The sequence below is a fragment of the Jaculus jaculus genome, chromosome 3 (assembly GCF_020740685.1).
Source record: "Jaculus jaculus isolate mJacJac1 chromosome 3, mJacJac1.mat.Y.cur, whole genome shotgun sequence".
Lineage (NCBI taxonomy): Eukaryota > Metazoa > Chordata > Mammalia > Rodentia > Dipodidae > Jaculus > Jaculus jaculus.
In genome coordinates, this window is record NC_059104.1 from 89,254,602 (window position 1) to 89,326,690 (window position 72,089).

A 72,089-nucleotide genomic window follows, 5' to 3' on the forward strand; every position below is an offset into this window, starting at 1 on the left:
GCCTGAAAATGCATCTATAAACACTAGGAGATACTTATATCCTGTTTTTCCAGTCATAATTTCAGTAAAGTCTAATTCCCCATAGGCTCCTGGTCTGGTTCCTCTCAGTCTGGTTCCTGTGTCCATCCTGGATGAAGCTGCTGCCATCTGTAAACCAGGTTACTTCAGCATTTTGAGGGGGGTGTCTTTGAGATCTGGCCTTATGCTGTACACATGAGCCAGTATCTCCACGCAGTCATGGAGAGGCATCTCCAAGTCCAGGTCAGGCAACAGAGTGGTGGGGTTCAGAGTAATGGGCGTCAGGAAAGTTATTCTGGCTGGATTCAGGAGCAGAGTCTGATAGTGGACCATGTGGCCATTGCTGAGCCAGTGGTCTGGTGGTTGCTTTAGCACCCCCTCAATGGCATGAGGGGTGGCAACCATAAGGTTTTGTCCCAAAGTCAGCTTGTCTGCATCCTTGACTAGAAGGGCCGTGGCAGCTATAATCCTCAGACATGGGGCCACCCTGCTGCTACAGTGTCCAGTTTCTTTGACAAGTAGGCAACAGGGTGCTGCCAGGGTCCTAAGCTTTGGGTGAGGACTCCTTTTGTTATCCCATTATGTTCATCTATGAAGAGCATAAATGGCTTAGTAACATCAGGGCGGCTTAGGGCCGGGGCTTCCAGAAGGCATCCCTTTAAGTCATCAAAAGCTTGTTGGCGATGATCCGTCCATTGGAAAGGCTGGTTTTCCTTGGTGGCTTCATATAGAGGACTCTATTTTTTTACTTATTTTTATTGTCAACCTTCATCTTATATAGAATGTACTCTTATCTTTGTCTCCCCACCACTCTACTTTGGCCTCTGTATTCCAGGCTTGCTAAACTGAACCTCATCTTCTTTCCAATTAGTAAACTATAATCTTTTTCTTGGAAACCACCTTCAGAGTTTGACCTCCCCAAGGGTCCCTTCTGTAATGAGAGTCATCATCAGGGTGCCACATCTTCTCTATGCATTGGAAAGGGATTGCAGAAACAAAGAAATGATTAGCTGAGAAGAAGCATATATTGCCCTAGTATATCTTGTTTTCTCCTTTACCTTGATGTTTCGTATAGTCATGCCAGCACATGACTGCAATGGCTTCAGTTCTGTAGGCGAAGTTGGAGATACACTTACTGTTTTTAGATCCTAATATTCTCATATGGAGAAGATCATGTAACTAAATAACATTCATGTCATCAGTCGCTAAATCTCTAATTTTAATTAGGTTATTTTCAGATATTCCTAGAACTCTACTCACATTTGTAGGAGAAGCAATGGTTGTATGATCTCTATAGCACTACAGTTTCACGAACTTATTTTTTGTCCCCACAGATTCTGTTATTGAAGAATGACTGTAGCAAATGGCTCCTAGGTATTTGAATTCATTCTGGTGAGGTTAACTGACTGGCCTGACCTACTAATATCCCTGTTCTTACTCTTCTTATTGATTTACATGGCAGCTGCAATGGAGAATTTGACTTTGATAATTCTAATTGCGCTGAATTCTCACTTTCACATTCCCATGGACTTTTTCCTTTTGAACCTGTCCTACATAGACCACTGCTACTCCTCTGTGATTAAATACAAAATGCTGATGAACTTCATCCCAAGAAAGAACATTATCTCTTACATAGGATGTATGACTCAACACTGCTTATTTTTATTTTTATAGTTTTGTCATTTCTGAATGTTATGTGCTGACAGAAATGCCCTATGATCAGTATGTAGCTATCAGAAATCCACTCTTATATACCACTGCCATGTTCAGGAAGGCATGCTTCTGCCTTATGCTTGCTTCATACTTGATGGCGCTTTCTGGTGCCATGATTCACACTGTATAAATCCTGAGCCTGACCTTCTGTGATGAAAACACCATCAATCACTATCTCTGTGACACTGTCACATTACTTCAACTCTGCTGCAGCAGTATCTATCTAAATTAAATGGACATTTTTTTGTAGGAGGAAAGGGCATTATTATTCACACCACTGTCATTTTCACCTCTTATGGTTTCATCCTTTCCTGCATTCTTCAAGAAGATCCACTGAAGTCATTTCCAAAGCCGTCAGCATGTGCAGTTCCCACAACATTTCTGTTTCTTTCTTTCTTTGGATCAGGTACATTTATGTATTGCAAACCCTCCTCAGCTGGACCTATGGATAAGGGAAAAATCTCTTCTGTCCTTCATACCAATGTGGCTCCCATGTGAATCCTTTGATCTGTAGCTTGAAGAACAAAGACATTTAAAATGCCTTGAGAAAAACCATGAGCAGAAGTACATTTTGACCCAATGTGCTCTTGATGCCTGTGGGTCCAGCTCAGAGATATTTTGGGTTTAGTATATTTTTTGTTTTCAGCTTTCATGCCATCCTTTTTTATACTATGAGGAGTGAAATTTGAAGTTATCATATTTGTTGTTTTTTCCTTTTATCAAATATATATACATAGAACTTCCGGTTAAGATGGCGGCGTAGGTACCACGCCAAAGCAGCCTGGGGGGGGAAAGACCAAAAAAAACTCAGCAAAATACACACTTTTACTAAAAAGTGAGGTGTATAGGAAGTTGAGGCGGCAGCGGAGAAGTGGAAGAGTTATAGAGCATCCAGAGCCTGCACAGGCGGGAACAGCGGCTCCGGGGTGGCTCGGCTACCCGCCGCAACCGCAGAGCGGCAAAAAACCGCCGGACTCTCGGCTCGAGCCGCAGGACAAGCCAGGTGCGGGATTTTCCCCTCACACCGCGCTCTCCGCAACTCGGGAAACGTGAGGGGAGAGCGGCAGCCAGCAACGGAGGGAGGAGCAGACCGCGAGGTAAAAGCACACGTGGAGAAGCGATACAACCAGAGCAGCCGCGGCTCCCTCCCCTCCCCCGCCGCCTGAACCCAGCTCCAGCGAACACAGCAGCGGCCCGGGACCCGGCCACGCCAACTTGGGCTGACGGCGGGACCCAAGCAGGAGCAGAATTCGGCAGCAACTTCAGCGGCTCCAGCACCGGTACCAGTGGCCCCAGCAGCAGCGGACCCAGGAGCGGCAGCGGTGGCAGATCCCGCAGCAGCGGCTTCGGGGTGAGCAGCAGTGGTGGACACGGCAACGGCAGCTTCAGCAGCGGTGGTGGCTCCGGGGGTGGCAGCTACAACAGCTGCAGAGGCGGCAGCAGCGGCTCAGTTTGCCCCGTAGGAAAAGCAAGTGCCCAGCTCCAGAAATCAGAACAGCAGCCCGACGACCCAGGCAGCAACTTGACTGAGACCACAATCACCCAAGGTAACTGGGATTGCACCAGGGAAGGGTCTCACTTGGTCACAAGCTGACTTGGATACCTCAACAGACCAGAAATCTAAACCTCTTTGTTGATAGAGGATCTGGTCATTATAATAACTACTCTTGCATACATACTCGGGGCTGTTTTTGATGGAATGGGTACAGTGTTTAGTTAAATTTTAGAATCTACCAGTATATTATTCCACTCAGCCTGCTTGAATACTCCTATAGCAGGGAAACTCAACCCCTAAGAACATCTTTGTAGATACTCTGAGAGAATTAAGAGCCACACCTAATACCTTAAGGTCCTACCCTGAAAATATATTGCATCAAATCAATTGATACAGCTAAGAATACACAGCTAGCTAGAAAATCCAAGCATTAACTTAATCCAAGATGCAAAAATATATACATTATAACACAAGAAACACTAAAAAGCAAGACGATATAAATCCACCTAAAAGTATTAATGCATCAGAAATGTCCTCCAGTGAGAAAGAGTTAGAGGAAATGCCTGAGAAAGAGTTCAAAAGAATAATTATAAATATGTTCAAAGAGGTCAAAGAACACATGAAAACAATCAAAGAAGAAATCAAAGAGGAAATCAAAGAGGAAATCAAAGGAATCAAAGAAGAGGCAGGACACCAATTTAATGAAATAAAGAAGGCAATACAAGACATAAATAGAGAAATAGAAATAATAAAGAAAAACCAGTCAGAATTACTAGCAATGAAGAACACAGTTAATGAAATAAAAAACTCTGTAGAAAATCTCACCAGTAGGATGGATGAGGGAGAGGACAGAATATCTAAGCTAGAAGATCAGGTGGCAGACCTAATGCAGTCCAACAAAGAGAAAGACAAACTTATAGAAAAGTATGAGTGGGAATTTCAAGATATTCGGGACACTATGAAAAGATCCAATATAAGAATTCAGGGCATAGTAGAAGGAGAAGAACTCCACTCCAGAGGCATAGTAGGCATCTTCAACAAAATCATAGAGGAAAATTTTCCCCAAATTGGGAAAGAGGTGCCAATACAGATACAGGAAGCCTTTAGAACCCCAGCCAGACAAAACCTAGAAAGAAACTCTCCTCGCCACATTATACTCAAACTTCCAAACACACAAACCAAAGAAAAAATATTGAAAGCAGTTAGAGAGAAAAATCAAGTTACCTACAAAAGCAAGCCCATCAGGATTACAGCAGATTATTCAACACAAACTTTTAAAGCCAGAAGGGCCTGGAGTGATATATTCCAAGTTCTGAAAGATAACAACTGTCAACCAAGGTTACTTTATCCTGCAAAGTTATCCATCCAAATAGATGGAGAAATAAAGACATTCCATGACAAAAGCAGGTTAAAGGAATATCTGAAGACAAAACCAGCTCTACAGAAAATACTTGATAGAATCCTCCATGCTGAACAAAAGGAAAAACACACATATAAGGAACCTAGAAAAAACCAGCCATACTCAAATACCAGTTAACAGAACAGAGCAAAGGTAGAACCAGTAACACACACACACACAAAAAAATGGCAAACATAAATACACACCTTTCAATAATATCTCTTAATATCAACGGTCTCAATGCCCCAACGAAAAGACATAGATTTGCAGACTGGGTTAAAAAGCAGGATCCTACAATTTGTTGTCTTCAAGAAACTCACCTTTCTACAAAGGATAGACATTATCTTAGGGTGAAAGGTTGGAAGACGGTGTTTCAAGCAAATGGGCCTAGAAAACAAGCAGGGGTTGCTATCCTAATATCAGACAGGGTGGACTTTAGTCTGAAGTTAGTCAAAAAAGATAAGGAAGGTCACTTTATATTGATTAAGGGCACACTACAACAGGAGGACATTACAATCCTAAACATATATGCACCTAACATGGGGGCTCCCAAATTCGTCAAACAAACACTATTAGAACTAAGGTCACAGATAACACCAAACACGGTGGTGGTGGGTGACTTTAACACCCCACTCTCATCAATTGACAGGTCATCCAGGGAAAGAATAAACAGAGAGTCATCTGGACTAAATGAGGTCATAGAAGGAATGGACCTAACAGATATATACAGGACATTTCATTCAAAGGCTGCAGAATATACATTCTTTTCAGCAGCACATGGAACATTCTCTAAAATAGACCATATATTAGGACACAAAGCAAATCTTAACAAATTCAGGAAAATTGAAATAATTCCTTGCATTCTATCTGACCACAATGGAATTAAACTACAAATCAGTAGCAAGAAAGGCTATAGAGCATACACAAAATCATGGAAACTAAACAATACACTACTAAATGATGAGTGGGTCAATGAAGAAATCAAAAAGGAAATCAAAAAATTTATAGAGTCAAATGATAATGAGAACACAACATACCAAAATCTCTGGGACACAATGAAGGCAGTTCTAAGAGGTAAATTTATAGCCTTAAGTGCATATATTAAGAAATTAGAAAGGTCGCAAGTAAACGACCTAATGCTTCGCCTTAAAGCCTTGGAAAAAGAAGAACAAGGCAAACCAAAAATTAGTAGACGGGAAGAAATAATAAAGATTAGGGCAGAAATTAATGAAATAGAAACAAAAAGAACAATCCAAAGAATTAATGAAACAAAGAGTTGGTTCTTTGAAAGGATAAACAAGATTGATAAACCCTTAGCAAATCTGACCAAAAGAAAGAGAGAAGAGACACAAATTAATAAAATCAGAGATGAACAAGGTAACATCACAACAGATTCCAGAGAAATTCAAAAAATTATAGGGACATACTATAAAAGCATATACTCCACAAAGTATGAAAATCTGAAAGAAATGGATGATTTCCTTGATCTATATGACCTACCTAAATTAAATCAAAATGAGATTAATCACTTAAATAGACCTATAACAAACATGGAGATCCGAGCAGTTATCAATAATCTCCCAACTAAAAAAAGCCCAGGCCCGGATGGATTCACTGCTGAATTTTACCAGACTTTTAAGGAAGAGCTAACACCATTGCTTCTTAAGCTTTTCCAGGAAATAGAAAAAGAAGGAATCCTACCAAACTCCTTCTATGATGCCAGCATCACCCTGATACCAAAACCAGGCAAAGATAGAACAAAAAAAGAAAATTACAGACCAATCTCCCTCATGAACATAGATGCAAAAATTCTCAACAAAATATTGGCAAACAGAATACAAGAGTATATCAAAAAGATCATTCACCCTGACCAAGTAGGCTTTATCCCAGAGATGCAAGGATGGGTCAACATACGCAAATCTATAAATGTCATACATTACATAAATGGGTTGAAGGACAAAAATCACATGATCATCTCATTAGATGCAGAGAAAGCATTTGACAAAATCCAACATCCCTTCATGATAAAAGTCCTACAGAGACTGGGAATAGAAGGAACATATCTCAATATAATAAAGGCTATTTATGACAAGCCTACAGCCAACATATTACTAAATGGGGAAAAACTGGAAGCTTTTCCACTAAAATCAGGAACAAGACAAGGGTGTCCACTGTCCCCACTTCTATTTAATATAGTTTTGGAAGTCTTAGCCATAGCAATAAGGCAAGAGACACACATAAAAGGGATACAAATTGGAAAGGAAGAAATCAAGTTATCATTATTTGCAGATGACATGATTCTATACATAAAGGACCCTAAAGACTCTACTAGCAAGCTGTTAGAGCTGATCAAAACCTACAGCAATGTAGCAGGATACAAAATAAATACACAGAAATCAGTAGCCTTCGTATATGCTAACAACAAACACACAGAGGATGAAATCAGAGAATCACTACCATTCACAATTGCATCAAAAAAAATAAAATACCTTGGAATAAACCTAACTAAGGAAGTAAAGAATCTATACAATGAGAACTTTAAGACACTCAAGCGAGAAATTACAGAAGAAACTAGAAAGTGGAGAAACATCCCTTGTTCCTGGCTTGGAAGAATCAATATCGTGAAAATGGCAATCTTACCTAAAGCAATCTACACATTTAATGCAATCCCTATCAAAATTCCAAAGGCTTTCTTCATGGAAATAGAAAAAACAATCCAAAAATTCATTTGGAATCATAAAAAACCTCGAATATCTAAAATAATACTGAGCAACAAAAAAGAGGCTGGTGGTATCACCATACCTGATTTTAACCTATACTACAGAGCCATAGTAACAAAAACAGCATGGTACTGGCACAAAAACAGACATGTAGATCAGTGGAACAGAATAGAGGACCCAGATGTAAGCCCAAGTAGCTATAGCCACCTGATATTCGATAAAAATGCCAAAAATACTCATTGGAGAAGAGACAGCCTCTTCAGCAAATGGTGTTTTGAAAACTGGATAAATATCTGCAGAAGGATGAAAATAGATTCTTCTCTCTTGCCATGCACAAGAATTAAGTCCAAATGGATTAAAGACCTTAACATCAGACCGGAAACTTTGAAACTGCTAGAGGAAAAAGTAGGGGAAACCCTTCAACATATTGGTCTTGGCAAAGACTTTCTGAATACAACCCCAATAGCTCAGGCAATAAAACCACAGATTAACCACTGGGACCTAATGAAATTACAGATTTTGCACTGCAAAGGACACAGTGAAAAAAGCAAAGAGGCAACCTACGGAATGGGAAAAAATCTTCGCCAGCTATATATCTGATAGAGGATTAATATCTAGGATATACAAAGAACTCAAAAAGTTACCTAATAAGGAATCAAACAAGCCAATCAAAAAATGGGCTAAGGAGCTAAATAGAGAGTTCTCAAAGGAAGAAATACGAATGGCATATAAGCACCTAAAAAAATGTTCTACGTCACTAGTCATCAGGGAAATGCAGATTAAAACTACATTGAGATTCCATCTCACTCCTGTCAGATTGGCCACCATCATGAAAACAAATGATCATAAATGTTGGCGGGGATGTGGAAAAAAAGGAACCCTTCTGCACTGCTGGTGGGAATGCAATCTGGTCCAGCCATTGTGGAAAACAGTGTGGAGGTTCCTAAAGCAGCTAGAGATTGATCTACCATATGACCCAGCTATAGCACTCCTTGGCATATATCCAAAGGACTCATCTCATTTCCTTAGAAGTACATGCTCAACCATGTTTATTGCTGCTCAATTTATAATAGCTGGGAAATGGAACCAGCCTAGATGTCCCTCAACAGATGAGTGGATAATGAAGATGTGGTACATTTATACAATGGAGTTCTACTCAGCGGTAAAGAAAAATGAAGTTATGAAATTTGCAGAAAAATGGATGGACCTGGAATGTATTATACTAAGTCAGGTAACCCAGGCCCAGAAAGCCAAGCGCCACATGTTCTCCCTCATATGGGGATCCTAGCTACAGATGACTGGGCTTCTGTGTGAGAATGAAAATACTTAGTAGCAGAGGCCAGTAAGTTGAAAAGGAGACATAAAGGGTGGAGAAAGGAAGGGAGGAGGATACTTAATAGGTTGATATTGTATATATGTAATTACAATGATTGTAATGGGGAGGTAATATGATTGAGAATGGAATTTCAAACGGGAAAGTGTGGGGGTGGGGAGGGAGGGAATTACCATGGGATATATTTTATAATCATGGAAAATGTTAATAAAAATTTAAAAAAAAAATATATATGTATATACATACACACACACACACACACACACACACACACACACACACACACACACATATATATATATATATATATATATATATATATATATATATATATATATATATGTTTTCATAGTCAGTGAATACAGTCAATTTGGTACGATTATTAGGCTCATCCATGACCTACCCCCTCCCCCTGCCCCCTCCTTGTTGAGGGATATGGATCATGCTTTCTGGAGTTTGCCCACAGTTATGGGTAGGATAAACATCTCTGCATATCATGACCCAACATGTGGCTATGACAGTCTTTCTGCGCTCTCTTCTACAAAATTTTCCTGAGCCATGTGGGTTTATTTTTGGTCTGCTACAGTGATGAGGTGTTGGGGCCTCTGGGTCTCTGGATATCTGATTTGGTAAGAGTTGATTGTTCTCTGTGTTGATATCCTTTACCCTTGTTCTGGTACCCAGTTCACCAAGAAAACAGCACCCATGCTTGTTTTGCCAATTGTTCTTAGTTTCACTCAGGGCCCTTTTGAGGTATGATGGGGTGGCTCTCTCCTTAGGATATACATCTATCTAAAAAAGAGAAGCAGAGCCTCTAATGGAGAGTAAGTTAGCACCAGACAAATGAGATAACCCTTACTTTTTTATAGAGATTTTAATAGGTGTAGGCCCCCTTGTACCCCACGATTGGTGGTAGCTTGATAATGGAGAGCAGGCTTATGTTTGCATATGGTTCTGACTTGTTTTCCAGCTCCAGCTATGGGTCCCATACCACTGAGGGGATCAGTTAGCCAAATCAAGAGCAACTGGTTTCCCACCATGGCTGTGTGCCACTATTGCACTTGTGTGACTATCACGGCAGGTTATTTGCTGATAAGTAGGTTAGACCATGAGTTGTTTGGATAGATATTGGTCATTTTCCCCCAGTTTCCCATGTTGCACCTTCTGGAAGAAGACACACTGACTGTCAGGGGACTGACTCTTCTAGCTTCCAGCCATGCCATTCCATTTTATGTATCAACTGCATAAGGTGTCTTCAGCAGTAGGGTCTTACCACTAACCTTTGGTGGGTCATCAAGTACTCTGACAGAAATATGTCTTTCTTTTAGGAAACCTTATAGATCTCTCTGATCAAAAGCTCATTGTGGATGACAGCCACATGCTGGTACTTGAAGTTACAGGTCTATGCCCACTAAGAAAAGGAAGAAAAAGATAGCTAATATAAAAAAGTTAGAGAGAAGGGAGAAGGGAGAAGAGAGAAGAGAGGAGAGAGAGAGAGAGAGAGAGAGAGAGAGAGAGAATATGAAGCTGTAGAAAATTGAGGTCAGTCTTCATCATAAACTTCTCCAGTGTCTTGTGGCTCAGGTGTTCCCTCTAAGGGCCTGGTGAAGGTTCAGCCATTTGGTCTGCCTTTTAGGATGTAGAATTTTATGGTACCATTGCCATTTGGGTCTAGATTTGTATTTCCCACTCCCTCCATTGCCCTCCACTCCCTCCCTAACATCCTATTGTCTAGTCCACCAGATGCTTGCTGGGTATGTAAGGCATCTTTGGTAGATTCAGGTTAGGTGCTGTAGATGAGTGAGACTATGTGGCAATTTTTTTTTTCTGTGACTGGGTAAGTTCACTGAGAATGATTTGTTCCAGTTTCAACCATTTTTCCTCAAATTTCATTGTGTCACTTTTTTCTTACTGCTGTGTAGAATTCTATTGTGTAGATATACTGCATCTCAGTTACCCATTCTTCTAGTGATGGACATCTTGATTGATTCCAGCTCTTAGCTATTATGAATTGAGCCACTACAAACATAGTTGAGCAAATCTCTCTGGATTGTGGTTTGAAGGTTTTAGGATAAATGCCCAGTAAAAGAATAACTGGGTCTGTTGGTATCTTTACAGTCAGCTTTTTCAGGAGTCTCCATATTGCTTTTCAAATTGGTTGTACCATCTGTCATTCCCACCAACAGTGGATGAGTATTCCTACTTCTCCACATCCTCACCAGCATTCATTTTCATTTGATTTTTTGATGTTTGATAGCCTTACTGGGGTAAGGTGGAATTTCATAGTTGTTTTAATTTGCATTTCTCTGATGATTAGGGATGATGAACATTTTCTTAAGTGTGTGTTTGCCATTTGTATTTCTTCCCCTGTGAACTGCCTGTTCAGCTCTTTGCCCTATTTTGTGAGTGTGGGGTTTGACTTTTTAATGTTTAGATTTTTGACTTCTTTGTAGATTCCAGAGATTAGGCCTCTGTCAGTTGGTTAACCAGCAAATATTTTCTCCCATTCTGTTGGTAATCTATTGGCTTTGCTTATTGTATGCTTGTCTATAAAGAAACTCTTCAGCTTCATGTGATCCCACTGGTTGAGTGACTTTTTAAGATTTTGAGCTACTGGGGTTTTGTTCAGAAAGTCTTTTTCCATTCCTATATTATGGAAAGTACTTCCTATATTTTCTTCCAGTAGTAGTTGAGTTTCTGGTCTTATATTGAGGTATTTGATCCACTTGGACTTGAGTGTAGTCCATGGCAAAATGTGTGGATCAAGTGTATAGCATGTTTTGTTAACACACTACCACATAATTTTTTTTCACCTCTTTATCTTTTGAAGAATAATAGGAATTTATTTCATTTGCCCATTTGTCATTGTAAACATTATCCAGGAAACAACGAATGCTTTATTGATTAGAATAATAGTAGGTTCCCAGCATGCCATTAGGGTAGGACAGATCTTCTTCATCACTTGAAATAAATGATGAATATAACTTTATTTCTTTGATTTTTGTTTTTCTGTCCTTCATTTGGTAAGAATATAATAGAGGCAGTTATATCTTCATCATTATTAAATACAGCCTACATTGAAGTGCTAAATAGTATGTAAATAAGCATTCTATGTTCTTTTGTCAGTTGTGAAATATTTCGCCTGTGAAAACAAACCATCCTACTTTAGTTGTTAAAACATTTTTTTTTAATTTTTATTTATTTATTTGAGAGCAACAGACACAGAGAGAAAGACAGATAGAGGGAGAGAGAGAGAATGGGCGCGCCAGGGCTTCCAGCCTCTGCAAACGAACTCCAGACGCGTGCACCCCCTTGTGCATCTGGCTAACGTGGGACCTGGGGAACTGAGCCTCGAACCGGGGTCCTTAGGCTTCACAGGCAAGCACTTAACCGCCAAGCCATCTCTCCAGCCCTAGTTGTTAATATATTGTATGAAAACAATTCTGATGATCCAGCAGATTAAAATTTTGCATAAGACACACAATGAATGAAATGTGCAGAATAATCTATGAGTTTCTTGATTTAAGACTAGTATCTATTTTATTTTACTATACTTTCTGTCTACATTAATTTATTTCACTAAAAAAATAAAGCCATGGAGGGGCATTGCTATTCTGCTCACACACTATCTAGAAATTCTTCTTGAGGGTTTTGGTACATCAGTATTTGGTGGGAGACACTGTTCAATAGGTCATTTTGTTTTGCCAGTGCAGTTGAGAAATGATTGATTTGAAGTTGGGACCTGACTTCCTTTTACAAAAGTCATCTGAAATGTTGAAAAGTTCTTTTCTTCTGAAAAATATTTTTTGAAACAGATAAGAACAAGTGAGCCACAGGTCAGAGGCAGTCATAAATAATAAATGAGAGATTTCTGTGTGGAGAATGATCAATGAAATGTAAATAGTATTTTGTTCCAATTTTATGTTGTTCTTTAGAGGCTTAATACTTTTTTGAAAGAGGCTTAATACTTCAATTACCATTCATGTCCATTAAACTGTGAAAGAGCTTATCATTAACGATGAATACAAATGAACTGAGTTTATGGAAATAGGTGGAAATGGTTTGGATACATGTGTGGAGAACAGAAAAGAAAGGGGACAACATAAGAATGATGAATTGAATTGTAGTCAAAATAGCTTAGTAGCAGTTTGTAAAGAAAAATAATACAAAAATATAAGTTCCAACTTTCTCTTTCATGGAAGGCTCACACAGGGTTTCACTGGGTATGATATTGACTTACATTATTTGATCCTAAGGAAAGTTTAAGTTGAGGAATAAGAGAACTAGATACAACTATATCCTGCCTGTCTTTCTTGCTTTCCTCACCATACCAATATGAAATGTAACAATTTGAAACCATCTTTGTCCTAGGAGGGTGAGAAATGAAGAGGTGTATTTGAAGACCAAGCCAAGTTGTACCAAGGACTTTGGGGTAGTTAGATTTTTCTTATGAGAAAACAGGACAAAAATTACTAAGCTAAAGATTTGTCATTTGATGCCAATCATAATTTAAATGTTCCTAAATAAGGTAATTATAATAATGTAGACTCTCCATTTTTCCTGTCCTCCATTATATAAGTGTTATAAACTTGAACCTAGGTCGTTTATTGTTTCAGTTATTTGCTTTTGAATATGCAGCCATCTAAACTCATTACTTATTGTTTCAATTGACTACTTCTCTCATATTCAAGGATCAAATATCAAGAAGCTTGATTTGTACTCAATGTGTTATGCTTATGTAAAGAGTTAAACTTGGAAAATACTCATTTTTTCCTTTCAATGCTATTTGATAAAAAATTCCTTACTGATTAAAAATAATTAAATAAGAAAATAATATCTGATATTTTACACATTTTGTAGGCATTATCTGTGAGTCTGCTTCTTATAGATTTTGCAAATAATGCATTAAATTCAATCAGCTACATATTATTTTCTTTCTGAAAATATCATTTCCTTTGTCACTTGCTTTCATATTTTTAAACATTTTTTGGTAAAATTCATTTCTAAGGGTCCACAAAGGCTGTGTTACAGTTAAAGGGAAGAAATTTTGAAAAGAAGCATTTTACTTGATTTTACTAGCAACAATCTTATTCTTGTATGTTGCAGTCAGGTTCACATTGCTGGCAGAAATCACCAGACAAAGAGCAACTTGTGGGGAAAAAAGGGGTTATTTTGGCTTACAGACTTGGGAGACTCCATGATGGCAGGGGAAAACAATGTCATGAACAGAGGGTGGATATCATTTTCTGGCCAACATTAAGTGGACAATAGCAACTGGAGAGTGTGCTAAACACTGGCAAAGGGTGTGTGAGGGTGTCCTGCCTCAACAATACACTACCTCCAAGAGGCATTAATTCCCAAATGTCCATCAGCTGGCAACCTAGCATTCAGAACTCGTAAGTTTATGGGAGACACCTGGATCAAACCACCACATTCCACCCCTGACCCCCATAAACTGATAATCATCCATGTTGTAAAGTGGAATACATTCAGTCTAACTTTCAAAGTTACCATAGCTTTTACCAATCCTAATGATATTCAAACATTCCCATAGTCCATATCTTTTCACCAAGCCATAACATCAAAAACAAAACAAAACAACAACAAAATAACCTCTCAAAAAACCTATAATGACACAGAATAAACATTTACACTGCAAAAGATGTCACTGAGCATAGCAAAGAAATATTCAACCAATACAAGATTTAAACAGGGCAAACATTAAACTCTGTAGCTCTAAGTACAGCAACTCTAGCCAGTAACAAGTCTCCAAGTCCAATAATTCTAACCAGCAGCAAGTCTCTGGATTTCCAATTCCACCCCTCCAGCTAGAATACTCACAGTACTGGAAAACTTCATCTAGAGCCAGCAGCTTTCCATAGCAGCCATCTCATGGTCCTGGCATCTCCACTGGGCTTACATTGCAACCCATGATTCATCCTCGTGGCTCCTTTGGGTATCTATGCAGGCAATCCAGCAAACCTACTTCACACTCCCCATGGCCATTTCCAAAACAAAAATTCAATGTCTCTCTCTTTGCTTCATTTCTTATATTTCATAATACTATGTGGGGTGCCAATTGGTTAATCCAGGGAAGAATAAAATAAGACTTTGAAGTACAGGACACTCCTTGAGCAATCAGGCCCCTTCAAAAGAGTCTACATTTTTCCTGTTGCCCCAGTGCAGGTCAGTTGGCCCAGTCTCAAAGGTTGTAATCTCTTATATAATTGCAACTGAACAGGCAGATGTTTCAGCCCAAATATTTTATTTCTGTGCCATATCCTTCTTTTCACATCAATCTGTTTCTATGCAAAGCAACTCTGCACAACTTTTCAGAACATGGGTATAACAGCAATCCTCTCTTACAAACTGCTTCTAGCCCAGTCCAGGCCAAGCTCTTTCTTACCCTCCCAAGCCAAACCTCATAGTCCATAGTTCTTAATGCATTCTGGTCTTTCATCTCTGACCAGAATAGTCCATCAAGCTGTAATTAAAGCACTGCAAGACATCTCTTAGGCCAAGGTTTCAATTCCTTTGCATTCCCCTTGAAAATGAGCTCTAAATCACCAAAGCCAAACAGTTAGGTGTCTAGCAGCAATCCCACTCCTCTGGTACCACCCTTACTGTTGCAGTCAGGTTTGCATTGCTGGAAGAAATTAACCAACCAAGAACATCTTATGGGGAAAAAGTTATTTTGGCTTACAGACTTGAGGTGAAGCTCTATGATGGCAGGAGAAAACAATAACATGAGCAGAGGGTAGACATCCTAGCCAACAATAGCAACATGAGAGTTTTCAAAACACTGGCAAGGGAAAACTTTCTATAATACCCATAAGCCCATTCCCAACCATACAGTGCCTCCAAAAGGCACTAATTCACAAATCTCCATCACCTGGGAACCTAGCATTCAGAGTGCCTAAGTTTATGGGGGATACCTGAATCAAACCACCCAAACATATTTAGGTTGTTTTCAAAAGGAAGTCTCCTACCATTGATGTTGACCTATATTCTGTAGAGACATCCACTCTAGAATAATTACTGGGACTAGAAAATAGAGGTGGCTTGAGGGCAAAGTCTTTTTGATGTACACACTAGAACCTGATTTCAGATCCCCAGCACCCACAGGCAAACTGTTCATGGCAGCATTGTCCAGTAATCTCAGTACTGCATTGGTGGAGATAGGGAGGATCCCCAGAACTTACTAGCAGAGTAATCTAGCCAAACCAGTTAGCACCAGTTCAACTAAGCGACCTTATCTCAAATTACTTTGGAAGATGACTGAGAACACTGCATGTGGATTCCTGTTAACCACATGAATACACACATGCATATGCACCTGCCTACACACACCACCACCACCAGCAACAACAACACATACACAAGCAAACACATAAATAGAAAAGTTTGATTTAGATGATCGTTATGGTGAATGGAAGTAGAGAAAATATGAGAGAATTCATAATTATACTGAAGTTGACATGCTGAGATCCTACAGCCATGATATTCAACTGTACAATTATATCAGGATAAGGATGTTTCTACAAGTGAAAATACTGGATGTTTAGGCCTACATAAAAAAGTGATCCTCCTACTTTAGCAGGGGAAAAATCCCTGTGGAATTCTTGAATTTGATTACTCTAAAATTGTTTGTAAGCAATCTTCTAACACTGCTCAAGGAAAGTGGAGTGACCAGTAGCAGGTTCACTCTTGAGGAGGGCTGATGAGCATGGGCATATAATGTATTCTGTGTTTTGTATTTTATATGTCTCAACTTATATGTGTTTTATTTTTCAGAAAGAACTTAGTGGTAATGGATCTTTAACCATTTATCTCCTCCTGTTCACACTGAATTTCTACGCTATACTAGAAACACGCACACATACCAAGTACATGTTATGAGACTTCACTTTGTTCACTGTCAAGAGGCTGTGTTCACAAGAAGTACTTTTTGATTATAGTTCAAGCAAATATATGTTGATTCAATTGACATACACAATGTGCATATAATATACATATTTACATATAATCCAGATGTGGATTGTAGAATTATGTGAGAATTGTGCTTATAATTCTTGTGCAACATTTAGGATATTTCTCATTGTATAGAATATACAATGTATACCAATATACATTGTATAGAATATACAATGTATACCAATATACATTGTATAGAATATTTCTCATTATGTATAATGTTACATTACACAATGTAAACAATCTCATCAATATGTTATTTTCATGTTTTTTAAAGTTTTTCTTTGTTTTCAAAAGTACTCACTTACATATTTGTGTGCATGCATGTGCACGCAAATGAGTGTGTATGTGCCTGCCTGTGTGTGCATATACACATGCCAGGATCTCTTGCTGATACAAAAAAAAAAAATGCCTGTCCATATTAACTTGGATGGCTGGGGAATTGAACGAGGGTTGAAAAGTTTTGTAAATAAGTACTTTTACCCACTGAGCCAACACACCAGCCCCTCTTTTCTATTTGGTAAAAGTGGATTCTGCTATACTGGGGTGGATGTGAGATGGCATCACATGTCAATTATCATTTCCCCAATTATTATTCATGCTGATAATCTTATCCTATATTTTTTGAATGTGGGTGCATATTTTGGAGAAATGTTTATTGAAATCCACTTGTACCTTCTAATTGGATTGTTTTATTTCCTTGTGAGATATATATATATATATATATATATATATATATATATATATATATATAATTTTATATTTAGTATTTACTAGTTTTATGTGCTATTCATTTATTCAAGATATTAACATGTCATTTAAAATTTACTCATACATTTTTTCCATTCTAAATTTTTCATTTTTACTCTATTTATACAATGTTTTAAGACATAGTGTTTAAACATTTACCCCTATTCCAGATTATCTATTTATCTTTTTGCTCATGCCTTTGGTATCACTTCCAAGAAATCACTGCCAGATACAGTGGGTTAAAGACCTACCTAATGTTTTCTATTTAAGAACCTTTATAAAATTATTTTTTATTTATTTGAGAGTGACAGACAGATAGAGAAAGAGGGAGAGAGAGAGAGAGAGAGAGAGAGAGAGAGAGAGAGAGAGAGAGAGACAATGAGCACACCAGGGCTTCCAGCCACTGCAAACGAACTCCAGATGCATGCGCCCCTTTGTGCATCTGGCTAAGGTGGGTTCTGGGAAATTGAGCCTCAAACCAGGGTTCGTAGACTTCAATGACAAGTGCTTAACTGCTAAGCCATTTCTCCAGCCCCCTAATGGTTTCTTTAAAAAGCATTGTATTTTTGAGTCTTACATTCATGTGTTTTTAAATTAGTTTTGGTATATGGTCTTTAAAGTGTTTTATTTATTTGTTTTCAAGAAGAGAGAGAGAGAGGGAGGAAGGAGAGAGAATGGGTGTTCCAGAGCCACTAGCTGCTGAAAATGGACTCCAGATGTATGTGTTACTTTGTGCATCTGGCTTTGTATGGGTACTGGGAAATCAAATTTTGGTCCTTGGGCTTTCCAGGCAAGTGCCTTAATGGCTGAGTCTTCTCTCCAGCCATCTATATGATATCTAATAAGGTCTAAAACATACTGTTTGGGCTTAAGAATCCCTTTCTCACATCACTATTAACTGAAGAGATTCTGTTTTATTCATTATCATTGTGTTGATATCTTTCTCAAAATCCATTTGACCACATATTTCTGAATCTCTGATTCTTTCCACTAGTTTATTTATCATAAGTAAGTACCCCACTACTTTTAATAGTTAGGTGCATTTGTTAATACAGATAGTGAGTTCTATGTTGAATAGAAGAAACTCAAGTGGACCTCCTTGCTTTGTCCCTTTTTTTCTTTATTAGTTATGTACATACTCAATGTGTAAACAGCACATGTTGGTACATCATTAGCCTCCTCCTTGTTCTCCTTATCCAAATTGGCCCTCTTTCTTAAGGATTGTGTTTTGTGCATTGTAGGCACATCCATCATTTATGGGATTCTCTTCCAGATTCCTACCAGGTTTGTCTTTGTTCCATACCAACAGCATGTAGAGGCAGTGTCTCTGTGCATAATGACCCAACTTGTGGCTCTAACAATCTTTCCACTGCTTCTTCCACAAATTTCCCTGATCTATGTTGGGTTTCTTTTAGCTCTACTTCAGTAATGAGGTCTTGAGAGACTCTGTGTCTCTGAATCTCTGATTTGGTAGGAGTTGAGTATTCTCTGTGTCTATTTCATTCACCCTTGTGCTGGTACTATGTTCACCAACATAGCGCACTCTTTCTCATTTCCCCAATTACTCTACGGTTTCAGCTGGGGCCCTGGTGAGGTGTGATGAACTGATTCTCTCCTCAGGATCATATCCATCTGAAACAGAGAAGTAAATTCTCCAATGGAGAATGAAGTCAGCACCAGATAAATGATATAACCATTATTATTTTAGAGAGAATTTAATAGGTTTAGGCCTTCTTGTAGCCCATGATTGGTGGGAGCTTGATAATGGAGAGCAGGATTGTTATTTTGGATATGGTTCTGACTTTTTCCCAGATCCAGCTATGGGTTACTTTCCACTGAGTGGATCCATTAGCCAAATCAAGATCAGTTGGTTACCCACCATGGGTGTGTGCCACTATTGCACTTACGTGAACATCACATTAGGATTTTTTGCTGCTGAGTAGCTTAGACTGTGAATTGCTTGGACAGATGTTGGCCATTTTACCCCAGTTGCTCGTGTAGCAACTTCTGGCACTAGACAAACTAATCATCAAGGGAGCGACACTCTTCCAGATGTCAGGAAAGTTTCTCCTTGTTCATGCCAATGGCATATGGTGTCTTCAATAGTAAGGTCTTACCATTAACCTTCTTGTTTTATTAGTTTTTCTAGTCTGCAAGTACAGGCAGTTGGGTACCATTATTAAGCTCATCCGTGACCTACCTCCTCCCCATTGGCCCCTCCTTATTGAGGTATATGGGTCGTGCATTGTGGAGTTAGCCCACAGTTATTGGAAAGATAAATGTCTCTGTACATCATGACCCAGCATGTGGTTCTGACATTTTTTCCACCCCCTCTTCCCTCAAAATTTCCCTGAGCCATGTTGGGCTCATTTTTGGTCTGCTTCAGTGATGAGGTGTTGGGGGCCTCTGGGGCTCTGGCTCTCTGATTTGGTAGGCGTTGATTTTTCTCTGTGTTGATCTCCTTCCCCCTTGTGCTGGTATTCGGTTCATCAGGAAAACAGCACCCTTGCTTGTTTGGCCAATTATCCTTAGTTTCAGTCAGGGCCCTTTTGAGGTATGATGGGGTGGCTCTCTCCTTAGGATCTGCATCTATCTGAAAAAAAGAAGCAGATTCTCCAACGGAGAGTAAGTTAGCACCAGGACAAATGAGATAACCCTTATTTTTTTGATAGAAAGTTTAATAGGTGTAGGCCCTCTTGTAGCCCATGATTGATGGTAGCTTGATATTGGAGAGTGGGCTTATGTTTGGATATGGTTCTGACTTGTTTCCCAGCTCCAGCTATGGGTCTAGTACCACCGAGGGGGATCAGTTAGCCAAATCAAGAGCAGCTGGTTCCCCACCATGGCTGTGTGCCACTATTGCCCTTGTGTGGGCATCACAACAAGTTATTTGCTGCTAAGTAGGTTGGACCATGAGTTGCTTGGAAAGATATTTGTCGTTTTCCCCAGTCACCCATGTAGCACCTTCTGGCACTGGATACACTGACTGTCTGGGGACTGACTCTCTCCTGGCTTCCCAGCCATGCCGTTCCATTTTATGTGTCAGCTGCATATGGCGAATTCAGCAATAGGGTCTTACCACTACCCTTTGGTGGGTCATCAAGTACTCTGACAGAAATCTATCATTCTTGTAGAAAACCTTGTAAGTTTCTCTGATCAAAAGCTCATTGTGGGTGATAGCCCCATGCTGGTACTGGGAGTTACAGGTCAGTATCCCCTAAGAAAATGAGGAAAAAAGGTAATATATAGGAGTTAGAGAGGATAGAGAGAGAGAGGGAGGGAGAGGGAGAGGGAAGGAAGGAAGATATAGAGGGTTGGTAATCAAATGCTCTTCATGGGTGTGATAGGTTTGTTTAGGAGACTGCTCAGAGTTTAGCTTTGTTAGGTGGAATATGTCCAGGAATTCATCCATTTCCTCCATATTATCCAGTTTTACAGAACAGAGGTTTTTGAAATAAGTCCTGATTATTCCCCCAATTTCATTTATATTTGTTGTGATCTCTCCTTTTTAATTTATAATTTTGTTAATTTGAAGTGTCTCTTTTTTTCCCCCTTGGTCAAATTGGCCAGGGGTTTATCAGTTTTGTTTATTTTTATCAAAGAACCAGCTCTTTGTTTCATCAACTTTCTTAATTGTTTTCTTAGTTTCAAATTCATTAATTTCTTCTCTGATTTTAATTATTTCTTTCTGTTTGGAGCTTTTTGGATTGGATTCTTCTTCTTCTTCTTCTTTTTTTTTTTTTCAGAACCTTTACATGGATGGTTAGGTTATTGATTTGAGATCTCTCTGTTTTTGTTTTGAAGGCATTTAATGCTATGAATTTTCCCCTATGGACTGCCTTCTTTGTGTCCCATAAGTTTTGGTATGATGTGTTCTCATCATTCCATTCTAGAAATTTTGCAATTTCATTTTTTAATTTCATCCAGTGCCCATTTACTGTTTAAGAGTGTGTTGTTCAGTTTCCAGGAGCTGATGAAATTCCTGGCACATCTTTTCTTGTTAATTTCTAGCAACACAGCATTGTGATCTGATATCATGCAGGAAAATTATGTTGATTCTTTCTAAACATATGAAGGCAGGCTTTAAGGCCAAGTATATGAACTATTTTAGAAAAGGTTCCATGGGCTGCTGAGAACAATGTGTAATCTGTGGATTTGGGGTAGAACATTCTGTAAATGTCCATTAGGCCTAATTGATCTGTGGTGTTGTTGATCTCTCTTACTTCCCTGTTAATTTTCTGTTTGGGTGGTCTATCTATTGCTGATAATGGAGTATTGAAGTCCCCAACTATGATGGTGTTGGTGGTTATTTCTGTTTTGTTCTCAAGTAGGTTTTGTTTTCCAAACCATGGTGCACCTGTATTTGCCACATAAAAATTTATGATTGTGATGTCCTCTTGTTGGATCATTTGCTTGATAAATAAGATGTGGCCTTCTTTGTCTTTTTTGATTACTTTTGATTTTAAGTCTAATTTATCTGATATTAGTATAACTATGCCTGCTTGTTTCTTATTTACATTTTCTTGGAATATCAATTTTCACCCTTTTACCCTGAAGGGGTGTCAGCCTTTAGTGGTGAGGTGTTGTCATAAAGACAGCAGACGGAGGGGTCGAATTTTCTGATCAGCCCTGTTAGCTTATGTTTCTTGATGGGTGGATTAAGGCCATTAATATTTAGGGTAATAATTGTGAGGCTCGATTTAATCCCTGTCATATTGTGGTTTTTTATGTGGTTTGGTGTTTTCTTGAACTTTGTTGTTTTTCTTTTTTGTGCCTTCTCTGAGTTTGGTTATTATGATCTGTTTCTTGTAGGAACTTGAGGTTGGTTATTTGACTTTGACTTTTTTGTGTGGAGAATTCCCTGAAGTACCCTCTGTAGGTTTGGCCTTGTGTGCATATAATTGTAAAGCTGACTTTTATCACGGAAAATTTTTCTTTCACCATCTATTATGAGGGATACTTTTGCTGGGTAGAGTAGTTTGAGTTGGAAGGCATAAGTACTTAGACTTTGAAGTGTTACATTCCAGGTCTTTCTGGCTTTCAGGATTTTCATTGATAAGTCTGAAGTAATTTTGATGGGGTTACCTTTATATGTAATGTGTTGTTTCTCCCTAGCTGCTTTTAAGACTTTCTCTTTGGTAACAATATTTAGGGTCTTAATTATAATGCGTCTTGGAGAATTTCTCCTTTGGTCTAGTCTGTTTAGAGTGTTGATAGTTTCTTGTAACTTGATGGGCCATTCTCTTGAGAGGGTAGGAAAGTTTTCTTTGACAATTTTGTTGAATAAGTTCTTCATGCCTTTGGTGTGAATTTCTTTTGGTATTCCCATGATCTGAGTGTTTGGAATGTTTAAGGGTATCACACAGTTCCCTCATGTTTTTCAAAATTTTTTGAGCTCATTGAGACTTTTGGGCTCATGGACTGTTTTCTTCTGTCTTTTTTTTCTTCCAGTTCTGAGTTTCTATCCTCCTCATGGTTGAGTCTACTTTTGAGAACATCTATAGAGTTTTGGGCTTGTTCAACTTGATTTGTATTTTCTACTTCCTTTTTATATATAGTATCCATCCCCTGTTGAGTTCCCTCTTCACATCTTCTTCTGATTTTCTTAATGCTTTTTGGAATTCATTCTTATATTTATTCATGACTTCATTACTGTTTGCCAGCTGGTTATTGAGGTCCTTTTCTTTTTCCATTCTCCTTCAGATCATTGAACTGTCTTTGGAACCCTTCCTCGATCTTTTCTATTAGGCCTAATCTAGAGAGGACAGCATTCATACAATTATTGGACATTTTTGTTGATTTTCTGCAAGTTCTGCTGATTGCTTGGCCAGAGTTGCATAGCTTGTATCTTCATTTTGGATTACTGATCCTATTATCATTTTGTTTCAATTAGAGACTTCCACTGTGGGACTGGGCAACCTTGTTGGATTTACTTGAATTTGATTTTTCATGTTATTCCTTTTGTCCTGTCTTCCCATTGCAGTATAGGAATATTATTTAATTTAGAAGGATCTGCAGTTTACCTTTAAAGTGTCTTCAGTGATTATTCCATTTTATGTTTGCTTTGATTAGGCTTCTGATGGCAATGGGGCCTGTATCCTCAGAAGGAAGGAGCCCACAATGCTATGGTGGGGGCCTGAGGACCTGATGAAGGGGTTATTGGTCAGTGTTTGGGGTATGGGACTATGTGGTTGGGGCCCCAAGGGGACAGGGAGTATGGGGGGATGGGACAAAGCAGCTGGTGTTGTGGCAGGGTGGCAGTGGGGGAGGATGGGATTGCATGGTGGTTTTGGGATGCTAAGGGGTGAGGGGAAGGGGCAGCAGGTTCCATTGAGACCTGACCTGGGTTTGCTTAGCCTGCAGGTAGTGCAGGAGGAACCCTTGGTAGGTGGTAGCTGGGACGGCAGCTGGGACTGCAGCTGGGATGGTTGCTTGAGGGGATTAGGGGACTGACCAGAGAGTGTGGGAATCAGCAGATTCCCTACTTTGGTCCTTCTCACCTGCCCACTGGATGTCTACTAGGATTTTCAAACCCCTAAAAACCTCAAGAATCTTGACTTCCCTTCCCTGTGAGGTGAGGTGTGATTAGGCAGATGCCATGTTTACCAGAATCCCTTGCATTGTTCTTTACCTAAAAGAATGTGTCCAGTCTTTTGGCATGCATTAGGAAACATTATAGTTTTGAGATTCATACATGCTTTTGTTATGTTGAGGCAGTTTCATTACACTGTTGTTATGTTAATTGATTTTTCATGTAAAGACATAGACTTTTGTCATGGCTTTTTTTCTTCCCTTAACTTGATGCGTTATATTTTTAACAGCTTTATTGGGATATCATTTCTGTCCTACAATTTGTCTTTTCAGTATAATTTATATATTTATGACATATATGACTATCACTATTTTATAGTTCCAGAAATACATCATCACCATTCGCTTGTAGCCAGTTAACATTTTTTAACTCAATCCTCCATCAACTTTGATAAACAGTAAACAATTTTTCTTGTTTCAATGCATTTTTTATTTTTACTTGGGAAATACTTAGTTTTCTTTCTGTTAGCAGATAAGATGTTGTCACAGTTCATCCACATGTTGAGAAAGTCAATGGTTCATTCTCTTTATATGCTGAATAATATTCAGAGTAGGGTATGGAATATTTGGTTTATTTATTTTTTCCTTCATGCACATGTGGGTTAGTTTTATCCTTTGAATATGATAAATAACACTTATGAACATTTGTCTGTCATATGGACCAAAGTTTATTGTGTGTAAGTATGATTTCACTTCTTTTCAGTGTATATTTAGAATGTCAATATCCCATTTCAACAAACAGGGTACCATCCTTCCTTAGTACATTGCAAAGAGCATGATACAGTAAGCCAGAGATCAATCATATTGAACAATGAGATGACCTCATGGGATTATGTAAAATAGACTTCGTATGCTCTGATACACTTGCATGTTTGATTTAATTTTAAAATTATGGCACTGGGAATGTAGCTCAGCAATTAAAGCTGCTTGCTTGAAAAGCCTGCTGTACCAGTTGCAACTCTCCAGCTCTGGATGCAAAAAGTAGTGCAAGTATCTGGTCCTTATTAACAATGGTGAGAGGCCCTGTCATACCTATACCAAATAAATAAAATTGTTAAACATATTGGAAAATAATTTTTGCTTTTGTTGGGCAAATGTATATTATAATACATACTCTATTAGAACATTCACTTATATAATGCATTATTATTAGCTCATGTAACATAAAACCTCAAGAACCTAATCATATTTTACATTTAAATATTCTTGAGCATAATGTGTCTATCTATTTAAAAGTAACTTGTATCTCCCCTCACACCCTTCTCACACAAGTGATGCAGAAGCATTTGAAACTTGTTTGGCTAACATACTGGTTTTCTCTTGTTCTTGTAGCAGTAACCATCATCCTAATTTCTGCTTAGGTGTGTGTAACTGTTTCAGATTGAGCAAATTGAGAAAATTGGAAAGGCCATGGAATATGTTCGTCTCAAACTCTTGCTTTATGTTCACATAAAGGATTAATCCATAATGAACTGAAGTCTAGATATTTAAAAAGTATCCTTTTTTACCAATTTTATACAATCAAAATTTAAACAGAGTTCATAAAAAAATATCCTTGAAACTGGAAAGAGATGGTTCAGAGTCAGTGAATGCACTACTTGAAATGTCTTCATGGAAAGATCTCACATTCTTCTAGGGTTATGAGTATTCCTAGGATGTCAGAGTTCAGAGACAAAGTGACCATGCACACAGAACTGAGATGTAATACCAGTATCAGCAGAGGACTCAATCTCTCTTGGAGGAATGCCTTGGGCTGAACATGATGATTTTTATTATGAACCAATGAAGAAAACCGTTTGTGTGTGTGAGGTAAAATGAAAAACAGCTATACCTTAAGCAAGGCAGGAGCAAAACAGGGTGTATGTGTAACAAGTTTAACACAAGAATTGTAGATGAGTGAGATTATGTGTTGATTTTTTTTCTGTGAATGGGTAAATTCACTGAGAATGATCTGTTCCAGGTTCACCCATTTTTCCTCAAATTTCTTTGTGTCATTTTTTTCTTACTGCTGTATAGAATTCTATTGTGTACATATACCACATCTTAGTTATCCATTCTTCTAGTGATGGACATCTGGGTTGATTCCAGCTGTTAGCTATTACGAATTGAGCTGCTACAAATATGGTTGAGCAAATCTCTCTGGCCTGTGGTTTCAAGGTTTTAGGGTATATGCCCAGTAAGGGTATAGCTGGGTCTGTTGGTATCTCTATAGTAAGCTTTTTCAGGAGTCTCCATATTGCTTTCCAAAGTGGTTGTACCATCCTACATTCCCACCAACAATGAATGAGTGTCCCTGCTTCTCCACATCCTAGCCAGCATTTAGTTCTATTTGATTTTTTGATGTTTACTATCCTTATTGGGGTAAGGTGGAATCTCATAGTTGTTTTAATTTGCCTTTCTCTGATGATTAGGGATGATGAACATTTTCTTAAGTGTGTGTTTGCCATTTGTATATCTTCCTCTGTGAACTGCCTGTTCATCTCTTTGCCCCATTTTGTAAGTGGGTGTTTGTCTTCTTATTGTTTAGAATTTTGAGTTCTTTGTAGATTCTAGAGATTAGGCCTCTATCAGTTGGATAACCTGCAAATATTTCCTCCCATTCTGTTGGTAATCTATTGGCTTTGCTTATTGTATGCTTGTCTGTAAAGAAACTCTTCCGCTTCATATGATCCCATGGGTTGAGTGACTGTTTAAGAACTTGAGCCACTGGGGTTTTGTTCAGGAAGTCTTTTTCCATTCCTATATCATGGAAAGTACTTCCTAAATTTTCATCCAGTAGTATTTGAGTTTCTGGTCTTATGTTGAGGTCTTTGATCCATTTGGATTTGAGTGTAGTGCATGGTGAAATATGTGGATCAAGTTTCAGTTTCCTGCATGTGGTTATCCAGCTTGTCCAGCACCATTTGCTGAAGATGCTACGTTTTTTCCAGCCTATATTGTTTGGGTCTTTGCCGAATATCAAGTAGCTATAGTTGCTTAACCCAAAATCCGGGTCCTCAAATCTATTCCATTGGTCTATACTCCTGTTTTTATGCCAGTACCGTGCTGTTTTTATTACTATGGATTTGTAATATAGCTTTAGGTCAGGTATAGTGATGCCTCCAGAGTTATTTCTTTTGCTGAGGATATGTATGGATATGTGAGGCCTTCTGCCTTTCCATATGAAATTTGAGATTATTTTTTCTATCTCTGTGAAGAACACTGTAGGGATTTTAAATGGAATTGTGTTAAATCTATATATTGCCTTTGGTAGGAGTGTCATCTTCACAATGTTAATTCTGCCTATCCAGGAGCATGGGAGGTCTTTCCATCTTCTCAAGTCCTCCTTAATTTCTTTTTTGAGTGTTTTTATATTTTCCTTGTATAGATCTTTTACTTCCTTGGTTAATGTTATTCCAAGGTATTTTATTTTATTTTTTGTTGTTGCTATTGAAAATGGGACTACCTTATTTCTTTTTCTGTATCTTTGTCATTTGCATACAGAAATGCTACCAATTTCTGTGCATTGATTTTGTATCCTGCTACTTTGCTATAGGAGTTAATCACCTTCAGGAGTTTTGGGTGGTATGTCACCAAGCAAGTCAAATTATATTCTTTGCACGCTTGAAAATTCTTTGGTTTCCTGATTCCTTCCTTCTTGTTCTCAGTTAATTCCTTCACTAGGATACTAGGACAAGAAAGTGACTTAACCATTTCTATAGTCCAGTTCCCCCTTTTTTAAAATTGAAGACAGCTCTCTCACAGTCAATTGTTCATGAGGTGTGCAGTGTTTTCCACCTATGTGAGGGAAAGAATGTAGCATTGAATGAAAGACTAGAAAGAGAAGCTTAATTCTACCTGTTTATCCCTTGTAGCAGGCAGATTCAGGTTTGCTGAGATGAACTTCCAGACCAGGCACAGTTATGGAGGAAGGGATATTTATTGAAGCTTACATATCCAGGGGAAGTTCCATAATGGCAGAAGAAGCTGGCCTGCCTTCACAGGTCCAAGCAGAGGGAGAGAAGCACAGCCTAAAGGTCAAAAGCCGCAGCACACTTCAGGAACTCCAGCTAGGCACAGTTAGCATATCTTTAGATTGAAATGGGACACCCTCCACCATACCTTTGGATCACCCAGTGACATTGCCTTCAGCCAGGTAACCAGCAGATGCAAACTACAAACAATAAAGAACTGAATATATTGGGGGCCACCTATTCAAACCACCACATCCCTTATCCATTTTCTGGCAGTCTTTTATGATCTGGCAGTGCTAGGCTCAGCTTGCTGAGCTCTGGCTAGTGCTCTTTAGTTCTGAGACACTAATATGGAGAAGTTCATGTTACTCAGTACATCCTGACAAAGAAAGGTAGTACCCTGTTTTCAAGTTGATCCCTTCAGATGTTCCCACAAGTGAGTGCTGTAATTTTTTTGGAGAATTTCCTTAAATACTCTCTGTAGTTTTGGTGTTTGTTCATATAATTGTAAAACTGAGTTTTGTCATGGAAAATTTTTCTTTCACCACCTATTATGAGGGATAATTTTGCTGGGTAGAGTAGTTTGTGTTGAAAGCCATAGTTTCTTAGACTTTGCAGTGTTTCATTCCAGGCCCTTCTATCTTTCAGGGTTTACATTGAGAAGTCTGGGGGAATTCTGATGGGATACTTTAAAATTGGTGTGGTGTTTTCCCTAGCTAGCTGTTTTTAGGTTTTTCTCTGTGGTGTTGATGATTAGAGTCTTAATGACAATATGTCTTGGAGAGTTTCTTCTTTGGTCCAGTCTGTTTGGAGTTCTTTTGGCTTCTTGTATTGAAAGTACTTCCTAAATTTTCATCCAGTAGTATTTGAGTTTCTGGTCTTATATTGAGGTCTTTGATACATTTGGATTTGAGTGTAGTGCATGGTGAAATATGTGGATCAAGTTTCAGTTTCCTGCATGTGGTTATCCAGCTTGTCCAGCACCATTTGCTGAAGATGCTATGTTTTTTCCAGCCTATATTGTTTGGGTCTTTGCCGAATATCAAGTAGCTATAGTTGCTTGACCCAAAATCCGGGTCCTCAAATCTATTCCATTCGTCTATATTCCTGTTTTTATGCCAGTACCATGCTGTTTTTATTACTATGGCTTTGTAGTATAGCTTTAGATCAGGTATGGTATTACAATTATCCTGATATTAGGATGTTTAAGTGTATCCCATAATTCCCTCATGTTCTGTTCACAGAAACTTTTGAACTTATTGAAAGTTTTGAGCTCTCGAACTATTTTTTTAATAGTGTTTTCCAGATCAGAGTTTCTATCCTCCACACATGGCTGACTCCATTCTTGAGAGCTTCTAGAGTGTTTTGGACTTGTTATTTTAGGTTCGCATTTTCTACTACTTTTCATCCCTCTGTCAAACTCCCTTTTCACATCATTTTCTGATTTTCTTCATGCTTCTTGGAATTCATCCTTGCATTTTTTTATGTCCTCATTTAGTATTGCCAGCTGATTTTTGAGGTCCTCTTTTCTTGCACTCTCCTTCATATCTGTTAACATCGTTGAACTTCCATTTTCTTATCTATTAGGTCTAGTTTAGTGATGGCAGCAGCCACATGATTATCTGTCCTTTGTTGCTTTCCTGCAAATTCTACCAGGATGTTTGTCAGGGTTGCATTGCTCATAGCTTCAATTTGATGTTCTGATCCTAATGACTCTTCTGTATTTTGGTTAGATATATTCATTGTAGGACTGGGTGTGCTAACTGGATTTTCTTGCATTTGATTTTTCATGTTATTTCTTTTGCACTGTGGTCTGCACATAACAGTGTATGGGCATGTAGGTGGGTGGATCAGTCTGAGCTCAAGCACAATGGGAATCTGAGTCAGCCTGAGGCAGTTGCCAAGCATCATGGGTTTTGGCTCTCAATTGCCAAAGCCACCTGCCCTCCCGCCTGGCTCTGGCGCTAAATTTGCCTGGGCTCTTAGGCCGTAATGCGCCAAAGCTGCCTGCAGTGGTGCTAGGAGGGACACTGAAGCACCAAGCATTAAGCAGCCCAAACTCTGGTGGGGGAACACTGGGACCCCGAAGCAGTCTGCTCTCCCTGGCAACAGGACAATGGTGGATGGCTGGCTTGGCAGACAGGTAGGGTATGGCACCTGAGCTGGCACAAGCCACAGACATAGTCCAGGCTTGCATGGCCATTGCTATGGGCCTGAGTTTGGATGTGTGGCAGCCAGAGCCGTAAGTAAGTGAATGGGCAGCGCCCTTTGGCGGGCAAATTGGTCAAAGGAGCCTGAGCTCCAATGGGCCAGCAGACATAGCCTGGCCAAGATCACTTGTGGGCAGGATTAGCAGGGCGATTGCCCCTGTGCAGTGAGACAAGTGGAACTATATTGGCCTGGGACCCTTTCCCTACAGTTAGTGGGGGAGTTTCCTGAAGCTGGGTCTACCTCGCCCCCCCCCCCCCCAGGGAATCAGCTATTCTCTGCTTTTCCCCCTCTGTGCCCTTCCACTAGCAATCTATTGGAGATTGATCTGCCCTAAGAGACCCAGTTAACCCTTAATATCTTGCCTTTCTTTCCTGAGGATCTGCTGTGCAGGTAGGTGGTCAATATTTTGGCCAGAAGTCTATTTTTCTCTTTTTAAAAATAAATTATTTATTCATTTGCAAGAAGTCATGAAAGGGTAGAAGGAGAGGGGGAGAAAGAGAGATTGTGAGAGAATGGGCTTGCCAGGGCCTCTTGTCATTTTCAAATAAACTCTATAGGCATACACCATATCTGGCTTTACAAGCGCCTTTAACTACTGATCCATTCTCCAGTCCTGTACTTTTTCTCTTTTCAGGCAAAACAATGGGTAAATTATTTCTTTTTTTATGAGAGTATGTCATTGTAATTTGTTTATGTTCACCCACAAATTCCTTTCTCATCACTCCTCTTCTAGTTCCTATTGTCTTTTTTGTCATATTATTTACATATACTTGGAGATTATATATATAAAGATTCATGTATGTAATATAAATAAAGCATAACATAAATATATTATAATACATAAAACATATAATCTATACTATAATATATAATATATACAATATAATATATATAATTTGTATATGATATAAATATATATTATTTACTTCAAATCTAGATTCTGCAAATGAGAGAAAAATCTCTTTCCTTTCTCAATCCCCATCCTACTACTCCCTTTCTCCCAATGTAGTTGTCATATATCTTTAAATCTGGCTCCGTACATAATAGAAAGATGTGATAATTGTCTAAGTCTGGCTTATTTAATGTGGTAATTTTCAGTTCCTTCCAGTTTTGAAAGTAATGTAATTTTGTTCCTTTTTGCTTGTCCTCTGTTTTATTTTTGATAATATCATACAGCATATAATGTATTCAGATCTCACTCCCAATTACCCTCTCTTATCCCTATTTAAGTCCTACTAAACCTCTTCTTCACAAGTAATCCCATTACTAATTTCATGTATTTTTTGTGACTCCCCATATTAAATTAAGGTTGCTTGCATAAACATGGGTGTTTTTTTTTTTTTTTTTTTTAGCGGAGTATGGACAATTTACCAATGGCTACAGCAGTGAAGAACATAACTTCCTCTTTAGCAATTATTAACTGCCAACAGCTTCTCTTGGCAGGTTGTAGCCTCATGGGCCCCTCCTCACATCATAATGGATTGTTGACTGCCACAGTCTTAAGGAATCCACAAGTAATGTGACTTCACTTTTGTTGCTTCTTAATAAGCCACACTGTGTATATATAAAAAACATTCCCTATCTATTCATCCATCTATGGGCATCTAGGCACGTACTTTTTTTGAGCATTGTTAATAGTGTTACAATTGTAATTATAAATAGTGTTACAATAAACATGGTTATGCAACTAACTCTGCTGCTTGCTAATTTAGGTACTTTATGGTATATTGCCAGGAATGTTAGATAGCTAGTTAAATATTAGCATGCATTGTAGTCTTGGACATACACCTTTTCTCATAATTAGCCACTTGTAAAGTCAGAAGTATAAAGTGAATGACTCTGATTACTGTTAAAATAATTCACTCTGAGTCATATTTCTGCCCCAAAGTGGACATGTGGCATTCTAAACAGCCCAGAAATTCATAAAATTACTGTCTGACTAGAGCTTTTCCAATAACCAGAAAGATAATAACATGGCTTTCACCCCTAAGCATCACTCTAAATGGACACGCTGATCACCTGGATAGGAAAATGCCCCTCCCTGCACAAAGCACTTTGAAAATACTATTAATGATGTCTAAAATGTGGACTGCCATAATGATATCTTTAGCCATTGTTCACTCTCAGCCATTAGGAGGTCTTCAGTTTATTCTGTGGTAATCTCTACCCATTTGTTCAACTGTGCTGTTTGTTTCTTCTCTAAATTATTTTGACAGAAACCACAGTCACTCCTAGGTAAGTTCAAAGTGAAAACTTGATATACAATGGTATAGTTAGGCTATGTAGTAGTTGTATTTTTTAGGAACTTCTGTTTTGGTTTATTTTTATTTATTTATTTAAGAGCGACAGACAGAGAAAGAGGCGGGGGGGGGGGTAGGGAATGGGCTCACCAGGGCTTCCAGACACTGCAGATGAATTCCAGATGCGTGCGCCCCTTTGTGCATCTGGCTAATGTGGGTCCTGGGGAATCAAACCTCGAATCAGAGTCCTTAGGCTTCACAGGGAAGTGCTTAACTGCTAAGCCATCTCTCCAGCCCAGGAACTTCTGTTTTGATTTGTATGGTAGCAGTACTAATTTCTATCCCCACCATCAGTTTATAGGGGTTAATTTCCTCTGCATTAATACTAACATTTATTATTTTTGTTTATCTGTATAAGTTTTGGGGTAGAGTTGATGATAGCCATTCTGACTGAACTGAGATAAAACTTATATATTTGATTTGCACTTTCTTGATGTCCAAGATCATGACCAGATTTTCATATTATTGGCCACTTCTTTTGAGATCTATTTCACTTATTTGCTCCTTGATAGAATCATTTATATTGGGGAGTATTTTTGCTTTTGAGCTTTTTAAACTACATTTTGTTCCTCTATCAGCTGCATAGCTGGCAAAGAATTTCTCACATATTCTAGCTCGTCTCTTCACTGTTTTTGATATTTTTTTCCTTTGCTGTGAAGAGTTTTTAATTTCATGGAACCTTGAGCTTTTGGGGATTTTCTGAAAGTCTTTGAATTGATCCATTTCTTAAAGTGTTTTCTGCTTATAGTCTTCTAGCATTTTCAAAGATTAAGTCTTACATTAGTTATTGCCATCTAGAAGCATAGTTTATGGTTTTTAAAAATGCAAATTATGTATGAGTTCACATTATGAATAGTAAGCTACCATCATGGCATGGAAATTACATTTAACATAGAAAATCCATTCTGTAAAAAGTAAAAACAACAATATTCTGAGCAATAAAGAAATGCAAGTGTGTGATATTTAATAATGACTGTCAACTTGAAGGGACCTAGAATCACATGTGAGGGGTTATGTAGGATTATGTAGATAAGGTTAGCTTCTGGGTATGCCCATGAAGAGTTACTTTGATTAGGTTAATTGCAGTGGGAAAATTCACCTTAACTGTGGGTGGCACCATTTCCTGGGCTACTATATTAAAAGGAAAGAGCTGACTGTGCACAATTGATTGTTCATTGGTCTCTTATTCCTTATTATGGGATGAAGGTGAGCAGCTCTGCTCAAGCTCCAGCTGCCATGCCTTTTCTGCCATAATGGACTGTAACTTGGGACTATAAGCTGAAGTAAAACCTTCCTATCATGAAATAAAAGAATTTGATCCACATTAAATTGATTTTCATATTGGATGACTATAGTGCTTTGAATGCCATGTCTCCCATAATATCATGTGCTCAAAATTCTCCCTTTTGGAATGGCAATGTTTATTTTGTATATTTACTGGAAGCATGTAAGCTGTGTTTGGATTTTTATCATGCTCACAGAAGAGAGATTGCCATGAGTCTCAGATGAGATTTTGGACTTCTGAACTCTTGGAATTGTGAAATACTATGGGGACCTTTAAAGTTTATTTGAATGCATTTTTGCATCATGAGATGGACATGGAGACTATGGGAGTCAGAGATGAAGTGTAGTGGTTTGAATGTACAATGTCCCCCATGGGCTTATGTGTGAACACCTGGTCACCCACCGACTGGTGGCACTGTTTGGGAAGGTGGTAGAAATTTTAGGAGTCAGAACCCTGCTGGAGGAAGTGTTTTGAGGAGATGATAATTGTGGCTTGGTAGCCTGGCCCTTGTCCTGTTTGTCTTCTGTTTCCTCCCTGCTTATGTAATACTACTTTCTGCTCCTGACATTGTACTTCTATGCCATGAAATTTTGCCTTGAATATATAAGCCAAAATAAATCATTTTTCCTAAGTTTTTTTCCGAACTAGATATTTGTTCACGGCAATAAGATCCCCACCCCAACAAAACTTGAATAACTAGATTTCTATTGTCTTAGACTACACCTGGGAAACCACTTATCTGCATTCTGTGCCTTTAAATTCATGTCTTTGTATGTACTTTCTTGTCATGAAAAGGCCCACAACATACACAAACAAGGAAGGATTTATACTGCCTCGTAGTTTCTAGGTTTTTTTTTTGAGGGGGATATGCCTATTGCAGGAGCATACCCTCTTATCCTTTCATTCTTTCTGGGCCCCTAGCACCTGGAATAATCCCATACACATTCATGGATGTCTTCCTTTTCAGTTAATCATGTCTGAAAAACACTTATACACCTAAACATATTCTCCCTAGTCTCCTGGCCATTCAAACAAAAAATTACTTTCACTGAATTTTTTTATAGTTTCGACTTTATTTCTTTTTTGCACTAGTTTTTATTGTAATCAAGTACTTTTAACCACTGAGTCACATCTCCCATCCCATATTTTATAATGATTTATTTTATTTCTTTCTTTATTTTTATGAATTATGAATTAAGATCTATTTTATTTCCCCAGACAAACTATGATGCCTGTTTTCTTTTGCTTTATGTTTTCATAATTTTGTTCCATTTCTTCCCTCTAATTGTGTCAGATATATAGCTAGCAAAGATTTTTTCCCATTCTGTTGGTTGCCTCTTTGCTTTATTCACAGTGTCCTTGCAGTACAAAATCTTTGTAATTTCATGCAGTCCCAGTAGTTAATCTGTAGTTTTTTGCCTGAGCAATTGGGCTTATAGAAAGTCTTTGCCAAGACCAATATGTTGAACTGTTTTCCCTACTTTTTCCTCTAGCAGTTTTAGAGTTTCAGGTCTGATATTAAGTCCATTTAGATGTAATTCTTATGCATGGAGAGAGAGAAGAATCTATTTTCATCCTTCTACAGATACATATCCAGTTTTCCCAGCACCATTTGCTGAAGAGGCTGTCTTTTCTCCAGTGAAATTTTTGGCATTTTTATTGAATATCAGGTGGCTATAACTACGTAGACTTACATCTGGGTCCTCTATTCTGTTCTATTGATCTACATATCTGCTTTTGTGTCAGTACCATGCTGATTTTGTTACTATGGCTCTGTAGTATAGGTTATAATCAGGTATGGTGATACCTCCCAACTTATTTTTGTTGCTCAGTATTATTTTAGATATTTGAGATTTTTTGTGATTCCAAATGAATTTTTGGATTGTTTTTTCTATTTCCACGAAGAATGCCTTTGGAATTTTGATGGGGATTGCATTAAATGTGTAGATTACTTTTGGTAAGATTGCCATTTTCACAATATTGATTCTTCCAATCCAGGAACAAAGGATGTTTTTCCACTTCCTAGTGTCTTCTGCAATTTATCGCTTGAGTGTTTTACAGTTTTCATTGTAGAGGTCCTTTACTTCCTTGGTTAGGTTTATTCCAAGGTACTTTATTTCCTTTGATGCAATTATGAATGGGAGTAATTCTCTGATTTCATCCTCTGTGTGTTTGTTGCTAGCATATATGAATGCTACTGATGTCTGTGTATATATTTTGTATCCTGCCACATGGATGTAGGTTTTTTTTTTTTTATCAGCTCTAACAGTTTGCTAGTAGAGTATTTAGGGTCCTTTATATATAGAATCATGTCATGTGCAAATAATGATAACTTGATTTCTTCCTTTCCAATTTGTATCCCTTTTATGCGCATCTCTTGCCTTATTGCTATGACTAAGATTTCCAGTACTATATTAAATAAAAGTGGGGACAGTGGACACCCTTGTCTTTTTCTTGATTTAAGTGGAAAAGCTTCCAGTATTTCCCCATTTGGTAATATGTTGACTGTAGGCTTGCCATAAATAGCCTTTATTATATTGAGATATGTTCCTTCTATTCCCAGTCTCAGTAGGACTTTTATCATGAAGCGATTTTGGATTTTGTCAAATGCTTTCTCTGCATCTAATGGGATGATCATATGATTTTTGTCCTTCAGTCCATTTATAGTATTTCCCTATGATTTTTTAAATTTCTCTGGCACCTGTTGTGATGTTACCTTTTTCATATCTATTTTTATTAATTTGTGTTTCTTCTCCCTTTCTTTTTGTCAGATTTGCTAAGGGTTTTTCAATCTTGTTTATCCTTTCAAAGAACAAACTCTTTGTCTTATTGATTCTTTGGATTGCTCTTTTTGTTTCTATTTCATTGATTTCTGCCCTAATATTAATTATTTCTTCTCATCTACTGATTTTTGGTTTGCCTTGTTCTTCTTTCTCTAAGGATTTGAGGTGAAGCATTAAGTCATTTACTTACAACGTGTCTAATTTCTTTTTTTTTTAAATTTTTTGGTTTATTTTTATTTATATATTTGAGAGCAACAGGCAGAGAGAGAATGATGTAGAGAGAGAGAAAGGAGAGTGGGCGCGCCAGGGCTTCTAGCCACTGCAAACAAACTCTAGACGTGTGCGCCCCCTTGTGCATCTGGCTAACGTGGGTCCTGGGGAACTGAGCCTTGAACCGGTGTCCTTAGGCTTCACAGGCAAGCGCTTAACTGCTAAGCCATCTCTCCATCCCTAATTTCTTAATGTAGGCACATACAGCTATAAATTTACCTCTTAGGACTGACTTCATTGTATCCCAGAGATTTTAATATGTTGTGTTTTGATTATCATTTGACTCTATAAATTATTTGATTTCCTTCTTGACTTCTTTATTGACCCATTCATCATTTAGTAGTGTGTTGTTTAATTTCTATGATTTTGTGTATGCTCTATAGCCTATCTTGCTATTGATTTGTTGTTTGATTCCATTGTGGTCCGATAGAATGAAAGGAAATATTTCAATTTTCCTGTATTTGTTAATATTTGCTTTGTATCCTAATATATGGTGTATTTTAGAGAATGGCTCATGTGCTGCTGAAGAGAATGTATATTCCGCAGCATTTGGATGAAATGTCCTGTAAACGTCTGTTAGGTCCATTCGTTCTATGACCTCATTTAGTCCAGATGCCTCTGTGTTTATTTTTTCCAGGGATGACCTATCAATTGATGAGAGTGGGGTGTTGAAGTCACCCACTATCACTGTGTTTGGTGTTATCTGTGACCTTATTTCTAATAGCATTTGTTTGATGAATTTGGGGGTCGCCATGTTAGGTACATATAGGTTTAGGATTGTAATGTCCTACTGTTGGAGTGTGCCTTTAATCAACATAAAGTGACCTTCCTTATGTTTCTTAACTAATATTAGACTGAAGACTACCTTGTCAGATTTTAGGATAGCAACCCCTGCTTATTTTCTAGGTCCATTTGCTTGAAATGCTGTTTTCCAACCTTTCACCCTAAGATAGTGTCCATCCTTTGGAGAAAGATCGGTTTCTTGGAGGCAACAAATTGAAGGATCCTGCTTTTTAACACAGTCCTGGTTGGGACATTGAGGCTGTTGCTATTAAGAGATAATATTGAAAGTTGTGTATTCATTTTTGCAATATTTTTTGTAGTTCTTCTGGTTTTAATTTTGCTCTCTTGTGTTAACTAATATTTGAGTATTGTTTGGTTTTTCCTAGTTCCTTATATGTGTGCTTTTCTTTTTCTTGAGCATGGAGGATTCTTTGAAGTATTTTCTGTAGCACTGGTTTTGTCTTCAAATAGTCCTTTAGCCTGCTTTTATCATGGAATGTCCTTATTTCTCTGTCTATTTGAATGGATAGCTTTGCCGAATAAAGTAACCTTGGTTAACAATTGTTATCTTTCAGGACTTAGAATACATCACTCCATGCCCTTCTGGCTATTAAAGTTTGTGCTGAGTAATCTGCTGTAGTCCTGATGTGCTTGCCTTTGTAGGTAATTTGATTTTTCTCTCTGACTGCTTTCAATATTTTTTCTTTGGTATGTATGTTTGGTAGTTTGTTTATAATATGGCGAGGAGAGATTCTTTCCAGGTTTTGTCTGGCCGGTGTTCTAAAGGATTCCTGTATCTGCATTGGCACCTCTTTCCGAATTTGGTGGAAGTTTTCTTCTATGATTTTGTTGAAGATGCCTACTATGCCTTTGGAGTGAAATTCTTCTTCTACTATGCCCTGAATTCTTATGTTTGATCTTTTCATAGTGTCCCAAGTATCTTGAAATTCCTACTCATACTTTTCTATTAGTTTGTCTTTCTCTTTGATGGACTACCACCTGGTCTTCTAGCTTAGATATTCTGTCCTCTCTTTCATCCATTCTACTGGTGAGGTTTTCTATAGAGTTTTTAATTTCATTAACTGTGTTCTTTATTACTAGTAATTCTGGCTGATTTTTCTTTATTATTTCTATTTCCTTATTTATGTCTACCATTGACCTCTTTATTTCATTAAATTGGTGTCCTGTGTCTTCTTTGATTCCTTTGATTTCTTTGATTCCTTTGATTTCCTCTTTCATTTGTTTGATTTCTTCCTTGACTTCTTTGAACATATTTATAATCATTCTTTTGAAAACTTTCTCAGGTATTTCCTCTAACTTCTCACTGGAGGTTATTTCTGATGCATTAATATTTTTTGTTGGATTTATATTGTTTTGATTTTTGCTGTTTCTTGTGTTATAATGTATATATTTTTGCATCTTTGATTCAGTTAATGCTTGGCTTTTCTAGTTAGCTGGGTATTCTTAGCTGTATCAATTGATCTGATGTTATATATCTTCAGAGTAGAAGATTAAGATGTTAGGTGTGGCTCTTAACACTCTCAGAGTACCTGCAAAAGTGTTTCTATGGGCTGAGTTTGCCTGCTATGGGAGTATTCAAGTAGGCTGATTGGAACAAAATACAGGGAGATTCTAAAATTTAACTAAACACTGTTCACATTCAATCAGAAACAGTACTGAGTATTTATGCAAGAGTAGGTATTATAGCAACCAGATCCTCTATCAACAAAGAGGTTAAGACTTCTGGTCTGTTGAGGGTTCAAAGTCAGCTTGTGACCAAGTGAGACCCTTCCTTGGAGCAATCCCAGTTGCATTTTTGGATGATTTTGGTCTCAGTCATTAGGCTGGCTGGGTTGCTGGATCACTGTTCTATTTTCTGGAGCTGGGCACTGGCTTTTCCTGTGTGCAAACCAAGCCTGGCAACTGTGGCCCTGCAGACCAGCACCGCTGCTGCAGGAACGACCGCTGCTGCTGCTGAAGCTGCCACTTCTGGATCTGCTGCTGCTGGAGCCGCTGTTGTTGGTGCCGGAGCAGTTGCTGTTGCTGCTGGAGCTGGTGCCACCTTTTCCACTGCCACTTCCACTGCTGGAGCTAGAGCTGCCACTGCCAGAGCTCCTTCAGCCTGCGTGTGTGGGCTTTGGATGCTCTGGATCTCTCCTACTTCTCTGCTGCCATTTTAATTTCTTACATGCCTTACTTTTTAGTAAAAGTGTGTATTTTGCTGGGTTTTCTTTGGCTTTTTCTCCCCTAGGCTGCTTTGGTGTGGTTCCTATGTCGCCCTCTTAACCAGAATATTTTCTTTATAAGTGCTTTTTTGACTTGATTGCTAGATGTATTTCTGAATTCTTCCTTGACTTTAACTGGAGATGTCTTGACTTTTTCTATCTGAACACTAGAACTTCCCTCTTAAATAGGGACATTTTATACCATCTCTTTAAATGTGCTACAGTCATCATTTTTCCTGCTTCACTTTCTGGGCTTCTATTACATAAAATGCACCAATTCTTCTAGACTAGCTATCCAGCCAGTCCTAAGTATCTTCCCTATTGATTTTCCATTTGTTGACCAGGAAAAAATTAAAGTTAATCTTACATCACAATCTAAAGACAAAAAGTTAATCCATTTTAAAGTAAAACAAGTTTTTAGGTTCTCTTCTACCCTGAGAGCAGAAGTATTATCCACTTTATCAAAGTAGTCAGAATAGTTTTAGTTACCATGTCTTTCAACATTTTTTTTTAAAACTAGTCAGAGACCCTAAGACCATATTATTGAAACATTTTTGAATGTTTTACTAAAAAGATATATTTTGGAGAAATCTTGGGAGGGATTATACCTTAAATATTTCCTGAAGTAGAGTCTGTTGAATATTATAAGGAAACAAAGAGAAAACTAAGCCAAACTACAGATGGTGCTTAAGAGATGAAGGTGACTTGGTGATAGGAGTTGAATATTGGCTCAAGCATAGATGATACACAATCCCCAAAGATAAGGGCATTCCTAATGTTATTCCCTATGGAACTAAGGACACATCATAGTCTAGCATGTAAACACAATCAGCTTACTTCCTGTATTATATATGGTATTTTTAACCCTGGGAAGGAGCTGAGAGAGCTTCTCCCTTACTCATAGCCAAGTGCATTATGCTAGTAAACTGAGATGTCTGCAAAATGTAAGAGTGGCTGTTTTGTTTTTGTCTGCTGTTTCAGAGGATTAAGGAGTATCATCATAAACTAGCACCAGTAGTTTAGACATATTTCTAGGAGATATGAGACTTTAATTTTATGTTGTATCCTCTTATAATCAAAAAACCCGAAGCCTTATAAACTTATATTGCCCTTCTAAGATTAAAGTGTAAAAAATTCTGACAAAAAAAGAAAAAAATAAAGATAAAATTCTCTCCAAAGGAGGTAAGTTTTGAAATCTATACTAATATTTTATTGTTTAATAATCACTTTTATTGGTATATGTCTAAGGTCTTAAATGACAAATATAAAATGTACAACGTTTTTGTTTATTGTGAAATTTCCACCATGACAGTTATGCTTCAGATGTACTTTCCCTCGACAGAGGCTTGCTTTTATGTGTTTTTAGAGTGTTTATATATATACAGTGACAGAGTAATTTTAAGATGTAGTCTGTTAGCAAATTTGCCAATGTAACACAAAATTGTTAAATATTACTAACACATTGAACATTAGAACTCCAGAACCTAAAATGTTACATACTAGAATTATTTTACATATTGGCCAAGATCCTCTGATTTTTCTTTCCCATTGCCTGCAGCAACAAGCATCCTACTTTCTGCTTCTCTGAATATACTTATTTTAGATTTATAAGACTGGGAAAAGAATGGCCATAGTAAGTTGACACATCAGATGTAGTATTTAATCAATAATTTCTACTTCCATAGGCAGATTTCTAAGTCTTCAGATTTATGAATCTTCCTGCAACACAGGAAGTACTTGAGACATTTTAAGCTCTTTATCTGTTGGTGTAACTGGGCAATTTTCTTGGTCCCAAGTCCCTCAGAACCAAATATGGATAGGAATTTAGTAACAGGTTGCTACAATTTTTCCCCCTTAGCAGGGAAGTGTTAAAACCATGAGAGAATAATAAAATTTTAAAAAAGTGCAATTTTTTGCTGACACATCCTGCTTCTCCTATCTCCTTTGGTTTTTCTATCAGTCGTGGTGGAATATGACAGCACCAGTGCTCTAGCTTTCGCTGGCAATCTTACTATAGTTAGCTTTTAGGTCTCTAATAATGAAAAAGAAGTTATCCAGTGTCTCAACAGCATGAAAGGTAGGTCCTCTGATTTGAACAGATAATTTTGAGATAATCTTAGCCTACACTTCACACCATGGAACAATCTATTATACTAAATTATGTATGGTACCATAATTTCACTTTATTTTCTGTTTTCACAGACTTTTTAAAAGAGAAGAATGGCTCTGAAAAATGGTTCTTTGGTAACTGAATTCATTCTATTGGGGTTAACAGACCAGCCTGCCCTACAAATACCCCTGTTCTTGCTCTTCCTAGTGATGTATATAATAACTGCATCAGGAAATTTGATTTTGATAATTCTGATTGTGCTGAATTCTCATCTTCACACCCCTATGTACTTTTTCCTCTTTAATTTATCTTGTATAGACCTCTGTTACTCTTCTGTGGTTGTGCCCAAAATGTTAATGAACTTCATCCTAGAAAAAAATATTATCTCTTATGATGGATGTATGACCCAGCTCTATTTCTTTTGTTTTTGTGTTATTTCTGAATGGTATGTGCTGACATCAATGGCCTATGATCGCTATGTGGCTATCTGCAATCCACTCTTGTATAACACTGCCATGTCCCCCAAGGTATGCTCCTGTCTCATGCTTGGTTCATACTTGACAGGGATTTTTGATGCCATTATACACACTGGATGCATCCTTAGACTGACTTTCTGTGATGCAAACACCATCAACCACTATTTCTGTGATCTTCTCCCTTTGATGAAGCTTTCCTGCACCAACACCTATGTCAATGAGACAGAGATTTTCGTTGTAGGGGGCAAAGACATCATTGTTCCTACTGTCATTATCTTCACCTCTTATGGTTTCATCCTCTCCAGCATCCTCCAAATAAGGTCCACCAAGGGCAGGTCCAAAACCTTCAACACCTGCAGCTCCCACATCATTGCAGTTTCTCTATTCTGTGGGTCATGTGCCTTTATGTATCTTAAACCTTCTTCTGTTGGGTCTTTAGATGAGGGGAAAATATCTTCTATCTTTTATACCATTGTGGTTCCCATGTTGAACCCTTTAATCTATAGCTTAAGGAACAAAGATGTTAAAGTTGCCCTGAGACAAACCCTGAGCAGGTGGAAGTTTTGAACAGAAACTGGTTATCTTGATTTATGCAACTATAGAAATTCGAAGGTTCATTAATATATATTTAGTCATTACATGCTTATCCTAATTTTGATATCATTGGATGGAAGAAAATTTGGAACTTTTCTCTTTTCAGATATTTTGTCGCGGTAATTTTTTTTATTTTCCACCTTTAGCATAATCCATTATTTAAGCATTTTATCTGTTTAAGGATCATTGTAAGTATTGAGTCCTCTTTTTCTTTTTTTTTCATTTATTTTTATTTATTTATTTGAGAGCAACAGACAGAGAAAGAGGGACAGAGAGAATAGGCACACCAGGTCTTCCAGCCACTGCAAACAAACTCCAGATGTGTGTGCCCCATTGTCCATCTGGCTAATGTGGATCCTGGGGAATCAAGCCTCAAACTGGGGTCCTTAGGCTTCATAGGCAAGTGCTTAACCACTAAGCCATTTCTCCAGCCCTGAATCCTCTTTTTCATTGTCAGTATTATATTGATCAAACTATGAGTTGTTCTGTCATTGACTGAATAAAGGGCCCTGGGTTGGTAACATACTGCTGGCCAGGTTAGCTCTCAGTTGTCCCTTGTAATGACTTGTCAGATAATTTGTCTCTACTCCTGTCTACCATATGGCCCTTTTATTTTATTTTATTTTATTTTATTTTATTTTATTTTATTTTATTTTATTTTATTTTATTTTATTTTATTTTATTTGCTTTTTAGAGGTAGGGTTTCACTCTGGCCCAGGCTGACCTGCAATTCACTATGGAGTCTCAGGGTGGCCTCGAACTCATGGTGATCCTCCTACCTCTGCCTCCTGAGTGCTGGGATTAAAGGCATGCACCACCACTCCGGCCATATGTCCCTTTTAAATGCCAGTGTTCCATGATTAAATTCTTGGCTATTAAGTATAACCAATATGCAATGGTAAATTTCATGTATCTAAATCTTGTCAGATGTGTTTTGTTTACTTTGTTATGTTAAGTCAGAACATTTAGATGGTGCATACTAAAACACACTAATAGATACAGACAGATAATATCATGATATAGACATTGTAAGAACAGAATTCTGAAGCTTAAATATATTGATAATTTACTTAATAGCACAAAGTTCCTTAACAAAACAGTTCATAATAGTGAATTAGTTTCGTGATTTTAGATCTACTAGCCTTTCTAGTATACAGGCAATCTGCTTCAGTTTAGTATTATTATTATCCTACTAAAATATGTGATGGCAGCTCTGATTTGGAATTCACTTTGCTTTATTCCTGGATGAAACTTTTTTTTTTTTTTTGCATCACACCTTTTTGTGTGTGAGAACACAGATTGATGACTCTGAGAGTGGGCAGAGGAAGGAAAGTAGAGGAAAGATATTGCCTATTTTGCCATTGTTGTTGGGAGAAGATTGGATGAGGCCATTTTGGGATTTATTATTAGAAAATTTGAAATGTGTCCAGAATTTGGAGTTGAGATCATAGGGTGTTGGCAAACAATAGAGCTCATATCTTAATACCCAAAGAGACACATAGCAAATAGGCAGAAGATCTACATCTGGAGAATGATAATAAAGTTTAATCAACACTTAGATCATGTGATTTAAGCTTGTGTTGTTTTATACTGAAATAACCTCTACTTTTCATAAACTTTAGTAGAACTTGTCATTCATGATGAAGCTAGAATGACAGAGTGTTATAGAATGATAGCTTAAATGTTATACATACATTTATGGAGACCAGAACAGACAACTTCAGGAGATATAGTAGTGAACTGTAGTTAAGATACAATTTAGGAATGAATTGAGAAAGCAATGCAATGGGAAAATGATAGTTTATAATATTATCTCCTCTTTTGTGGAAGGCTGTCAGAACATTTAATGCTTAAAGGGCTTCTTTAGATATGTTATTTTCTTGTATCTATTTGATATTGCGAAAAAAGTTAATGTGCAAAGTATTAGGAAAACATCTGGGGATATGTGGAAAATGAAGCAAGAGAAAAGACTTAGCTCAGCAGTGAGACAGGCTTTACTGGGAGAAAGCCTGAGAAGGGTTCTCACTGGCCAGGTAGGTCAGAGGCAATGCCCCTTATCAACTAAGGGTTTCTTATCTGGGCAATAAGTCACTGGAATTTTTTGTGGCAGGCATTGAACCTTTCTTTAGGGGCTTGATCTTTTAGAGTAATGATATGTTATAAAAGCGATTTGGACTGATTCGGGGACATGACAATTCATTTCCAAATAGGATAGTCCTGATCCACTTTTGTGAACCAGAAACATGCAGAAAATAGAGACATTCTGTTTCTAATACATAGGAGAGTAGACCTTGACACTACTAAATCACCCTTGTCTTTCTTATAATTCATATGCCATTCCCACTGAACAATTTAAGATGTCAAAACTTCATACCTGAGCTCAGAGACAATTGTAATTTAAAAGAAGTATTTGATGAATAGATAAAATTTTTACAAAATCTTTTTACTAGTAGAGGAATGGCTAATTTCTTTTTTTATGAAAGCAAGTCAAAAGGTGAGTTAGGGGGGCTGGAGAGATGGCTTAGCGGTTAAACGCTTGCCTGTGAAGCCTAAGGACCCCGGTTTGAGGCTCGGTTCTCCAGGTCCCACTTTAGCCAGATGCACAAGGGGGCGCACGCGTCTGGAGTTTGTTTGCAGAGGCTGGAAGCCCTGGCGCGCCCATTCTCTCTCTCCCTCTCCCTCTATCTGTCCTTCTCTCTGTGTCTGTCACTCTCAAATAAATAAATAAAAAATTTTAAAAAAAAAGGTGAGTTAGGGGCTGGAGAAATGGTTCAGTGGTGAAAGTGCTTGCCTGCAAAGCATATTTGACCCTGGTTCAATTCCCCAGTACCAATATAAAGCCAGATGTACAAAGTGGTGCATGCATAAGAAGGTTGCAATGGCTAGAAGCTCTGGAATGCCTTTTCCCTTTCTCTGTATCTCTTTTTCTGTAATTACAAATAAATAAATAATTCTTAAGGATGAGTTAGATGAAAATTATTAAACTGATGCTGTGGAAATTTTGAGTGTTTCCTATAATGACTCTGAAGGTGCAGGGATGTCAAACTTGTTGACATCATGACACATCACTGCTTCCAAGGAGGCATGTTGCTTTTGGCTTCACGTTAGAAATCACTGATTATATATATATGTTGTATACACTAGGAAAGAACAGTTTAAAAAGAGTTAATTTAACTGATTTACTTAGATCTTAAGGTCTATTTATCGGTGTATTTTTTTTTCAAAAGGAGTCTAAGTAAGTTTGAGTGTTTACATATAATACACAGCATATACTTGTATATTTTTATAGTTTTATTTTTTTTAAATATATATTTATTTTATATTTATTTATTTGAGATAGAGGGAGAGAGACAGATAGAGAGAGTGATAGAGAGAGAGGGAGAGAGGGAGAAAGAAAGAATGGGGCACCAGGGCCTCCAGCTACTGCAAATGAACTCTAGATTTATGTGCTACCATATGCATCTGGCCTATGTGGGTTCTGGGGAATTGAACCTGGGTCCATTGGCTTTGCAGCAAGCACCTTAACCACTTAGAAATCCCTTCAGCACTGTTCTAATTTTTGTTATATGAATATCTGTAAATAAAATGTGATAAAATATAACTCTCCTGGGATTTATAGAACTGAGAGCTAAACTATAAGTCACTGGCTTCTACTTAGGTAGGAAAGGGATGTTTTTGCATTAGTGAGAGAATTGGGGTTTTAAGATTACAAGAAAAAAAGGCATCTTCCAAATTAAGCAGATGGAGAGAAAGGTTTGGTAGTGATTTCTTGAAATTATTAGAAACTTTTTCTAAGCAAGCTAGTATTGTATATGATTACTGTTGGAATGACTGACCAGGTGCAGTCTAGTGGAAAGCTGACCAGGTTAGAAGAAAATTGAGCTAAGATGACTCAGAGGTTACAAGTGCTTATTGTGAGAGCCTGATGATTCAATATATAGGACCTACAGAAAGTCAGACACAAACAGCTTATGTGTCTATGATCCCAACTCTCCTATGGCAAATGGAGGTGGAATCAGGAAAATTCTGGCATTTGCTGACCAGCTAACATGGCACTCATAGTGTCAATTAGCAATAGTGACCCTATCCCAAACAAGGTAGAAGGGAAGGGCCAGCATATCAAGGTGTCCATCCTCTGATCTTCACAAATGAACCATGGCATGCACAATCCCATACACACATTCACACACACACATACACGTGCATGCATGCACACATACACATCACGGGTATAAACATACAGAAATGACATTTGAAAAAAAACATCAATAGAATTTGAGTACTATTTGCTTTATTTCCTCATCACATACCTCTTTATATCGTTACTAAAATACTCTTCTACATACAAGTACACACACACACACACACACACACGCACAATCACACACACTGATTTGTAGTTTTGTATTTTTATAAGTGTTTGCATAACACCAATTATATGTCATGGATTCCCAGTTCTCTGTGGAAGCAGCGTTTGCATGCTTTGTTACTGAGACTGGGCTCAATAGGATAAACTGGTTAAACCCAGTAGGGGAAATAGGCATTGATTAAGTTAATAAACATTTTTACAGACATACAGAGGCACACCCCCATACACATACACACACACACGTGCCCCCATCAACCATTTTATAATATTTAGGTGGGTAGTCTGAACCAAAGTTCCAGGAACACAACTGTACCTACTTTGGATATCCTGCAAGACTATCAACTGATTAGAATTTCAGTATAGATAGATTGGAGTGTTGCAAGTTCACAGTAAATATTTTTTTTTTTTTAAATTATTTATTTGAGAGCGACAGACACAGAGAGAAAGACAGATAAGGGAGAGAGAGAGAATGGGCGCGCCAGGGCTTCCAGCCTCTGCAAACGAACTCCAGACGCATGCGCCCCCTTGTGCATCTGGCTAACGTGGGACCTGGGGAACCGAGCCTCGAACCGGGGTCCTTAGGCTTCACAGGCAAGCGCTTAACCGCTAAGCCATCTCTCCAGCCCCACAGTAAATATTTTTGTCTGTCTTAGCTTCTCTGATGGCCAATGAACATCCTATGACCAAATAAATTATTTTAGAATGTACTAAGAGACCATGTGGTTCCACCAAGCCATAAGCTAAGAATGTCATCAGAGAGCATCTATAGCCAGTAACAATGATTTCCCTGGTTTGCTATAACCTGTCTACCTTGGTTTATGACTTTCTTTTGTTCTGTAAATAGAAAACTGCCAGGAAATTGCTAATGTGTTGGACAAGCAATTTGGGATAACCTGAATCAGTATTCTTAGACTATGGTTACTTATGCTTGATTCCAGAATATACTAACTTTTGTCCCCTTTGATGTGAGAGCTGTGTGTTTTGCATTAACACTAGTAACTTCTAGAAATATCCTGTATTGTTCCAACATAAAATAACACATTTGGAAAAAAGATGTATATGTGGATTCTAGATTTTACTTGTGATGAACTTCAAAGTTTTATAGCTGGAATTACTCTGAAAATTGATTTTTCTTGGTTTAATGATCTTGTTATAGACTTCCATGTAAATTTTCCATAAGTCCAAAACAAGTGCTTCTTTTTTGTCTCAAGCATTAGGATGTCTTACCAATAGTCTGAGCACCAGATGAAGGAAGTGGTTCATCTGCTTAGTTATGTGTAAAATATGTACTATTAGTACAGTAACAGATGAAACACTATATAATGTTTATACCTTTATAGATTTATTGATAGTCAATTTCACAATGAGGTTAGAACTTTAATTAGATCTCTACTTCAAGTGAGAAATATTCTCTTTTTCTAAATAAAGATATACAGGTTTAAGTATGTATCTTTGGAGCCAAAAGATAGTTGCATCTTGCTTTTAACCCAGTTATTTGGTCTGTATTTTTTTTAATATTTATTTATTTATTTATTTATTTATTTGAGAGAGACAGACACAGAGAGAAAGACAGATAGAGGGAGAGATAGAGAATGGGCACGCCAGGGATTCCAGCCTCTGCAAACGAACTCCAGACGCGTGCGCCCCTGGTCTGTATTTTTTAATTGGTACACTTAAGGTTGTTATTGATACACTTTTGATATTTCATATGGTTTCTTTCATTGATGTTGTTATTTGTTGGATTAGTGGTACTTCCTCTCTCCTTCCTATCCTGACATTGTCTGCTATATAGAACATTATTGAGGACTTCCTGGTTCTCCTCTGTGTATCTGCTCCTCTCCTGGAATGTAATTTTTCCTATGATTGTGTTGATGCCATTGTCTTTTTCCATGTATAATACCTCTTTAAATTATTTCTGTAGATTGTTCTGGTTTGTTATGTATTGCTTTAACTTTTGTGTGTTTTGAAATGTTCTTATCTCTATCAGTTTTAATGATAACTTTGCTAGCTATAGGAATCTCATTTGACAGACCTTTACTTTCAGGATTTCCATATGTTATTCCATGCATCCCAAAATTTTAGGGTTTATGATAAAAGATCTTTTGTCATTTTTACATTTCTACCTTTGAATGTGGATTAGAAATTTCCTCTTACACGTTTTTTCTTATCTTTGTATTTTTGATAGTTGGGCTATGATATATCATGGAGAGGGTCTTCTTAGATTACCTTTGGATATTCCATTATTTCTATAAGTTTGTAAATTGTATGCTATAATTTAATTGAAAAAAAATTCTATGACTTTTGACTTTAATTCAGTTTCTTCTTCATTACAGATTCATAGGCTTGGTGTCTTAAATATTTCTCATATTTCTTAGAATTTTTATAATGTTCCCTAAAGTCTTTTCTTTTTTTCTAAATGATTTCTTGGCTCTACTTTATCCTCAATTCTGGAAACTCATTCATGGCATTTTCCCGGGCCCAATTCAGAACAAGCTACAGAAATAATTCCAATCCTGATTACATGGTTCTTGTCACTCTGCTGTATATGGCACCTTTCAGAATATTCTGAGGACCACAGAGAAATGCAAATCCTGAGCTCCCCTGTAGACCCATTGGTATAGAAATTTTGAGAGATGCTTGTGGTAGACAGTTTCACATCACAGGGTTGAAAATCCAAACCAGACACAGTTTATGGGAGGCAAGGGTTTACTTCAAATATACAGATCCTGAGGATGTTCCATCTTTGGTGAAAGAAGCTGGCTTCCATTCATAAATCCAAGCCAAGAGAGAAACCACCAGTTACCAAGCACCAAAAAGCATCAAGCATAAACTGGCAGTAAACAGGACCCCAGAGCTCAGATCTCTTTACATGTGTTTGGGCTGGAATCAGATCCAGCCTGTGACATCATAGGCTTGGACTCCAGGATCCACTCCCAGTGATACCTGCTCAAGCCATGGGGCTGGAGATTCAAGTTACAAGCTTAACAAAACACCTGAGACTATGAGGGACATACATTCACATTCAAACCATCACATTACCTTAGCTCTCTTGGACTAAAGTTGGTTTTGATGCCTGCTCAATGAAATCAGGAGATACGATCCACTGCCAAGTATATTGCCTGTGAGCATTAACATTATAACCTTACAAGTGATAATGCACACCCAAGCCATCCCTCCACATGAGGGTGATAATGGCATAGTAAAGACACTGTTGAAAATTTTAGTTGTGTGCAAAGAATCAAGAGCTTAAAAGACAGTTTTACTTGTCAATTTGGAACACTTTCCAATAAATTGACTTTCCAAATTGACATTACCATCTCATATGTAAAGCAAGCCTTTAATCCCAGAACTCGGGAAACAGAGGAGGGAGGATCATTATGAGTTCAAAGCCAGCCTGTAGTTCCATAATGAGTCCCAGTTATGTCTGGGCTACTGTGAAACCATTCCTTAAAAAAGAACAAAAATAAGCTACATGTATATGTGTCTGAAGCTAAGAACATAAAGAAATATCAACATGTATGGCTCTTGTCTTTACCCTAAAGTCTTTATCAGCATTTAAAACAAGTCTTCATAATTGATTTACTATACTCATATTTGTAATGCCAACTAGTTAACATATATGATGGACTTATAAATTTCTATTGGGTCAATCAATCAATCCATCAATGCCTTTAGTTAGAAGGCAAGTGAGGAAAATAAGTAATTTTGTTTTGGGACCTATGCTTCATTATGTAAATATTGTTGACAATAAAGGACTTAGTCCCATAAAAATGGCAGACATTGTTATACAAAAGGTTCATAACTAAGTTTGGACACAGAAAACTCATCTAGGAGATAAATAGGAATTTTATAAAGAATTTCCAAAGCATTAATATAATTTCAGTTACAGTTTCTGTTTTAAATAATTGTGCTTGTCAAAAATTCCAAAAAGAGTTCTATCATTCCAATGGCAGGATGGTATAGGAGTCTCAAAAATCTATGTTTGTACAGTAAAGATGACCACATGAAACAATGTTTGTGTTCTTGTATGTCCAATATGCTTTTTTTAAATTATTTTATTTATTTGTTTATTTTAGAGCGACAGACACAGAGAGAAAGACAGGTAGAGGGAGAGAGAGAGAGAGAATAGGCACGCCAGGGCTTCCAGCCTCTGCAAACGAACTCCAGATGCGTGCGCCCCCTTGTGCATCTGGCTAACGTGGGACCTGGGGAACCGAGCCTCGAACCGGGGTCCTTAGGCTTCACAGGCAAGCGCTTAACCGCTACGCCATCTCTCCAGCCCCAATATGTTTTTTAGAAGAATATTTATTTGTTAGTGATTTATATGGAGAGAGAAAGAATGACAGACACAGAGAATGAGGAGAATGGATGGATATGCTATGACATTCAGCCACTGCAAGCCAACTCCAGATGCATGCATGCTTCACCTGAATTTATGAGGAATCAAACATCACTCATCCATATTTGCAAGAAAATGCCTTCACCTGATAGCCATCCCTCTAGCCCTTTAATACTCACTTTGAAATTAGTAAAACATCTTTTAATTTTCATAAACAAGTCATCTTTGAAGAACAAATGTATTTTTCTTATATACTGTGTTGTATAATTTAGTCTTAGGAGCAAATGGACAAAAGCAGGATAGCTTTATTACAGGTTAAACTTCCTTCTAGTCTTTGAGGAATTTCTATTGGGTTCTCCATTATAAGCTACATTAATTTATTTTCCCATGGTATAGGCAGGGAAGAGGATGTGAAAGTTGCCAGTGGGTTTGATCAATACATATGGGATACATAAAGAGAAACATCACATCACCATTAATGTATTTAATTAATACTTGTTTTAAAGAATTCTACATATTATGTAAGCTTATAAATACAATAATTAGACTAGCACACATTTTATTCTTTCAACTATTTATTATTTATTTATTTACTGGAGAGAAAGAAGCAGATACTGAAAGAATGGGCAGGCCAAAGCCTCTAGCCACTGCAAACAAACTCAATACATATGCGCTGCCTAGTGCATCTGGCTTTACATGGGTACTGAAGAATTGAACATGGGTCATTTGGCTTTGCAGGCAAGCACCTTAATGGTTAAGCAATCTCTTCAGCTCCTCTTTCCATTTTCTTAAAAAAATTAACTTAATTTATTTGAAAGAGAGGCAGATAGATAGGGGAGGGAGGGAGAATGGACCTGCCAAGGCCTCTAGCAGCTGCAAATGAACTCCAAAAGCATGTGCTATCTTTTGCATCTGGGTTATGTGGGTACTGGGGAATCAAGCCTGTGTCCTTAAGCTTTACAGACAAGTGGCTTAACTGTTAATCCATCTCTCCAGTCTCATTTTTATTTTTGGGTTTGTATTTGTGTGTGTTTGCAGTATATAAATGTCTATGTAATATATTTGTGCTCCATGTACATGCCTGTGCAGACCAGAGCAGAGTGTCAGGTGTCCTCTTCTCTCACTCTTCCCCCTACTTAGCTGAGTCAATGTCTCTCATTAAACACAGACTTAACTTTTTTTTTTTATGTGTTTCTAAAAAATGTTTATTGGCTGATCAGGGAGACCGAACAATCCTTCTGTCTCTCCCCACTCAGTACTAAGTATTCAGGTATGTATGATCATGCCTGCATTTTTTATCTAGATATCCAAGGAGCTACAGGATCCACCCACAATAATGCAAAGCAAAGGTATGCATGAAATTGAAAAGTGATTTAGGAAACACTGCAAAGTCTAAGAAACTATGCCTTCTAACCCAAACTATTCTACTAGCAAAAGTTCCCTCATAATAGATGGTGAAAGAAAAATGTTCCATGACAAAACTCAGCTTTACAATTATATGAACACAAAACCAGACCTACAGAGAGTATTTCATGAAATTCTCTACAGAGAAGAAACAAATAATCAAACTCAAATGCCTACTAGAAGCAGATCACAATAACCAAACTCAGAGTAGGCACAAAAAACTTCAAAGTCCATAAAAAACACCAACCCACATATACCATCACAATATGGCAGGGATCAAATCAAATCTCACAATCATTACCCTAAATATTAATGGCCTTAATTCACCCATCGAGAGACACAAGCTAACAGGATGGATCAAAAAATTAGACCCCTCAATCTGTTGTCTTCAAGACAACACCTCACCACTAAAGATAGAGACCTCCTCAGGGTGAAAGGGTGAGAAACAATATTCCAATCAAACGGGAATAAGAAACAAGCAGGCATAGCTATATTAATATCGGATAAAATAGACTTCAAAAATAATCAAAAAAGACAAAGAAGGCCACTTCCTACTTATCAAGGGAATGATCCATCAAGGGGATATTACAATCATAAATCTGTATGCACCAAACACAGGGGCACCGCAGTTCATAAAACAAAACCTACTTGACAATAAAACAGAAATAACCACAAACACCATCATAGCTGGAGACTTCAATACACCATTATCAGTAATAGGTCATCCAAACAGAAACCCAACAGGGAAGTAAGAGAGCTCAAGAAAACCATAGAGCACTTAGACCTAACAGACATCTACAGAACTTTCCATCCCATCCCAAATTCACAGACTACTCATTCTTCTCAGCAGCTCATGGAACATTCTCTAAAATAGACCATATACTGAGTCACAAAGACTGCCTCCACATATTTAGGAAGATTGACATAATCCCTTGCATGATATCACATCACAATGCTATATTGTGAGGAATGAGATTTGGCATAATTCCTGAAAGTGTGCCACTATGCATTTTGAAAGTTTTACATCAATTAATAAGGAAGTCTGAGAGTAAACACTACCAAGCATTGCTGTTAATGAACAAATGAGAAAAGAACCAAAACAATATATTTCCCTAAGGTAATCAAAGGGCTTGAGAGAGGAGAGCTCAATATTGGCTCAAACATGAAGGATGTACAGTCCCAAAAGAGAAGGCCATGCCTGACTAAAATACTGACTCCCCAGGGAAATGAGCTAACATGATGGTCTAGCATGTAAATGCAATATTTGAAAAGAGAGAGAAAGCTTCTGTCTAGTTTCTAGCTAAGCATATTAGGAAGTCAAATTCAAGTTAATCTTTAGGCTTTTCAGCAAGTGACAAGTATGATAAAAGAAAAGCAGTTTATTTTTGCTCTGATATATCAGTGGATTAAGGACTACTATAAAACACTGTGGACAGTCATTCAGAAAGATATTCAGGTAACATGAAAAATTAATCTTGTGAGCATTCTCTTAGAAATAAGAAACAAAAGCCTCTGAGCCTGTTTTTCTAAGACCACAGAGGTAAATAATATTCAAAAGGAATCAACAGGGAATCTCCAAAACTTTTAAAACCTATTCATACTAATATCTTAATTATATTCAGCATATCTATTGAGATGTTGCTTATATGTAAAAGTCTATATGTGGTATATGTGGTATATACTACTTCATGTTTTGACCAACATATTCCTTGTAAAATGACTCATGAAAGAAGCTAATACACATAGGTCTACCCTCTATGTAGGTATGCTTTTGTGTGTTTGGTTGTGTATGCATTCAGTGCAAAGGCAAGTTTAAATGTATCCTGTAGGAGAGTCAGGCATACAATAACACAATGTAATTAATTTGTTGAATATTGGAGTTCTAGAACCTTTTTATCCTTTAGCCAGAATCACACAATTTCTTACTTCCACTGGCTCCAGCAACAACATCCTACCCTCTGTTCTTATAAACATAACTGTTTTACATTGTGCATATGGAGAGATTATCCAAAATCTATACTTTTATGTGTTTTGTTCTTTAAGTGTGCATAATGGCTTTATATTGAGAAAAGTCCAAGGATCTTGGACATGCATTTTCCTTTTCATTTCGTTCAATCCTCAAATCCAAATGAAATTTCCCAAGAACACCCTAACCAAGCATGTAGAATATGATCAAAGACTCAGTAGACACTTGTAACTTGGTTTGCCATGACACATTCAGGAGTTTGCATTTCCATGGGCATATCTCAGTTTTCTAGACGTATAAATTTTCTTGAGACACTAGCAGTACCTTAAGTATTCCTAGGTACTGGCACTTTTGTACTGGAGTGGATCACTGTTTTTGTTTCAAACTCAACTACAACACTTTTGGCTCCAAGTTGTTGTAACTTCTCCATATATCAGAGAGGAGCTAAGGCAAAGAACAAAGAATGAAATAAGTCTTGATATTCTGACCTGATCCACTGTGCTTCACCCTTTCCATTTGAATTTTTTCTAGCAGCCACATTAGCATATGACAGTTGGTCTCATCTCTATAAGCTGTTGGTAAAAGGAGAGAGAAAGAGAGCACAAATATGGGCACACCAGGACCTCTTGTCACCGCAATTGAACTCCAGACTTATACCCTGTTTTGTGAAACTGGCTTTATGTGGGTACCCATGCTGTCAGGCTTTGCAATCAAGTGCCTTTAACTGCTGAGCCATCTATTGAGACACCCTTTGGTATAATTCTTTATAAAATCTTTCTGATTACAGTATGGGTCGTACAATGTCCCTTAGTATCATGGTAGCATGACATAGGTTGGCCATTAGTAGGAATTGCCAAACAATTCCTTAAGTTTTTGGGAAAAGCTATGGTTTTAAGCATGAACTGGCCTCTAATATCACCATTTTTTCTGTCTCCACAGATTCTCTTCTAAAGAATGGTTTTAGCTAATGGTTCTTTGGTGACTGAATTCATTCTCTTGGGATTAACAGAACAGCCTGACCTCCAAATTCCCTTGTTATTACTCTTTCTAGTAATATACATGATAACTGCATTGGGGAATTTAGCTTTGATTACTTTAATTTTGTTGAACTCACACCTTCACACACCCATGTACTTCTTTCTCTTTAATTTGTCCTGCATAGACTTCTGTTATGCTTCTGTGATTATGCCCAAAATGCTGATGAACTTCACACTAGAGAAGAATATCATCTCCTACATGGGATGCATGACACAGCTATACTTATTTTGTTTTTTTGTCATTTCTGAATGCTATGTGCTGACATCAATGGCCTATGATCGCTATGTGGCTATTCGCAATCCACTCTTGTATAACATTGCCTTGTCCCCTAAGGTGTGCTCTTATCTTATTCTTGGTTCATACTTGATGGGATTTTCTGGTGCTATGATACACACTGGATGCATCCTGAGACTGACCTTCTGTGATGGAAACACCATCAACCACTATTTCTGTGATGTCCTCCCTTTGATGAAGCTCTCCTGCAGCAGTACCTATGCCAATGAGATTGAACTTTTCATTGTAACAGGAAAAGACATCACTGTCCCCACTATCATCATCTTTACTTCCTATGGTTTCATCGTCTCCAGCATCCTCAAAATCAGGTCAGCTGAGGGCAGGTCCAAAGCCTTCAGCACCTGCAGCTCCCACATCTTTGCTGTTTCTCTGTTCTTTGGATCAGGAGCCTTTATGTATCTCAAACCCTCATCAGTGGGATCCATGGATGGGGGAAAATTCTTTTCCATCTTTTACACCATTTTGATTCCCATGATGAATCCCTTAATTTATAGCTTGAGGAACAAAGATGTTAAAGTTGCCCTGAGAAAAACCCTAAGGAATAGAATTTTTTGAATAGAAACTGAATTTCCTAGTGACTATAGGCATAATATAAAAGAACTTTCTACATTTAGAATAATTTTGTTAGTAATGCTAGAATGACAGCATGCCATTAGGCATAAAAGTTCTTGTCATTTGACATAAAATATTTACCTAACATTCTATCTGTGACCATGTCTTTCAATACTCACCTAGGCAAGACTATTTCATTTTCAAGTGCCCATGTAAAATAGACACAAATATTTCCGAAGAGAATACTGAATAGGACCCACATGCAGGTATAAATATTGTGTATTAAACATTGTTTTAATTGGATGTCTGACATTTACTATATATATATTTATATATATATAAAATACTTATATATTATATATACACATATATATAGATAGATATGTATATGTATATGTGTATATATATACATATACATATACATATACATATATATATGTGTGTGTGTATATATATATGAAAAACCAACACTTTTCATTGTTAAGATATATTTGGTATATTAACTGAACAATGAAACTGAGCTAGGTTGAGAGTTTATGTGACACATGGACTCTTAAAGGAGAAATTTAACATAAAGTTTTAATTTCTTGATTTTGATTCCAAACCTATTTTCCTTTTCACTATAGCTTCTGCTTCCTTTGTACTATTGGTTTATTTCAGTAAAGTACAATATGAGGTAGCATTTCCACTTTGTGATTTTACTATTATTTTTTGTTTCAAAATCAGCTCAGGGGTTTGTTGTGTCAGTCTTTGTCCAGGAAAACATTTTATGGTCTTTGTGTTGGGAACAAAGATAACTGATTTTGTAAGTATAGTTGGTTCAAGTTGGAATCTGTCTCCTTTTAGAAACGATCATCTAAAATGCTTCAAAAGACTTTTAGATTAGAAAATAGGATCTTAGAAGAGAATAGAATTTAAATGCCACAAGTGAAGGAGATATATAGACAAGAAATAGCAGATCTCTATGTGGAAAACGATCAATTAAAAGTAAACTGTAATTTGCTTTGACTTTGCATCACTCGGTAAAACTTGAATTGCTTTAATTTCCCTCCTCTGGTCATAAAGTTGAGGTGAAGCCTATTGTCCATGATTTATATAGGTGACCAGGGTTTCCAAAAGAGAAAATTACAACTTTGTGAATATATTCAGGGGGAATTATAAGTGAGGGAACAACTTCAGTACATGAAATAACAATGGTTTAAGATGTATGAACTTGTAAAATAAGAAGAAAATGGATCCTTTTACATTCCTTCTGAAGTTGTTCAAGCAATATGTAGACTACAAAGTTTCTCTAGGAGAAATGGCTTTGCAGTTAAACTGCTTGCCTGCAAAGCCAAAAGACACAGGTTCAATTCCCCAGGACCCACGTTAAGCCAGATGCACAAGGTGGCACATATGTCTGGAGTTCATTTGAAGTGGGTGGAGGCCCTGGTGTGCCTATTCTCTCTCTCTTTCTCCCCACCTTTATCATAAAAACTAAATTTAAAAATACTCTCTGGAAATGATATTATCTTGTATCATATAATTTTATAGAAATTTTAAGTTCAGAGAGCAAAAAGGATTAGATTCAATTACTGTTATTGATTGTTTTCATTGCCATTCTCATATGGACTAAAAGTCACTAAAATATTCCTTGAGTTGGGATTGTAATGAGAATATGAAAAAAATCTATAAAGCTTAATAAACTAAATTGTGGTAATGACTTTCTGGGTGGAGAATGATCATTAATTTTTCTTATGAGAAAATAGGCAAAAATGACTGTGCTGAGAATTTTTTATATGATGCAATGCCACAATTCAAAGACTTTCTAGGATAACTTCAATAATATAAACTTTTATAATATAAAATATAAAATATTTTTCAATTCTCCATTGAGTATTAGAGTTTGAAAAATTGAACCTAAGTGTTTGAGTGTCTCAATTACCTGAGTTTGGATATATAACATGGCTTAATATACTGATGTTTGAAAGGACCATTTGGTCTTTTTCATTGACTCCAATATCAACACACTTGAATTTTTTAATGAATGAATATATGTATGTATATACATATGTATGCACAGGCCAGAGGTTGATGTAGGATATCTCTCACTGTACCTAGAACTAGACTAGTAAACCAGTGAACCCTAGTGATTCCTTATTTCCACCTCCCTCTCTAGTGCTGGAATTATACTATGTGGGCTTTTTATGTGCATTCTGGGAGCTCATCTCAGGTCTTCATGCTTGCCTAGCAAGAATTTTACCAACCGATCCATCTCCTAGCACGTTATTTTATATAAAAAGTTGAAATGGGTGGTATTTTTTTCTGTTTCCGATAACATCTTTGGGTAAAGTTAGTTTTTCCTTTTTGAATAAAAATAGTAAAGTAATATCTCTAGTAGTTGGAATCCTTTATAAACATTGCAGGGGTACCATATCTAATGTATTTTATTACTATTCAAAGTACCCAAAGTAGTTAAAGTGGATCACTGATCTCTCATTTTAAAACCTCCAAAAAATAAGTTATATATATTATATATATATATATATGTATGTATATATATATATATATATAATTTATTTATTTATTTATTTATTTGAGAGCGACAAACACAGAGAGAAAGACAGATAGAGGGGGAGAGGGAGAATGGGCGCGCCAGGGCTTCCAGCCTCTGCAAACGAACTCCAGACGCGTGCGCCCCCTTGTGCATTTGGCTAACGTAGGACCTGAGGAACAGAGCCTCAAACCGGGGTCCTTAGGCTTCACAGGCAAGTGCTTAACCGCTACATCATCTCTCCAGCCCTATATATATATTTTTTAACTTTTCAAAAATATTTATTTTGTTAAATCTTATTTTATTTTATTTTTCTTAATTTTTTAAAACATTTTCCATGATTATAAAAAATATCCCATGGTGATACCCTCCCTCCCCCCACTTTCCTCTTTGAAATTCCATTCTCCTTCATATCACCTCCCCATCTCAATAAGTCTTTCTTTTATTTTGATGTAGTGATCTTTCCCTCCTCTTATGATGGTCTTGTGTAGGTAGTGCCAGGCACTATGAGGTCATGGATATCCAGGCCATTTTATGTCTGGAGGGAGCACTTGTAAGGAGTCCAACTCTTCCTTTGGCTCTTACATTCTTTCCACCACATCTTCTGCATTAGGCCCTGAACCTTGGAAGATGTAATTGAGATGTTACTCAGTATTCTAGTCACTTCTTTCCAGCACCATGATACTTTCTAAGTCATTCCAAGGTCACTGCCATCAGAAAAGAGAAGATTCTCTACCCAAAGTGACAGTAGCATTAATGGAATGGTATGAATATTAAAAGAAGTGTTTACTGAGCAGTTTGATAAGTATAGTATATACACTTATCCAGACATCAGCAGATGCTACACCTCTAGGTCTCATGACTACCCATGTTTTAAGTTTTCAGTATCAGGGATGTATTCCCTCCCTAGGAGTGGGCCTCCAGTCCAATTAGAGGGCAGTTGGTTTCCACCATGACATATGTGCTACTATTGCACCTGTTTGCTCATTTGGCCTGGTTGGCCAATTATAAGGCTTGCAGTGTCCACTGTTGAGTATCTTCACTGGTGGTATCTCTTTCTCCCATTGAAATACATGTAGAATGGCTTCTTTCAGCTCAGCAGGATTTCTCAGTGGCCTTGCCACCCAAGTATGTGGAGTCTTCAGCAATAAGGTCTTACCATTGATTCCTGGTGGGAAACGAAGGGCCACGGCAGTGGCCTATGATGGCATCAGGAACCTCCCTGGCCAACAACTCACTGGAAGATATCCTGTCCCTGGCAATGAAAATTTTCTGGCAATGATCTATGGCTCCTGAGTGTTCCATTGTCCAAAATTGGATGATTCCATATGATTTCTTTATATCCTTTTAGAATTTTATTAGCCTTCCTTCCACCTTTCCTTTATTCAATCTCCTCACCTGACCTTACTTTGGGCTTTTTTACCCCCATTAATCTATTCTTCTATTACATATATACAATACCAACATATTAAGTATCCTCCTCCCTTTCTCTTTCCTTTGTACCTCTTTTTTAGCTTACTGTCCCCTGCTACTGAGATTTTTCCTTCTCACACAGAAGCCCAAACATCTGCAGCTATGATTCACATATGAAGGATAACATGTGACACTTAGCTTTATGGGCCTGGATTACCTAACTTAGTATAATCTTTTCCAGATCCATGCATTTTTCTGCAAATTTCATAACTTCACTTTTCTTTACCACTGAGTAGAATTCCATTGTATAAATGTGCCATAACTTCATTATCCACTCATCAGTTGAGCGACATCTAGGCTAGTTCCATTTCCCAGCTATTATAAGTTGACCAGCAATAAACATGGTTGAGCATGTACTCCTAAGGAAATGAGATGAATCCTTTGGATATATGCCTAGAAGTGCTATAGCTGGGTCATATAGTAGATTAATCTTCAGCTGTTTCACGAGCCCCCACACTGATTTCCACAATGGATGGAATAGATTGCATACCCACCAACAGTGTAGAAGGGTACCTCTTTTTCCACATCCTAGCCAACATTTATGATCATTTCTTTTCATGATGGTAGCCAATCTGACAGGAGTGAGATGGAATCTCAATTTAGTTTTAATCTGCATTTCACCCATGACGAGGGACGTTGACCTTTTTTTTAGATGCTTATATGCCATCAGTATTGCTTCCTTTGAGAAATCTCTATTTAGCTCCATAGCCCATTTTTTGATTGGCTTATTTAATTTCTTATTTAACTTTTTGAGTTCTTTGTATATCCTACATATTAATCTACTATCAGATATATAGCTGGCAATGACTTTTTCCCATTCTGTGGGTTGCCTCTTTGCTTTCTTCACAGTGTCCTTTGCAGTGCAAAATCTTTGTAATTTCATGAGGTCCCAGGGAGTAATCTGTGGTTTTATTGCCTGAGCAATTAGGGTTGTATTCAGAAAGTCTTTGCCAAGAACAATATGTTGAAAGGTTTCCCCTACTTTTTCCTCTAGCAGTTTTAGAGTTTCAGGTCTGATGTTAAGGTCTTTAATCCATTTGGACTTAATTCTTGTGCATGGAGAGAGAGAAAGATCTATTTCCATCCTTCTACAGATACATATCCAGTTTTCCCAACACCATTTGCTGAAGAGGCTGTCTTTTCTCCAATGAATACTTTAGGCATTTTTATCAAATATCAGGTGGCTATAGCTAACTGGACTTACATCTGGGTCCTCTATTCTGTTCCATTGATCTGTGTGTCTGCTTTGTGCCAGTACCATGCTGCTGATGTTACTATGGCTCTGTAGTACAGGTTAAAATCAGGTATGGTGATACCACCAGCCTTATTTTTGTTGCTCAGTATTATTTTAGATATTTGAGGGTTTTTTTGTGATTCCAAATGGATGTTTGGATTGTTTTTTCTATTTCCACGAAGAATGCCTTTGGAATTTTGATGGGGATTGCATTAAATGTGTAGATTGCTTTTGGTAAGATTGCCATTTTCACAGTATTGATTCTTCCAATCCAGGGACAAGGGATGTTTTTCCACATCCTAGTGTCTTCTGCAATTTCTCACCTGAGTGTTTTAAAGTTCTCATTGTAGAGATCCTTTACTTCCTTGGTTAGGTTTATTCTAAGGTACTTTTTTTTTTTTTGATGCAATTGTGAATGGGAATGATTCTCTGATTTCATCCTTTGTGTGTTTGTTGTTAGCATATATGAAGGCTACTGATTTCTGTGTATTTATTTTGTATCCTGCTACATGGCTGTAAGTGTTTATCAGCTCTAAAAGTTTGCTGGTAGTGTCTTTATATAGGGTCCTTTTATATAGAATCATGTCATGTTCATATAATGATAATTTGATCTCTTCCTTTCCAATTTGTATCCCTTTTATGTGTATCTCTTGCCTTATTGCTATGGCTAAGACTACCAGTACTATATTAAATAAAAGTGGGGACAGTAGACACACTTGTCTTGTTCCTGATTTTCGTGGAAAAGCCTACAGCTTTTTCCCATTTAGTAATATGTTGGCTGTAGGCTTGTCATAAATAGCCTTTATTATATTGAGATATGTTCCTTCTATTCCCAGTCTCTGAAGGGCTTTTATCATAAAGGGATGTTGGATTTTGTCAATTGCTTTCTCTGCATCTAATGAGATGATCATATGATTTTTGTTTTTCAGTCCATTTATATAATGAATTACATTTATTGATGTGCGAATGTTGAACCACCCCTGCACCTCTGGGATAAAGCCTACTTGGTCAGGGTGAATGATCTTTCTGATAAATTCTTGTATTCTGTTTGCCAATATTTTGATGAGAATTTTGGCATCTATGTTCATGAGGGAGAGGTCTGTAATTTTCTTGTTTTGTTCTCTTTGCCTGGTTTTGGTATTAGGATGATGCTGGCTTCATAGAAAGAGTTTGGTAGAATTCCTTCTTTTGCTATTTTATGGAAAAGCTTAAGAAACAATGGTGTTAGCTCTTCCTTGAAAGTCTGGTAAAATTCAGCAGTGAATCCATCTGGGCCTGGGCTTTATTTAGTTGGGAGATTTTTGATAATTGTTCGGATCTCCATGCTTTTACAGGTCTATTTAAGTGATTAATCTCATCTCGATTTAATTTAGATAGGCCATATAGTTCAAAGAAATCATCCATTTCTTTCAGATTTTCATACTTTGTGGAGTATATGCTCTTATAGTATATCTCCATGATTTTTTGAATTTCTCTGGCATCTGTTGTAATGTTAAACTTTTCATCTCTAATTTTATTAATTTGTGACTCTTCTCTTTCTCTTTTGGACAGATTTGCTAAGGGATTATCAAACTTGTTTATCCTTTCAAAGAACCAAGTCTTCATTTCATTGTGCTTTGGATTTTTTGTTTGTTTCTATTTCATTAATTTCTGCCCTAATCTTTATTATTTCTTCCCATCTGCTGATTTTGGGTTTGCCTTGTTATTCTTTTTCTATAGGCCTTAAGGTGAAGCATTGGGACATTTACTTGTGACCTTTCTAATTTCTTAATATAGGTACCTAAAGCTATAAATTTACCTCTTAGGACTGCCTTCATTGTGTCCCAGTGGTTTTGGTATGTTGTATTCTCATTATAGTTTGACTCTATAAATTTTTTGTATTACCTCTTGATTTCTTCATTGACCCATTCATCATTTACTAATGTGTTGTTTAATTTTCATGATTTTGTGTCTGCTCTATAGCCTTTCTTGCTCCTGATTTGTAGTTTGATTCCATTGTGTTCAGATAGAATACAAGGAATTATTTCAATTTTCCTGTATTTGTTAATATTTGCTTTGTATCCTAATATATGGTGTATTTTAGAGAATGGTCCATGTGCTGCTGAAGAGAATGTATATTCTGCAGCATTTGGATGAAATGTCCTGTAGACATCTGTTAGGTCCATTCCTTCTATGACCTCATTTAGTCCAGATGCCTCTCTGTTTTTTTTTTTTTTTTTTTCCCAGTATGACCTGTCAATTGATGAGAGTGAGGTGTTGAAGTCACCCACTACCACTGTGTTTGGTGTTATCTCTGACCTTAGTTCTAATAGCATTTATTTGATGTATTTGGTGTCCCTATGTTAGGAGCACATAGGTTTAGGATTGTAATGTCCTATTGTTGGTGGGTGCCTTTAATCAAAATAAAGTGGCCTTCCTTATCTTTCTTAACTAAAGTTGGACTGAAGTCTTCCTTGTCAGATATTAGGATAGCAACCCCTGCTTGTTAACTAGGTCCTTTTGCTTGAAACACCATTTTCCAACGTTTAACCCTAAGATAGTGTCCATTCTTTGTAGAAAGGTGGGTTTCTTGGAGGCAACAAATTGAAGGATCCTGCTTTTTAACACAGTCCTCAAACCTATGTCTTTTGGTTGGGGCATTGAGGCTGTTGATATTAAGAGATATATTGAAAGGTTGTATTCATTTTTGCCATTTTTTTTGTAGTTTTTTCAGTTTTACCTTTGCTCTCTTGTGTTAACTAGTATTTGAGGGCTCTCCCCACCCCCCAGTTCCTTATATGTGTGCTTTTCTTTTTCTTCAGCATGGAGGATTCTTTGAAGTATTTTCTGTAGCACTGGTTTTGTCTTCAAATAGTTCTTTAGCCGTGGAATGTCCTTATTTCTCCATCTATTTGAATGGATAGTTTTGCAGGATAAAGTATCCTTGGTTGACAGTTGTTATCTTTCAGAACTTGTAATACATCACTCCCTTCTGGCTTTTAAAGTTTGTGCTGAGTTAGCTGCTGTAATACCGATAGGCTTGCCTTTGTATGTAACTTGATTTTTCTCTCTGACTGCTTTCAATATTTTTTCTTTGGTTTGTGTGTTTGGTAGTTTGATTTTAATATGGCGAGGAGAGGTTCTTTCTAGGTTTTGTCTGGCTGGTGCTCTAAAGGATTCCTGTATCTGCATTGGCACCTCTTTCCCAATTTGGGGGAAGTTTTCTTCAATGATTTTGTTGAAGATGCCAAATATGCCTTTGCAGTGAAATTCTTCTCTTTCTACTATGCCCTGAATTCTTATATTTGATCTTTTCAGAGTGTCCCGAATATCTTTAAATTCCCAAATCCGAATATCTTGAAATTCTATAAGTTTGTCTTTCTCTTTGTTCAGAATGTCTTGAAATTCCATAACTTTTTCTTTCTTTTTGTTGGACCATATTAGATCTGCTGCCTGGTCTTCTAGCTTTGATATTCTGTCCTCGCCTTCATCCATTCTACTGGTGAGATTTTCTACAAAGTTTTTTATTTCATTAATTGTGTTCTTTATTGCTAGTAATTCTAACTGGTTTTCCTTTATTATTTCTATTTCCTTATTTATGTCTAGTATTGACCTCTTTATTTCATTAAATTGGTGTCCTGTGTCTTCTTTGCTTCCTTTGATTTCTTCTTTGAGTTCTTTGAACATATTTATAATCATTCTTTTGAAATTTTTCTCAGGCATTACTTCTATCTCATTCTCATTGGAGGTCATTTCTGATGCATTATTACTTTTTGGTGGATTTATATTTTCTTGATTTTTGGTGTTTCTTGTGTTATAATGTATATATTTTTGCATCTTGGATTGTTTAATTATTGGATTTTCCAGTTAGCTGGGTATTACGAGGAGTATCAATCAATCTGATGTTATATATCTTTAGGGTAGGAGCTTAAAGTGCTAGGTGTGGCTCTGAAGTTTCTCAGAGTATCTACAAAAGTGATTCTAGGTGTTGGGTGTATCTGTTATGAGAGTGTTCAAGTAGGCTATGTGGAACAAAATACAGGCAGATTCTAAAATTTAACTATACAATGTACACCTTCAGTCTGCAACAGCACGTTGTATTTATCCAAGAGTAGGTATTATGACAACCAGGTCCTCTGTCTGTCCCTTAGCCTGTGTGGTGCCTCACCCACTCCCTTAATCCTGAGAACAAGGCAGTTAAGACTTCTTGTCTGTAGAGGGTTCCAAGTCAGTTTGTGACCAGGTGAGACACTTCCCTAATGTAAAACAGAAGAGTAAACAAAGCCACTATGATTCAAGAAGCAACAAATAACAAGCTCAAAATACAGCTTATTTAAGAATGGCAAATTTGACCATCCATCTGATTTAACATATAATTTATCCTGATATGCAAGGTGCAATTAGCACTTCTGGTTCAGGCATAAATACCAGGTTTATTAGGCTAGTACTGACCTGGTGTAATTCCAGTTATTTTGGGGGATGATTTTGGTCTCAGCTGCACTCTTGATTGAGTCCCTCTTTGGTGCTCTGTCAGTTCAGGTAGGCATGCTTGGGTCCCTGGACCACTGCTCTGTTCCTGAGGGCTGGGCACAGGGGTAGGGAAGGGGAGGGAACGGATGCTTCTCAGTTTGCCCACTTTCCATGTGTTCTTCTACCTTGGGATTTGCTCCTCTGTTGTTCACTGCTGCTCTCCTTTCATGTATCTTGAGTTTGAGGAGAGCTCTGGTGTGAGTGGAAACTCCCCTCACCTGGCTTTTCCTGTGGCTCAAGTCAATCACTGCTGATGCGGTCTGGCGTGCAGACCCACCCCACCAAGGCACTTCTGTTGGTGCAGGCTCTGGATCTTTCCTACTTCTCTGATGCTGTTTCAATTTCCTACACACCTCACTTTTTAGTAAACATGTGTATTTTGCTGTTTTTTGTTTTTGTTTTTACTTTTTCCTCCTTAGGCTGGTTTGGCGTGGTACCTGCACCGCTATCTTAACTGGAAGCCCCAATATGTATATTTTAATTTCAGGAATGTATTTATTCCCATATTTTTATTTTCTGTTATAAAAATAAAATTTAAAAGTATAAATGTACTTGATAAAATTAAGATAACAGTTTAAAAGAAGCAATGCAATTGATTTACTTAGCAAGTTAGTCTCTGTTCATATATTTGAATTTTAAAAAATAAGATAAACAAGTCTGGGTTTTTCCATACTCTACAGAAAAAAAAATTGATCTTTTAAAAGGTATTGATGAGCTGGAGAGGAGCAGGGAATGAAGGTCAAATGGATACATGAGATTCAGTGGGCAGAGAGGGGAACTGGAAGAGAGAAGATAGAAGATGAAAATAAAAACAAGTTGCATTTTAGAATGCTTGAATGAGTGACACCTAAATCTCTGTATGCCAACCAAAAAATAAATAAATAACATTTAAATATGATTTCCAAAATGGAAAAATAGTGCTTTATGTTTTTGTTATGTGAAAGGCAATATGGCTAATATGAGATAAAAAATAATTGTACTGACAGTGTGGTAGCCCAGTTTTCTACTTGGAAGCCATGGACTTCATCTTTGCCAGCATACTAGAAAAGGGATCTTTCTACATTAGAGGGGGAGCTTGAAATTTTATGCCTATAACAAAAATGATTCTTTAGTTAGAGACAGGAAAGGATTTACAATAAATTCCACAATTTGATTAATCAAGCTTTTATCTACGCAACCTGTGATTGCTGGCAGGGTTATTGCTGGAATGACAATGACCAGGTACACTCTGTTGGTAGGTTGTTGAGGTCAAAAGTAAAAAGATGCGGTGAGTTCTATACTTTTTATTTACTCAGCCTCAAGTCCCACTGGATTCGTGTGTCACAGTATAGACACACACAAGCACACACAGATGGGCCTCAATTTCTGTGTTTTTATGAGATGTTTGTATAACATCAGTCAATGTCTTGGGCTCTCAGTGTTCAGGGAGAGGGATCTTGTTTTCAGTGGCAGTGTCCCTGGGCTGTCAGAATTCCTTCATGATCACTGCAAAAGAAATATGCTTCGGCTTTTAACTGGCTGTACACAAGATATTCAGTTATTCACAGCACAGACAAACATGCACACCATTTCGTATTATTTTTGCCATTATGCAACTAGCAATTTGTACCAGCATGCTGTATGTAACCAATGTTACCAGTAGGTTTATATCCTAAATGGAATAATTCCAAATGTATGTAGTTGACATTACACAGGAAATTGTGTTGATATAGTATACATAGATCAACATGGAATTTTTTCATAAATTTCATACAGTTTTTTTTTCCTGCATCATTGGGACCATTCACTGTTAATTAAGCTGACTACTAGATGAAGGGAGTGGCTCTCCTGCTGCGCTTTGTATAGAAAACATGCGCCTTTCTCTGAACACTGACTTTCACCAGCAGACAACAGGCCTGCAATCTTCCTTAGTGATTTATAATCTGGTGAATCACCTATATGCTTTAAATTTTGTCTCAGGTAGAACTGAGTAACTAATGTCAGACTCCAGTATGGAGTCACTAGAGCTACAGTGCCTAGAGAAATCTCATGAGCTCTCTCTTCATCATTTCATGTATTTGTATGCATCAGAAATGAATTGGAAGGTAAAAGAGAAAGAAAAGCTTAGTTGTCATGCAACAAATGCTGGTCCTCATGCATATATATATATATATATACATACAAACACACACACACACACACACACACACGGCTTGTTCCATGACACAATTAATTTAATTTTATTGTACAGAATTTATCTATTTTGAAAAATCATTTAGTAAGAAAAGGCTTTCTAAAAGAATGACAGATTTCTGTCAGAGTACTTGATGACCCACGAAAGGTTAGTGGTTAGACCCTGTTGCTGAAGACACCATATGCAGCTGACACATAAAATGGAATGGCGTGGCTGGAAGCCAGGAGAGAGTCAGTCCCCAGACAGTCAGTGTATCTAGTGCCAGAAGGTGCTACATGGGCAACTGGGGTAAACGACCAATATCTGTCCAAGCAACTCATGGTTCAACCTACTTAGCAACAAATAACCTGTTGTGATGCTCACACAAGTGCAATAGTGGAACACAGCCATGGTGGGGAACCAACTGCTCTTGATTTGGCTAACTGATCTCAGTGAGACCCATAGCTGGAGTTGGGAAACAAGTCAAGTCAGAACCATATCCAAACATAAGCCCACTCTCCAATATCAAGCTACCATCAATCATCGGCTACAAGAGGGCCTACACCTATTAAACTTTCTATTAAAAAAGTAAGGGATATCTCATTTGTCCTGGTGCTGACTTACTCTCCATTGGAGAATATGCTTCTCTTTTTCAGGTAGATGAAGATCCTAAGGAGAGAGCCACCCCATCATACCTCAAAGGGGCCCCGGCTGAAACTAAGAAAAATTGGTGAAATAAGCAAGGGTGCTGTTTTCCTGATGAACCGGATACCAGCACAAGGGGGAAGGAGACCAACACAGAGAAAAATCAACGCCTACCAAATCAGAGAGCCAGAGCCCCAGAGGCCCCCAACACCTCACTGAAGCAGACCAGAAATGAACCCAACATGGCTCAGGGAAATTTTGCAGAAGAATGGGGTGGAAAGAATGTCAGAGCCACATATTGGGTCATGATATGCAGAGACATTTATTGTGCCAATAACTGTGAGCTAATTCCACAATGCATGATCCATATACCTCAACAAGGAGAGGCCAATGAGGAGGGTGTAGGTCACGGATGAGCCTAATAATGGTACCAAACTGCCTGTACTTGCAGAATAGAAAACTAATAAAAAAAATTTTAAAAAATATCAAGGCAGGATCATTTTCAGACTACAGAATGGCTACTGCTCACTCCTCTTAAACACGCCAACCATAATAGAGAGCAACAGCATTTTCTTTTTAGATCTCATCACCAAGAGGCCACTCCAGCTTTGGTCTAATGGGGTCACATGATATCTCAAGCTGGCAGCAAAACTTTGCAGTCATCCACATATCACTTGTTTTACAGACAAGACTAAGAGTGAGGGTGTTATGGAGTTTGTAACTGGTATTTGAAGCTGCTGAAGCATGAAAAAGTGTGGAAGATTCTGATTCCTGCAAGGACTTCCTGAGGGGCCACTGCATGAAGTTTGAAGTTGTTGCAACAGATGCTCCAGGATTTTGCAGATGCCAGGAGTTTGTGACTAGCACTGAGCAAAATGTATGACTGTGGCCCAAGAAAGAGCAATGTGGACTATTAGAGATGTTATCTGTGAGGAAATTCCAGGTTGATTTAATTGCTGATAAAATATACACCTGAATGTGGGAAGGAACATTCAATACAATGGGTTTAAAGGAATCATTTACATATTGAGTTCTGCTGTAATTTCCTCATAACCATGACAAATTTCTTTCTCTTTTTTCTTCCCCAGATACCTAGCATTCAGCCTCTAACAAGTAGTCTTTCTTTTGCTTTCATAATAATCAATCAATCATCTATCAACCTATCAATAATGTTTATGCTAACTTCTTAATTTGATCATTGTGAATTTGTGCTTCAATGAAAATATAGATTTACAGCAATCTTTGTGGTTCTCTGACACTGTTGCTTCTGGTATATACTCTCAGAAGTATAAGGCAGGATTGGGCATGATTGGTGATGGCCCTTTCCTCATAGACATCTTCTATTTACATCAGGAAATGAAGTGGAAGAACTCTGAATACTTGACCAAAGTGTGGGATCTGAAGTATGATGACCTGAGTTTGGACTCCAGCATACACATACATGCTGGGAAGGTACCATGGACCACTTATAATCCCACAGCTCAGAAAGTAGTGATATGGGAACTTCAAGACAAGCTGGTTAACTCAATTGGCAGAACAGGTAAGATCTAGATTCAATAAGAGATCCTGTCTTAATAAATAAGGTAATGAGTGACCTCTGAAGATACTTGAAGTCAACCAGTGACCTCCAAATAAATGTGAGCACATATACCACAAGTAGGCCTGTCATTCAGCTGTATATAAGAATGTCCTCACAGTCCTCACATGTTCTAGTGACTTGATAAATGATATGAAGGTTTCCTAAGGCATACATCTGGGCTAGAGAGAGGCTTGGCAGTTAAGGCACTTGCCTGAAAAGGCTCATGATTTGGGTTCAATTTCCCAGTGCCCATGTAAAGCAAGGTGGACAGAGTGGCCATGCATCTGGAATTTATTGGCAGTGGTTGGAAAGCCCTGGCCTGCCCTTTCTCTCTGTCTCTCTTTGCTTGCATATAAATAATACATAGATCAGCACAATGGCCTTTTTGGCCATTGCCCATTCTCACTACTTAAGAGTACTCTACTTTTTGCTGTAATGAAGTCTTCCTATCTTCTACAGCACCCTGTGTATGTCTCCTGAATTATTTTAACAGGGATCACAAGGATTAGGAGGTTTAGGAAAGTTCAGACAAAGATGTGGATGACAGAATAATGTACCATGAATGTGGACATTTTCCTTATAGGATCATTTGTGCTGACTTCCATAGTGGGTATACTAATTTACATTCAACTAAGAATCTAGAAGGCTTGCAAGACCTCAGTCCTCACTAGCGTTCTTTGTTTTCTGAGTGATATCAATTTGGATTGAGGTGAGAATTAATCTCAGTGAAGTTTTGATTCATAGTTCACTCATGGCTAAGAATGTTGAACAGACTTTCACATAGTGGTTGGCACTTAATTTGAAATTATCCTTTTGAAAAATGTGTAAATCATTTGCCAGTTATTGAGTTATTTTTAGTTCTTTACAGATTGTTGAAATTACTGCCCTGCAATATATAGAGTTGCAAAAATTTTCTTTCATTGTGCTGATTGCTTCACTTGATGGGCAGAAGCTATTTAATTTACTGAAATCTCATTTGTACAATTTATTATTTCGTGAAAATTGTACTCAATTTCAGA

At 37.6% G+C, this 72,089-nt stretch overlaps 2 protein-coding genes and 2 pseudogenes across 3 annotated transcripts; all 4 read left to right on the forward strand.

Annotated features, from left to right (window-relative positions):
- Positions 1–1,368: 1,368 nt before the first annotated feature.
- LOC101600602 lies at positions 1,369–2,306 on the forward strand (annotated as a pseudogene).
- Positions 2,307–33,279: 30,973 nt separating this feature from the next.
- LOC101614739 (olfactory receptor 145-like) lies at positions 33,280–42,956 on the forward strand. 2 transcript variants are annotated; one of them, XM_004670595.2, is made up of 2 exons: positions 33,280–33,296; positions 42,023–42,956. In XM_004670595.2, the coding sequence occupies exons 1-2, from the start codon at positions 33,280–33,282 to the stop codon at positions 42,954–42,956; spliced, it is 951 nt and encodes a 316-aa protein (XP_004670652.2). The 2 variants fall into 2 exon arrangements, with proteins under 2 accessions (XP_004670652.2, XP_012807155.1); XM_012951701.1 differs by lacking the exon at positions 33,280–33,296 and adding an exon at positions 33,404–33,411 and having other exon boundaries at positions 42,020–42,956.
- Positions 42,957–56,006: 13,050 nt separating this feature from the next.
- LOC101614459 (olfactory receptor 145-like) lies at positions 56,007–56,948 on the forward strand. Its single transcript, XM_004670594.2, has one exon. The coding sequence runs from the start codon at positions 56,016–56,018 to the stop codon at positions 56,946–56,948; it is 933 nt and encodes a 310-aa protein (XP_004670651.1). The 5' UTR covers positions 56,007–56,015.
- Positions 56,949–70,107: 13,159 nt separating this feature from the next.
- LOC101600304 overlaps positions 70,108–72,089 on the forward strand; it is a 7,730-nt pseudogene continuing 5,748 nt past the window's right edge.

Coding starts and splice junctions, on each gene's coding strand:
- LOC101614459 (XM_004670594.2), top strand. CDS start 56,016: ATGGTTTTAGCTAATGGTTCTTTGGTGACTGAATTCATTCTCTTGGGA.